Source organism: Lontra canadensis, unplaced genomic scaffold (genome assembly GCF_010015895.1).
Source record: "Lontra canadensis isolate GAN:19392208 unplaced genomic scaffold, GSC_riverotter_1.0 scaffold109, whole genome shotgun sequence".
Classification (NCBI taxonomy): Eukaryota; Metazoa; Chordata; class Mammalia; order Carnivora; family Mustelidae; genus Lontra; species Lontra canadensis.
In genome coordinates, this window is record NW_022631103.1 from 786,500 (window position 1) to 858,588 (window position 72,089).

The following is a 72,089-nucleotide window of genomic DNA, read 5'->3' on the forward strand; positions in this document are numbered from 1 at the left end:
AAGAAGACATCCAGATGGCCAACAGACACATGAAAAAGTGCTCCACATCACTCGGCATCAGGGAAATACAAATCAAAACCACAATGAGATACCACCTCACACCAGTCAGAATGGCTAAAATTAACAAGTCTGGAAATGACAGATGCTGGCGAGGATGCGGAGAAAGGGGAACCCTCCTACACTGTTGGTGGGAATGCAAGCTGGTGCAACCACTCTGGAAAACAGCATGGAGGTTCCTCAAAATGTTGAAAATAGAACTACCCTATGACCCAGCAATTGCACTGCTGGGTATTTACCCTAAAGATACAAACGTAGTGATCCGAAGGGGCACGTGCACCCGAATGTTTATAGCAGCAATGTTTACAATAGCCAAACTATGGAAAGAACCTAGATGTCCATCAACAGACAAATGGATAAAGAAGAGGTGGTATATATATACAATGGAATACTATGCAGCCATCAAAAGAAATGAAATCTTGCCATTTGCGACAACGTGGATGGAACTAGAGGGTATCATGCTTAGCGAAATAAGTCAATCAGAGAAAGACAACTATCATATGATCTCCCTGATATGAGGGAGAGGAGATGCAACATGGGGCGTTAATGGGGTAGGAGAAGAGTAAATGAAACAAGTTGGGATTGGGAGGGAGACAAACCATAAGTGACTCTTAATCTCACAATACAAACTGAGGGTTGTTGGGGGAGGGGGTTTGGGGGGGGTGGGTTATGGACATTGGGTAGGTTATGTGCTATGGTGAGAGCTGTGAAGTGTGTAAACCTGGAGATTCACAGACCTGTACCCCTGGGGAAAAAAAATATATGTTTATAAAAAATAAAATTAAAAAAAAAATAAAGCCTTTATTTCCTTGTTGATCTTTTGCTTGGATGACCTGTCCATTTCAGTGAGGGGGGTGTTAAAGTCCCCTACTATTATTTTGTTATTGTCAATGTGTGTGGGTTTTTTTTTTTTTAATTTTGTTATTATTTGGTTCATATAATTGACTGCTCCCATGTTAAAGGCATAGATATTTAAAATTATTAGATCTTTTTGTTGGACAGACCCTTTAAGGATGATGTAGTGTCCTTTCTCATCTCTTATTATAGTCTTTGGCTTAAAATCTAATTTATCTGATATAAGGATTGTCACCCCAGCTTTTTTTACGATGTCCATTAGCATAGTAAATTGTTTTCCACCCCCTAACTTTAAATCTGGAGTTGTCTTTGGATCTCAAATGAGTTTCTTATAGACAGCATACTGATGGGTCAGGATTTTCTCTTTGTCACTAAGACTTGTAAGTTTTACTATTAGATGGTGGGGTGTAGACCTATTTTTATTAATTTTGAGGGGGATTCTTGTGCCTCCTGAATTTTGATGCTTGTTCCCTTTGCCACATTAGGAAAATTCTCTACTATAATTTGCTCCAATATACCTTCTGCCCCTCTCTCTCTTTCTTCTTCTTCTGGGATCCCAATTATTCTAATATTGTTTTGTCTTATGGTATCACTTATCTCCTGAATTCTCCCCTAGTGGTCCATTAGTTGTTTGTCTCTCTTTTGCTCAGCTTTTTTATTCTCCATCATTTTGTCTTCTATATCACTCATTCTCTCTTCTGCCTCATTTATCCTAGCAGTAAGAGCCTCCATTTTTTATTACACCTTGTTAATAGCTTTTTTTAATTTCAACTTGTTTAGATTTTAGTTCTTATTTCTCCAGAAAGGGATTTTAGTTCTCCATAAAGGGATTCTCTAATATCTTCCATGACTTTTTCGAGCCCAGCTAACACCTTGATAATTGTCATTCTGAACTCTAGTTCTGACATCTTACTAATGTTCATATTGCTTAGGTTCCTAGCCATTGGTACTGCCTCTTGTTCTTTTTTTTTTTTTTTTGTGGTGAGTTTTTCCACCTTGTTTTTTTATCCAGATAAGAATAGATGAATGAGAAAATAAAATACTAATACAATAAAGGGATGGAATATGACTGTAAAGATGAAAATTTAAAAAGATTCTAAAAAAGGAATTGATAAGGTAAGTTGGTTGGAAAAAGAGAAAAAAAAGAGGAGAAAATGTGATCAGGCTGGAGACTAGAACAAAGCCATACACTAGACTTAGTGTATATTTTGATCTATTAGAAGAAGTTGCATCCCAAAATTTAAAAAAAAAAAAACCCTATATGTATACAAAAAATAAGGTTAAATACAAGGAAGGGAAAAAATATGACTATAACAATGAAAATTTTAAAAGATTTTTTAAAAAAGAGTATTGTTAAGATAAAATAGTTAAAAATGTTAAAAGTGGAAACAGGAAAAGATACAAAAATAGAAGAAAAAAAATAAAATTAAAAAAATTAACTTTGCAAGACTAAAGGATCATGGGGGAAAAAAGTCTTGAATTCTATGTGTTGTTTTCCCCTAGCTCTGGAGTTTGCAGTTCTTATTGATATGAACTTGTTCTTGGCTGGATGTTCTTACTAATCTTCTGGGGGAGGGGCCTGTTTCAATGAGTCTCAAATATCTTTGCCTGAGACAGAATTGCACCACCCTTGCCAGGGGCCGGGCTATATAATCTGCTTGGGTTTGCCCTTGGTAGCTTTTGTTCCCTGAACAATTTCCATAGAGCTCTGGAGGACGGGAATGAAAATGGTGGCCTCTCATCTCCAGCCTGGAGGAGCAAAGAGCATGGAGCCCCACTCCTCTGTGTGCCTTCAGAGATAAGCAGTCAATCCCTCCAGTCTCTCTGGTCTCTGGCTGCACTCTGAGCTCACCCAGCCTGTGATGGAGTGTTTCTATCTCTGGTGCATGGCCCCGCTTGGAGTCTCCAAACCCAGCAGATTCTCCCGCACTGCTCCTCTGGGAAGAGCCACTGGATCTGCCACTTGTGGGGTCCCTGCTCAAACACCAGTGGTCTGATTGTGTCTCAGATCACAATTTAAGGTAACCCCAAGCTGAGAGTTCACTCCTTGGCTCTGTCTCTGTAGTCTGCTTCCCCACTCCAGTACCTGGTAGCTCTGCCACACTCAGACAACCCCTAGTCTTTCTGTGACCCTGTGGGTCCTGAGACCACACTGTTCCCATGAGGGTTCCACCCCTGCTTAGCCTCTGGAGCAATGTCCTTCAGTGGAGAAGATTTCTAAAAGTTTTGATTTTGTGCTCCATTGCTCCAGTGCTTGCCCCTGGATCTGGCCTCTCCCCCCATGGGCTATCTTCCCGTCCTCTTGGATTCATTTCTCTGCACATCCTACCTTCCAGAAAGTAGTCAATTTTCTGTCCCTAGAATTGCTGCTCTCCTTCTCTTCTATCTCCTGTTGAGTTTGTAGGTGTTCAGAATAGTTTGTTAACTATCTAGCTGAACTCCTGGGACCTAATGCTATTTCAGTCTCCTACTACTCTGCCATCTTGCTTCCTCTGTGATGGCTGCAGCTTTACCTCCTCTTCTACATCTTGTGTGCATTTCCCTTTTGACCAATTCCACCCTGAAATTATATAGGAAAGGAATTCTGGGAAAGGTAGTTCTAGCTCAGCCATGGTGACAGAGTTACAAATTGTCACATTCATGTTTTTGAGAACAATGAAGACTGACATGATATTGAGATGGAGCAGATCTGGGGGTTGCAAGGCTGGACAAGAGACAAAGGCAACAGGTGCTGCATGGGTCCCCTGGGCAACCCTGCTGCTGAGGATGAGATATCTGTGCCTCCCGACCCTCTCCCCTGGTGTCTTGACATCATGGACCAGCCCTACCATTCCAACACTTCCACTCCCATCAGGACTAAGTACAAGCTTAAGGTTGGCCAGGGAGAGAAGAAACTCTCACTTGAGAAAACTCTTGTTTGTTTCAGAAAACCTTAAATGGATTACATTAGAATTTCTGGCTTTGAGCAGAATATGGGTTTAGAAGGGAAAATAGGTGCTTTGTAGAAACATAAATGTCATTTCTTGCACTTGATTGTCTATTGAGAAATTCACACATACTAAATAAAAAATCAACTGATCTTACTTGCCTTCTTCCTTTTTACTGTATCCAGCCAAATTGAAGGACACCATTGGCCCCTCAGTGGGGCATGCTCTGAGTTTGTCTGTGTGCATCCTTCTTTTGTGAATGCTATTTCACTTTTGTCACCTTGACTGTATTTTAAGCAACCCCACCTGCATTTCTCCTCCATGATTCAGCTCAAATGAACATCTCCTCTGTTAATCCTTCCTGCCCTGCCTTCTTTGTGTGGGGGGTTCTGTCAAATGCTGGTGTGTTGCTTGACTCAAAGTACTGTCTCTCCAACTGAATGGGGATCCCCTTGGGCAGGGACTTCACATATCATACACATCTGCATGCCATCTCCATAACCACTTGATGGCCGATTGACTGGGTGGAAGTTTCTCCAAACTGGGAACAAACAAATCAGGTGATTGTCCTGTTCTGAAAAGAACACTAGTCTCTAAACATGTTGGTTCTCTGCTGACATCATTTGATTGTGTTGATAAACATATAAACCTAAAACTATATGTCATGGGGATCTTTGGATTTTCCAGTGTTAACTGTTATGTCTTCATTTCCTTTTGTTTCTTCCACTGACCTCCTTCCCACATATTTTCATCTTGCCTGAATTGCAGAGAAAGATCTCTTACTTCAGACTTTTGGTACTGTATTAGTTTTCGGGGGCTGCTATAACAAAATACCACAGACAACAAAAATGTATTGTCTCACAGTTCCATAGGCTAGCAGTCTGACAGTGTCAACAAGGCTGTGCTTCCTCTGAAGGATCTAGGGAAGAATGCTTCCTTGCCTCTTCAAAGCTTCTGATGTCTTCCAGCAGTACCTGGAGTTCCTTAGCCTGTAGATGCCTTATACCCACCTCTGCCTCCATCATCACATGGCATTCTCTCTATCTTCACTTGGACTTTTAATAAAGATACTGGTCATTGGATTTAGGGCTCACCCTCATCCAGGATAACCTCATCTGAATTTGATCATATCTGCAAAGACCCTATTCCCCATAAGGTCACATTCACAGGTGCTAGAGATTAGGACCATGGTGCATCTTTTTGGGGACATCAAGTCTCTTTTATAGGTGCACTAATCCTACAACCCTCATGACCTGATCCCCTCCCAAAGGCCCCACCTCCAAATACCATCACATTAAAGATTAGGTCCTAACATATGAATCTGGGAGGGTGGGGACAGACACAAACAGTCAGTATAGAGTGAATCTCAATAGATTCCAGATACAAACTCAGTTTTCTGACTTTTGTTCGAGAATATTTTCACCTACTCAAATGTCAAACTGGTCAAACTGATAGGAAGCAAAGGTAAGATCTGCCTCTGCTCAGAGCAGGTTGGTTGCCCCATGTGAATGGAATTGTATGTGGGAAAGTGTGCTGAGTGCAAAGTTATCAGTAAGGTGGAGGACTTCTCATCTAGGGTCATCTGGATATGTGTGGATATCTCTGTGCCTGTGTGCGTACGTGTGTGTGTGTGTGTGTGTGTGTGTGTATGTGTGTGAGAGAGAGAGAGAGGGAATAGCAAACACACAAACTGTCATGTAGGTTTCTACTTCAAGACCTTGCCTTTCCTAAAAACGTCTAGGTTTGAGTTTTGGCTGAGGGTAGCATTGTAGGAACCTCATTGGGGTTCCTCTTCCACGAGATGTGCAGGATACTTGCCCTCTACCAGTGACAGAGACCTCACTATTATCTAGACTCATATTTTCTATTGTTAGAAAATGCTCTTCCCTCCGCTCCCCTCTCTACATTCATCTTCTGCATAACCAACATCTAACAATCCCTTATGCTAGATTAAAAAAGAAGAAGGCCGGTTCCATGTCCTTAAGGAACTCACTGATGTGTGAGGGCCTCAGATGGGTAAAGCGATAGGATAATGCCACGTGTAAGTATAATGCTTGGGCATGGCTGTGCCCTGTACTTACCTTGGAGGGAGCAGCAGACTCTGACAGGGCACCTGGGAAGCCTTCCTGAGGAGGCGATCCTGGGCTGAGCCTTGAAGGATGAATAAGTGTTAGAAAAACAGAGGGGGAGGAAATTTCAGGCAGAGGACACAGTGGGTGCAAAGAATGGCATGGAGCCAGCAAATAGTAAGACATATCCCATCCACTCGTAGCGTCAATGTAGAGGGCCTCAGTGGGGAGGTGTTCCTCCTCCTTCCCTCCTTCTTTTCCTCCCCCAGCTTTGTGGAGTTTACTGATTGATCAGATACCAAGACAGTGAGATAAACACTCCACATTACTGGGGGTATACTAAAAGATCATACACAGGAGTGTGGCTCTCAGCTTTGCCTTCCTAGGGCTGGGAGCAGAAAGGGAAGTCAAGGTCCAGCCTACAGGGAGGGGGTCAGCCTCTTCCCCTCTCCATCAGACATGTGCTCAAGTACTTTCAACTCTGGTCTCTTGTCCCTTGTGACTGGCAGGCTGGTAGTATGATGCCAAGATCTGAATTTGGGAGGAGAGCTTCAGAAAAAATTCCACCAAACTCCACTTGCAGGTTTTGGGCACAAGTCCAACTAGTAATATAATCTTTGATTTTTCATGTGTAAGGACCTGGGCCATGCTGGATCCCTTGGTCTAATGAGCCCCGAGTGTACCCATGACTGTTCTTCACACCATCTTTCGTGTACACACTGGCTTCCTCCAGAAAGCATTTTTTTCTCTGCTTCTCCTTCTTTCTGATTAAACAATCAGACTCTACCCGACTCAGGCCAACCTCCCAGAGCCTTTCCTTAGTTTACTTCCCTTGCTTGGTCTGACGTTTTACTTATGCTCAGATCATGTTAAACCTGGAGTGGGTGGCTTGCCTGGGTGGCTCAGTTGGCTGAGTGTCCAACTCTTGATCTCAGCTCAGTTTTTGTTCTTAGGGTCATGAGTTCAACTCCCACACTGGGATCCATGCAGGGTGTGGAGTCTACTTAAAAAAAGAAAAAGCCTGGAGAACTTCTTACACAGTATCTATTTTGTATTCCCTATGACCTTGAGCACATCCAAGGCAAAGCCTTAATAAACATTTGTTGGGCTAAGATTTCCCAACAGTGCATTAATGTTGGCGTAACTTAGGCGGACCTTCATTCATTCACACCTCTGACAACTGTCCGCTGAGGGAAGGCAGCAATCAGTCAGCTGGTCCCAGACTTCCCGTCCTCATGGAGTTGACAGTCTTTTAATCTTATCACAATGCTGAGGGTTTGTTGGGATTAACTGGAAGCCTACTAGATAGGAAACAGGGACACTCTGAATGTGGAAGGCCATCACATTTACAAGTGAGGAGACCCGAACCCAGGGTCACAAGGAGTACGAGGCAGGTGTCCTGGGACATGGCTTCTTTGCATGGGGCTTTGCTGCCCAGAACCATGCAGCTGCCTTGCGTTCAAAGCCAAGTCCTGCCATTTGCGACTACAGTTGCATTCCTCCCCATGTGGCAGCATTTCTAGATGCTGGAGAGAGACAGACTATGGACTCAAGCCAGACCAATTACAAGAGCACCATTTCTCTGTTCTAAAATGACCTGTCTTGCCATGTGTGATGCTTTTTCCACGTGGCCATAATTGGAGTGCCCCTCCCTTTGAATAATTCTTTTAAAGAAAAACCAGAGCAACACCCAAGATGATCTGTGATTACCAGGGTAAGATCCACTTTTTCTATCATCTTGACAGCCGGGAGATGAGCAAAGCAGAGGAACAGGGTGTTACATGTATGCATCTCTTCCACCTTCTCCCTGCCAGGCGTACGTATCCTGGGTGTTGGGAAGCAGTCACTCCAGCCCCGCCTCTGCCAGGAAAGAACTTGGGTTGATGGTTTCATTCCCCATGCTGTGCTCAGCAAACACACACATAGCATCTCCTCGGTGCTAGCTCTGTGCTGGGTGCTAAGGGGACAGGGAAGATGAGATGTTATACTTGTCCTCAAAGGTGTCCCCAGCTGGTGGTCAGATGGGAAAGGCAGACCTCTTGGCTGGAGCTCGAGGAGTGGGGAGATTTTTTCAGTAGGTGAAGTGAGGGAAGGCATTTCAGGCAGAGGCCACAATGTGGGCAAAGGCGTGGTGGTTTGGAAGCTGGGAGGGATGGGTGGGTGGCAAGGAAATTTCCCCAGAGGAATGGTGGCTGGAAAAGGAGGCAGGAACCATTTAGGGATGGCTTGAGTAAGGATATAGGGATGGCTTTTTTCTTAAGAAAATGGAAAGACACTGAACTATTACAGATTCATGATCTCTGCTTCCCCTAAGTTTCGTACAGAGAAACTTGTTGAATCTTCAAAAACATGAATACAGCCAGGCATCATCTTAGGGCAGACAGTAAAATGTTCCCATATTTTCATGTTTCCTTCCTTCCTTCCTCCCTCCCTTCCTTCCTTCTCTTTCTAATCAATAAATATTTAGTGTATTCATTCTCAAAGCTAAGAGATGTGTCTCACTGATCCCATCCCCAGGTACCTGGAATGCAGAAGAAAGATTAATTATTAAGGAATTAGAAACTCCCCACAATCCCAGCTTTACCTCTTCAAAATTAACCTCCTCTTTACCTCTTCTATGTTCTGGGTACCATGTTCGGCATGTTTATAAACACTGCTTCTAATCCTTACAGAGTTATAGTATAAAGTGGCAATGAGAATAAACGAGTGTCATTTGCTTACTGACCAAATTTAGGTTCTAAGCACTATGAGAATTTTAACTAGTTGAAGTCGGTGCTCTTCCTGTCCCCCTTACACAGATGAGGAGACTGAGGCTGAGCAAGACATAGGAAGCCCTCACCTGTCCTCACTACCCTCCTGCTTCGCTGCAGGCCTGTCCCTCCTCTGAAAAGGGGTGGGGTCCATGCCCTGCTATTGTGCAGAGATGGTATGAAGGTTAAATGAAGAATTGTTTTGCAAACTGCAACATACATACAATACACACTTTTCAGCTGTGATGTTCATAAAAAAATAATGATTCCACATAGGAAAACATTATCAATTAATGATCCTGCTTTATTTTCTATTACAAAATTCCTTAGGTTTATTTGTTCTGTGTACTAAAAGGTCTACACCACTGATTTCTTTGTACTTCTAGGATATGAAAAAACAAAAACAATTTGGAAATGAGGTAATAACTTAGTTGATTAAAAAAACTCATAATAATGTGTTAATGAAAAATTTCTTATATGGTTGGTTGCCTTCTGGGGAAGTCAACAGTGTTAATGTCTAGTTAATCTTGGGGACAAAAGGAAGATGGCTCAGACCACAGCTTCCATCTGCGGGTGTTTCCAAGAGAAGTTGAATGGCACTGAGATATCTTCATCTCCCTTCCTCCAAGCACTTTACACGGTACATAGATCATCTGTGGATGGAGGTGCATGGAGCCAAGCTGGGTTTGCTGGCAGGGAAGAGGCAATGGGTGGGGAGGCACACTCTGTTCCTTCTTAGAGTGTCTTTCCTGGATATCAGGAGATGGAAAAATGGCCCTTTCTTGTAAACACAGATGGCCTGGGAACATCCCTAACTTTTTACTTTAAAAGGACATAAAGTGAGATGGACCTTCAATTAGACACATCTGGGAACTCTCCTGTGCCCAGGGAGCTGGCTGCCCTGCTGAGGAGGCCTCCTGCCTTGGCTGACTGCTCTGCTCCCACCTTCCTCCCGCCCCGCGCCCAGCGCCGCCACACCTCTCCTGAAGTCCTGCCACCCCAAGCCCTGCCCTAAGCAAGGTCCTGCTTTTCCCTTCTCCCCTCTCAGATCTGCATCTACACCGAATTACTAAGTCAATGGAAAACCCGTATGATGCAGCCGTCCTGCCTTGGGTTCAGGTCCTCTCACTGGTGTCCGGCCTGGAGAGTGCTCACTACAGATCAGAACCTGGAGGATCTGCTCTTTGCCTCTGATGTCAGAAGGAGGCTGGCCCTTCATCCCACCTGATGTTGTGAGTCTGCCTCTTTTTCTCTCCTCTACAATTTCATGAGGCCCTATGTCAGGCCATTCTTTAGGTCATTTTACTGTCTCAGCAATCATTCCAGGAAGATCACTGTGTGAGTTATCTCTGGCTGTGTCACAAACCACTCAGAGACCTAGTGGCATAACAGAGTCAGCAAGTACTCTCTCACCCAGTACCTGAGGGTGAGCAAGCTGGGAGGGGCTTAGCTGGGCGGCCCTGGCTCAGGCTTCCTCATGATGCTGTAGTCATGAAGCGGGCTGGGGTCATCTGGGCTGGGCCATCCACTTCCAAGCTCAAGGTTACTCACAGGGCTGTTGGCAGAGGGTTCAAGTCGTCCCATGTGGGCATCCAAATAGGGCTGCTCATGACAGAACTTGGGCTTCCCTCAGAGCAAATGAAGAGAAAGAGAGAGCGAAAAGGAAACCACAGGATCTTTTGTTAGACTGACCGTGAAATTGACATACCATCATTTCTGCCATATTCTGGTGGTCACACAGATCAACCCTGGTACTCTTTGGGAGGGGACCACACGAAGTTGTGAATTCCAGGAGGTAGGGCCCATTCACCTTGGGGGCTGGCTACTGCAGTCACCCAGGTTTAATGGCAGTAGTGGGCTTACTTAATTCTTTCCACCAGACACTGATTCTTCCTTCAAGAAGTCCTTCCTTTTTCATCTTCAACCTCTTCTGCTTCTGGTCTCTTCCCCAGGCCACAGCTTGGTTGGCTTCCTTGGCTTGAAGATGCCTCATGGTCTTCCCATACCTTGCATCCCCTGATCACTCCATACCGCTTGTACCCATCAAAGCCACATGCTGCTCTTCATTTACTCATGACCAGATGTTTTACCATCTGGTTGGCCCCACTGGCCTCCATATTTCCACCAGTCCTTACTGCTATCACCCAGTCACCTGACTGCTCCCTCACTGAGGAAATCAAAAAGTCGGCAGCTACCTTCCTGCTAATGAGCAACAGCTGTGATCTTGGCACAGGCCTCCCTCTCCCTGATCTCTGCCAACCAGCAATGATGGCTGTCCTGTGCTCCTCCCTCAGCTTCTGTAGGAGGGCACCAGGATGTCCTCAAAGGTCATTGCTCTGTGGCTGGCTCTTCTTCTTCCAGGCCCTGAATGTGGTTGTGGCAGTGCCTCTGGCTTCTGCCCCTCAGCTCCTTTTCCTTACTTGTTGCGCTCTTAGCAGGCAAACTCTGCATATCCTTCTAAACGCAGGGAGGACAACCTATAGTGTCTTCTCTCTAACTCTCTCTCCTGTCCGCTCCTTCCAGTCTAATCCTGCAGCTTCTGCCTTAGCTCAAGCCTGTAATTCCCTTCCCCTTCAGGTGTCCTCCCATCCCACCCCCACATCTTCATGGTCTCTTCCTTCAGGTCTTGCCTCCCCATTCCTCTTTCCCAGAAGCAGGCTATTCTGACAACGTCACACCCTAGTTAAATTCTTTCCTGTTGAGCACAAAAGAAAATCTAAAGCCCTTGCAGGGAGCCCAATGTCCTTGTGATCTAGCCCTTACCTCCTTGCTCTGCAACATAACTCACTCTTCCTTCTCCCCTCTCTCATTTTACTTACCAGAGTGTATTATCTATGGTACTGCTCTTTGCGAAGCCTGTGCTGGTCCCCCCCCACCCCCCACGTTGGCTCCAGCACCAGCTGTGTAATGGTGTCCTCCCTGTCCCTCCAGGGAACCATAGAGGAAGCTTAATCTCCTCCCTGCTTGGATCCCCTCAGGACTTGCCCTTCCCATACACCTTTCTAGTCTCTGGGACCATCTGCCTCAGGGCTTTCTCCGGCTGCAGAGCATAGCCTGTGAGCAGCCTGGCCTTTCCTGCCTCCAGAGAGCAGCTCAGAGCCAATGAAGGATGGGATTTGGTAGGCAAATACCCCAGCTTCCTCCTACCTTACGTGGGACAGCTCTGAGATGTACTCTGCACCATCTCCCAGAGCATCCAGGGGGATTAAGACTCAGTCACTCTAGTAGTATTAGTTTCCTTTTCCTGTCTCATTCCCTCAATGCCCTATGAATGCTTCTCCTAAATGAGCCACTTGCCCTCAAGCCCTTGTCTTTGGGACTGCAACAGCTTGCACACATCTCCCCTGTAATACTTCCCACACTGAAAACGTCCAAAATGTCCGTGAACTAGACTGTGTGTGCAGTCCCAGTAAGGGAGAGGGACTACCCAGTAAGGGCTGTATGAAAAGATGCCATGCCTGGCAAAGCATCCAACAGATAGTTGGTGAATTAGTAGAATAAGTTGGTGAATAATAGTTGGTGAATAAATATGCTTTTCCTAAAACTGTTCTGATTACGTTTCTTGGCTACTAAAACCTGCAGCACCGTCTGGTAGGTTAAGTCCAGATTTCTGGTCTAGACATTAACGATCTTTCCCAGTGTGGCCCTAGCCTCCGACTTCTCAACTCAAGCTTTTGCTCATGTCAGTGTTTGTGCCCGGGTCACACGTGTGCTCCCTAGGCATTTTGTTGAACTTCCCTAAGTTCATGACTGGTTCTCAACAACCTTGGCTGGAAAGGAATCTTTCTACAGAGACTGGCCAAGCGTTTCTGACTATGTCTTCCGTGGTTTTGTCCAATATAGCTTTTCTTGTACCCCAAGAGGACAAAGACCATTTTAATTTTAAGTACTTGGCATAGAGCCCTGGCCAAAAGGACCTCCTTTGTCCATTCTCTTGGAGGAAGTTAATAAATTGTTTTCCCTCCCACCATCTCATAGGCGACATGCCAGGCAGGATTTATTCAGATGCAACCTTCCTGCACTAGTGGAATGAATAGTTTTGATTCCACAAGTCAAGGATTCATATAAGTGTCAGAGCCAAAGACATCCTACACAGACATGGGGAAGTATTTGTCCAAATATCTACCCTGGCTAGCAACTGATAAAACAGTCTCCTCCATCAAGATGCTTTTAGGAGACGCATGTTTTCGAATATCAAGGTAGAAGGAAATAGTTAAAAGTTTGAGATCCTTGTGACATAACCAAGTTCAATAAGTTTAAAAATTAGAAAAATCTAGATGCAGATTCCAAATGCAGCCCTTCCTAGCTGATTACTTCTGGTTCAGCTGCTCGTCCCCATCTTACAAAAGAAGCCACTGAGGTTTGGAGAAATACAAATGCAGCACAGAATCTGCACGTAGTAAGAGCACAATATTAATATGTGTAAATGCTTATGCAACTTGATTGGCTCTGAGCTTCAGCTCTCTCTTCTACAAAATAGGAATTATATGGAGCATATGTTACATATATGCATCACTTGAAACACTAAGCCTGTGGGTCCTCACCTATAAAATCAAAGTTCTCATCCCTACTCTCCACCAACTTTGATCCTCACACACTGGAAGATAAAGTACGTAAAGCCCTGGGGCAACAGGGTGGCTCAGTCAGTTAAGCATCTGCCTTTGGCTCAGGTCATGATCCCAGGGTCCTGGGATCGAGTCCCATATCGGGCTCCTGCTATTCCCTCTGCTTGTGTTCTCTCTTTCTGTCTGTCAAAAAAAAAAAAAAATCTTAAAAAAAGAAAAAGTAAGTGAAGCCCTTTGTGGAGCATCTTCCCTGCGATTATACCTATTATGAGTAGACTTTAATCAAGATATATGGGAAAGGACATAGGTTCTGAGTTCAGGAAGTCTTGGATTCAAATCCTAGCTCTGCCACTTACTAGTTGTGGGGAAATTAGTAATTCCAGCCCTTCTTTGACCCCTAATTTCTTCCCTTGTGAAATGGGGCTTGACCCTTTGTAGGTCGACGGCAAGGATTAAAGGGGACCGGTGTGGAAGAGTGCCTGCACATGGCTTCCCCTTTCCAGTCACTGCCGTCCACAAGCTCCCACCCCTCAGATGTCAGTGCTTTGTCCACTACTCGAAAGAACGTAGGAGAGGGATGTGTGAGTGAATTTTCCCTAGAGGTAAGCATAGCAGTTCTTCTATAATTTTTAATTAACATTAACATTAACATTAACATTAACAAAGTGACAGATAATAGGGAGAAAAAGGAGTGCTTGGCCTCTTAGAGGCCTGTGCTTGCTCTTGGATATCAGAATATAGTCAAGTACCAAGTTTATTCTCTGATCGCCCTAAAAAAAAAACCCAGAAAAGCCTAATTTATGGTTTTATTCTCATTCCAGAGAGGAACAGTGGGTTCTTTCTCCAGTTGTCCCTGTTCTTAAGAAGGGAGGGGCCAGGGATGTATTTCATAGCTAAGTCAAGGGCTTTGCTCCAAATCCAGATTTAGGTCCTGAGCAGTATGAACAGCTGACTCTCTTGCTTAATGAAGATGATCGATTGCTTTCCTAATAAAACTTCACTTCAAAGAAGGACTCATTCAACCATCAAGTATTTATTTAGGAACTACTCTATACCAGATGCTGCTTTGGCCATTTAGAGGGGTAGATCAGGCAGAGAGTGGTCACCAAAGCAGTGTGGTGTGGTGGGAAGAGGCCTAGTTCTGGTACTAAGAAACTTAGGTTCACCTCCTGGTGTTGAACTTACTGTCCGTGTAACCTTGGGCTAACCTTTTTGAATCCAAGCTGTAATAAGTCCCTACTTCATCGGGTTGTTTGGAAGCATGTGCTATGCTGGCTGGACACCCCACGTTCAAACAGACCTGGATAGGATCCCAGCTATACCACTTGCCACCATGTGGCCTTGGGTGTAAGTCACTTTCCTTCTTTGTGCCTCAGTTTTCTCTGTGCAAAAAATAGAAATAACAATTCATCACTTACAAGGCTGTTGGGATGGTTCAGAGATAACACTAGCAAATGAAAGCACTTCATGAAGTTCAAGGCTGGGGGAAGGTCAAACTGGAATCCATCCTGAACTTCCTTGCTCTTCTCAAGGTTAATTCTTTCATTACTTGCTTGATTCAACTGTCCTGAAGCAGGCTGCCTCTATGGTCAAATAATCTTCGACAAAACAGGAAAAAATATATAGTGGAAAAAAGACAGTCTCTTCAATAAATGGTGCTGGGAAAACTGGACAGCTATATGTAGAAGAATGAAACTCGACCATTCTCTTACACCTTACACAAAAATAAACTCAAAATGGATAAAAGACCTTAACGTGAGACAGGAATCCATCAGAATCCTAGAGGAGAATATAGGCAGTAACCTCTTCAATATCAGCCACAGCAACTTCTTTCAAGATATGTCTCCAAAGGCAAAGGAAACAAAAGCGAAAATGAACTTTTGAGACTTCATCAAAATCAAAAGCTTCTGCACAGCAAAGGGAACAGTCAACAAACAAAGAGACAACCCACGGAATGGGAGAAGATATTCACAAATGACAGTACAGACAAAAGGTTGATATCCAGGATCTATAAAGAACTCATCAAACTCAACACACACAAAACAGACAATCATATGAAAAAATGGGCAGAAGATATGAACAGACACTTCTCCAATGAAGACATACAAATGGCTATCAGACACATGAAAAAATGTTCATCATCACTAGCCATCAGGGAGATTCAAATTAAAACCACATTGGGATACCACCTTATACCACATAGAATGGCCAAAATTAGCAAGAGAGGAAACAGCATGTGTTGGAGGGGATGTGGAGAAAGGGGAACCCTCTTACACTGTTGGTGGGAATGCAAGTTGGTGCAGCCACTTTGGAGAACAGTGTGGAGATTCCTCAAGAAATTAAAAATAGAGCTTTCCTATGACCCTGCCATTGCACTACTGGGTATTTACCCCAAAGATACAGATGTAGTGAAAAGAAGGGCCATCTGTACCCCAATGTTTATAGCAGCAGTGGCCACGGTCACCAAACTGTGGAAAGAAACAAGATGTCCTTCAACGGATGAATGGATAAGGAAGACGTGGTCCATATACACTATGGAGTATTATGCCTCCATCAGAAAGGATGAATACCCAACTTTTGTAGCAACATGGACGGGACTGGAAGAGATTATGCTGAGTGAAATCAGTCAAGCAGAGAGAGTCAATTATCATATGGTTTCACTTACTTGTGGAGCATAACAAATAGTATGGAGGACAAGGGGAGTTAGAGAGGAGAAGGGACTTGAGGAAAATTGGAAGGGGAGATGAACCATGAGAGACTATGGACTCTGAAAAATAATCTGAGGGTTTTGAAGGGGTAGGGGGTGGGAGGTTGGGGGAACCAGGTGGTGGGTATTGGAGAGGGCATGGATTGCATGGAGCACTGGGTGTGGTGCAAAAAAAATGAATACTGTTACGCTGAAAATAAATTTAAAAAATTAAAAAAAAAGAAAAAAAAACCAAACTGACTTATTAAGCGAAATTTTGCCACCTGCTTTCCTTTGTCCTGGGTCTACCCTCCTCTAGGTGGTACCCCCAGAAGCCTTGCTCTGCAAGTGTACAACTGTGCTTTGTTGGACTTGATAGACCACTGTTTCTTTCCCTCACTGTTGCCTCTCCCCACTCAGGTTATTTCAGGGAATGAACATCTGTCATGGGCGTTCCCGCTAGATGTGACAGAGTTTCTATTCTTTGGCTCATCCTGCATATGTGAAAACATCTATTAAATCCTGGCATTTTGAACTTGTGCAGTGTGAGACCCAAAGGCCTTTCTGGGCAGGGCACTGTGAGTCAGGAATGGAAAATTAGAGAAGCTGATGTCCTGGATCTACATGTCTCTATCCTTCTACCCTTAGAGGGTGGAGGCCACTCTGAGTCCCTGAAAGGATTTTCCTTAGGACAGTATATTGCAGGGGTGACCCAGTGGAGCCCAGATGTGCACTGGAGTCGGGCTGGTGGCAGAACCAGTGGCATGGGATTGATTTGCTGGAGCTGATATGCATGGACTTTTTAAGGGGGAGTGGAAGGAGAAAGGAGTTGATATCCATCCAAAAACCTAAAGTCAAAGGTGTAGAGGATGGTGGAAGGGATGGTGTGGCATCTGTGTCCCAGCTGTCTGTTATACTGGGATACAATGAGAGACCATAGATATTTATAAGGTGTAAACCTGAGATTTGGTTCACTGATGCAACAGACAGGAGTATTTCTGGTCACTAACCCCCTGTTGTCATGAAATTTCATGGCATCAACCTGATAGGGTCTTGCTGCCAGCTATTCAGGAATGATACCCACATGGGAGGTTCTTGTAGCTCTTCTCTCTGAAAGCCTCACTGTCCTTGTTTGTTTGTTTGTTTGTTTATTTATTTATTTTACTGTCCTTGTTTAGAAAGTAGCAATGATAGTTTCTGCCTCAGATCCTGGGTGAAGAAGTCAAATTAGGTGTCAAAATGGAAATTTCTCAAAAACCCAAAACCCCTGGGAGATTGTTAGAAATGTGGAATGGGCAAGAGGCCTTGTGGAAAGCCTAAGAGAGACAGGTAATGGGACAGTTATATCTGTGTTGGCTGGGAATCAAGAATGGAAAGATTGGCTTCAAGTGGACCGCTTCATTCAAAATAGAACATTGTTGTTTATCTGCTGACTCCTGCGGTGGTTCCTCCCGTGAGTGTCCACCATGATTCTGGTCAGTGATGGTGCTAGCATGGGAATCCTCCCCAGAATGTCAGATTTCGAAGCTATTGGTGATATCTAGGTCATCACACCCCTAGAGAGGCTCTTCCCTCCCATGGCAGAAATTGATCCCACAACTAGAGCTCTGAAACTATCTCCCATGTGTCTTAGAAGCATTTGAGGAAGAAGAAAAATGGGTTTGTTTTCTTCCAACATTTGATAGCTTCCTTGAGACACTTCTCTCCTTTTGAAAACAGAGGTTTGTTTTGAGTTCTTAGAATCATAACATTTCAGACCTGGGGGGTGGTGGGGGGACACTTTGAGTTCCTCAAATCTAATCCTTTGATGCTACACGAAAGGAAATTTGAGTCCAGAGTGGGGGAGGGGTTTCCTTGAGGTTTTACAGCCATGTCATGTTGGGACAAAAGCCTGGACCTTTCTCCTTAGTAAAGATCCTCTAGCATATCAAGAAGTGGGTCCAAACCCTCTTCTTACCCTTTAGATGACCCCTCTAGGCATGCAGGGTTTCTTGGGAACTGTACGTCAGGTTTCTTAGTCAGAACAAGCAAATGAGCATTTATGGCCTGGGCTTCCTGGTAGAGATCTCCTGTAGTAGTGGCCACCCTGGGGTCCGCTGCCACTCCCCACATCCTACATTCAGCTCCTGCCACCAGGGTTTGGACTAAGATGACCCAAGAATGGAAGGAGAGTGGCTTGGGCCCAGGATGTCAGGAGATATTTATTCTCTGGGTTGGCAATTGCATGGCCCTGAGAGTGAGTATCTCCTTGAACTTGCATCTAAGCACTTGTCTCACTCTGCTGCTGGCCTTGACCTTATGGCCATTCATGTCATGCCCTCTCCCATCTCTGGAACTTTGCTTTTCCTTCTGCCTCTGAGACCCACCTGGGTCCCCTCACCTATTGGGCTCAAAGATTGCTTCAGAGGGAACTTCTCTGAGATAATGCAGCTGCCCCCTTCACTTTTACTCCTTCATTTGGCTTTAATTTCTACCACGAACTCCTCACCTCCCAATAGATTAGTCTCTTGTCCACCCTCCCTTCGGCACCCAGCATACACAGGCATGGAGTACACCCTCAATGTTTCTCTGTTGACTGAAGGACCAAAAGAATGAATGGAAGACACCTGTCTTCCCACCTCCTTTGTGATGTTATTTTTCAATCCCTAGAGTCACTCTGGTCAAATCTTTGCTCTCACTGTCTCCATAGAACCACCCCAAAAGATTCAACCTTAAAGTGCTTTGACTTACCTAGTTCATAACACACATGGACCTTTTAAAACATTTAACTTCATCCAGTTTTTAAATTTTTTTTTAAGATTTTATTTATTTGTCAGAGAGAGAGAGAGAGAGACAGAGCGAGCGAGCACAGGCAGACAGAGCGGCAGGCAGAGGCAGAGGGAGAAGCAGGCTTCCTGCCAAGCTAGGAGCCCGATGTGGGACTCAATCCCAGGACACTGGGTCATGACCTGAGCCGGAGGCAGCTGCTTAACCAACTGAGCCACCCAGGCGTCCCCCAGTTTTTATATTAAAAAAGTCTATCATCTCACAAACCACCACCTAGAGGCCAAATGTTTAGTGAAGTTGTTCCCTATACTTCGCACATGTCTGCTAAATCCCAGTGCAGTGGTTTACCTGGTGAGATGAAGTGCACTCCTCTGTGTCACCCAGGGCTCCTCTGGTAGGAAAGGCAGCTTCCTTGTCACCTTCCTCCCCATTCAAAACTGTCCATGCCCCCCGACTGCCTTTAGAGTAAAATTTGAACTCAGCAGGCCTCCTGCTACTCTATAAGATCTAACCCAGCTTTTCTATTATTTTCTCTCCCTTGTACCTTAAAAATCTTTGCTCCAGACAGGCTGGTCTCCTCAGCATCCTTCTAAGACTTGGGTCTGTGGCTCTCTCCCTTAGAAATCTTATCCGGTCCTATAGCTCCCCCGACTCCCCTCAACAATTCCTGGTTTCTAGGCCTAACTTCAGTTTGAATTTCAAATCGCCTGCTGGCATCTCTTTCCATGAATCCTTCCAGCAGCTAAAATTCAACACAGCTGAAGTCTGCCTTTATTTCCCCTCTCCATTGGCTCCTCCTTACTCTGCTCCCATCACTACTCAGAGTTGCCCCATGGTCCTAGACTCTTGAGTGAGAAATCCCAGAGTCTGAGAAACTTTACCTTTTCCTTGCTAGCCGTGCCTAGCAAGCCACCGTACCTTATTAACTCATCCTAATAATAGTTATTAGCATCAACTAATCACAGATCCACTACACATCAAGTAGCTTTGAAGATATTATCTATAGTCTCCAAAAGAAGGCTCTGGGTTACTTAGAGTACAGATGAAGTTTTTGCACAAAGAGACTGAAGTTTCTGTGGTATAAACAAAGCAGATGTCTAATCTTACGAAGAGTCGATGGGGACGTGGTGTGGGGTACATCCAGGATCCCTGGCTGGTAGGTCAGTCCATCACCTGCATGGTGTGGCTTTGGGACCTGCTCTGGTTGCTTCCATTTCCTAGCCCTCAGAAAGAATGGAAGAGGTTCCCTGGCAAGTAGCGAAGCTGTCTTTAAGGAGTGATTTGAGGGTTGCTTGTTTCACTTCTGCTCATGTCCACTGTTCTGAGCTGAGGTTTCTGACCACCACAGCTGCAAAGGAGGCCAGGAAACACAGCCTCCAGCTCATGGCTGTGTGTGCCCAGCTAAAATGTGATGGAAGCTCTATTACAATAAGGAAGAAAAGGATGATGGATACTGATGGGTCTTGTTACCTTCAGTTCAAAGATTAGGAAACAGAGGCTTTCAGAACTGGAGTGATTCACCCCAAGGTCCCAGAACTTTCCAGGACTGGCTCCCAGGTCTGCTGACTTGATGAGTCTCTGTTATCCTGCAGGACCCCTCAACAAATAGCATTGGTGTGACCACAATGAAGAGAAAGACCATCTCCAGGCCAAGCTCTGGTCAGATTTCACAAAGAAGGTGGTGTGAAGGAGGGAAGGATGGGGCCTCGTTGATTGGAGTAGAGGAGAAAAGGAAATGGGCTTGTTTCTTCTCAGTGGGTGGGTCTGTATGCCATGTTTAGGGGTAGTCATTTCAATTCAGCTCACTGAACACTCCTCAAGTGCCTCTTCTGTGGAAGGCTGGCCCTCACCCTCTCTGTGACCTGGCCTCAGCTTCAGCCTGGGGCATTCTCTCTTCCTTTCCCTCACATGCACTGATTTGCCATGGCTGGACCACTCATGCCCACTGCATGTGCACATGCCATGAATGGTCTGTCCCCACCCTCTCCTGGTCACAGTTGATTGTACTTCATGACAGTTGGGGAGTTTCTTGTCCAGAAGGAGTCCCCTGACCCTTTCCCTCCACCAGCTGGGTTAGGAGGTTCCTTTGCACCCTGAGCATTGCAGTCCCCTATCACAGCACTTAAATCACAATGCACGAGATGTCGGCTTGGCTCTCCACTAGAATACTCTATGAAGAAGACTCACAACATTTCCATCCCTAGCACTTAACACAGAACAAGGAAGAAAAAATGCCAGTCTCCCCTGAAGACTGCAAATCCTATTGAGGGTTGAACCAGGGTTATTTTTATCATTATTTTTTAATTCAATAAGCACCAAAACAATACACATAACCAGCAGATCAGAGTCAAGGTTTTAGCCAGTTGTATTGGTTTGCTGGAGTTGCCTTAACAAAAACCACAGAGTGTGTGTCTTAACAGAAATTCATTGTCTTACAGTTGTGGAGGCTCAAAGGAGGAGATCAAAGTGTGGCAGGATTGGTTTTCTGAGACCTTTCTCGGTGCCTTGTAGACCGCTTTCTTCTCTCTGTGTCTTTATGTGGCCTTCCTTCTGTGTGTGTCTGTGTCCTAACACCAGCCATATTGGATCAGCATCCACCTGAACAACTTCATTTCACATTAATTACATCTTTAAAGGCCCTGTCTCCAAATACAGTCCCATTCTGAGGTAAAGAAGTTAGGACTTCAGCCTATGAATTTGGTGGTGGGGTTGGGGGTCCACAACTCAGCCCCTAACACTGACATAAATTATGGCCTAGAGAAGAGGGAAGAGTAAGTTCTGAATAGGAAGGGCAGGGGAACATTCATGTGGGATGTTATCCAAGTCCTCAGCCCTGTGGGCTTCTTGAGGGAAAGACCGTAGCTATTCCTTTGTATTCCATATGCCTGAAGCAGGGTATGACTTGCAGAAGGTGCTCACAGGACAGCCTAGAATAAACAAGTGAGCAGGCCAGCTAATGAACCAGCATTTGATCTAACAATGCTGCTATTTGGATAGCATCGCTGCTAGTGGGGTGACTGCTCTTTGTGGTTTTCTCGGGCCCCCTACTCCTCTCAGGGTCAGAGAGCAAGGCTCCACGTTTCTCATTTGCCTCCTACAATGGCCATCAGGATCAAAACTTTCCAACCCAATTAAACGTTTGGGTGGTTGGGACCCGCCCAAGGAAAACAAGAGTGTGTTCAATCAAATCTTTTATTTGGAAAATGTTTTTCAACTGAGAGGCTTGGGCCCCTGGTCATTGGCTGGCTCTGGAACCCTGTTGTGAAAAGCCAGAGTGGAAATTTAGAAAAATACAACAGCTTAGAATTCAAACGATTATCCTTCAAATAGGTTACCTTCTTTACAGTTTTCCAGAAGGCTTTCCCTTCCATGATTTGATTTGACCCTCAAGACAGCCCTGCGAAGTAACAGGAAGAGGGTGGGCTTTGCCATCCAGATGTTGGTTCCAAACCCCGTGCTACCACTCACCGTTGGTAAGAAATTGGGAAAGCTGACACATTTCTTTAAGATCTGCTCTTGTCATTTGTGTGACAGAGATGATAATATTTACCTCGTAAAACTGCTTTGAAGGTTATCGGATACCTGGTGTGAGAAAGAGCCTTGCACATTTTGGACCCACAAGAAATAAAGCAAAAACTCAAACCAATATTTGAGTTCTGTTCTCCCTCTCCTCCCCTCTTTTAAAAATTCCTTTTTCTTTCTTTCTTTTTTTTTGTTTCGTAAAATAAAATACAGTAAATATCTCATAGAATGATTGTGGTGATTAAATGAATAATACGCATATATGATAAGTACTCAGTAAAGGGAATTATGGCCATTCTTTTTAGACTCTGATACCTTTAAAAAAATGAGATCAGTAGCTACCTTCCTTCTGAATGTTTCAAACTTTTAATCACCTCTGACTTTGAAAAAAGTCTTATAATTTCCAACTTAAGAGAAAATTGACAGAGGTATGGAAACACCACCAGACTGGGAGTGAGGTGCCCAGGCTGGGGTTCGGTTCTGATGTTTCCTTGCCACAAGACCTTAGGAAATCACTGCCTCTCTCTGGGCCTTGGGGTCCTCATCTCTGCAATGAGCTCACTGGACAAGATGAATATTCCTCGCAGCCCCCAAGAATCTGTGCTTTGTCCAAAAACCTTTTGCCCATGTCCAGTAAAAATCCTTAGCACTTAAAAGGGGAAATTTAATCAGAATTTTTTCTGATTCATGTGTACTTAACCAAACAGAACCCTACTTTCTAAGAGCTCTTTGATGTGTAAGCTGCCTTAAGGAGATTTCTTAAAGGGGTATTTTAAAAGATTTTTTTTTTCTTAGAAACAGGAAATCAGGTTTTGGCAAGAGGGAAATAAATTTGAACACACCGAGGACTGGGGGTGGAGCAGTGGGTTTGTTTTCGGTGGGCAGGATTTGAGAGGGTAACTGACGTTGGCAAGAGGTGTCCTTGGCCACCCTGGAGCAGCCTCCCCAGGATCTGCCAGCTCAAAAGGCTGTGTGAGCATCGGGGGCGTTGGCCAAGGAGCCGTGCTGAAAGCTTCTCCCAAGCCTCTCAGGACTGGTTGAATGTTTACTTTCACCCTCAGCCCCACATCATACTTATTTCTCTTTTGCGATATTTGGCAATCCAAATCACCAAATACCTTGAATGATCTCTAAAGAAAATATTTTTCCCTTGCTGATCCATTTTCCCTTCCAGAAAAAAAATAAAAAGAGGGGGGAAAAAAAACAGATGAGCACACCGATAAGTGTGTGTGGTAGAGAGTTCTAGTTATCCCTTTGAACGTTTCTGAAAAGCTCTGTAAGCCAAGTGGTTTTTGCAAAATAGTCATCAAACAGGCAACTGGGGTGGTGGGAGGAGGTCCCAGGTCAGCCTCCCACTGGATGGGGGACTTGGAACTTTCCCCTCTGCCCTTCAGCTTCCTCCTCTCCAGGATGGAGAAATGAGGACTGTCAACAGTATGGCTGAGAAGATCAGGTCAGATCGGGGATCCTTTGAGCCCCCCAGGAGTTGTGCAATGAATGCCCCCTTTTCCATTTTAAAGGATGGGTGGTGCTTTTGTCAAATGACTAGTCTGTCCCTTGTCCTTGCAAAGCATCCGCATGGAATGCCTTTGTTGATAGTCTTTGGCATTCCTTTGGCTTATAGATCCATCAGCCCCATCTCTGCCTTCATGTCCGCATGACATTTTCCCCCTGTGTAGGCAGCGAGAGGTGGCACGCCATGCAGAAGAGGACTGGGCCAGGAGCCAGGTGACCTGGCCTCCAGCATCTCTTTCTTTTTCTTTTTAATTGTGGTTAAAAAACCACATAACATAAAGTTTATTCTCTTAATTTTTAGGTGTACAGTTTAGTAGTGTTAACTATATTCACATTATTGTGTAACAGATCTCCAGAACTTTTCACCTCGCAAAACTGAAACTCTATACCCATTGAATAATTCCCCACTCTGCCGGCCCCCCAGCCCCTGGCAGCCACCCTTCTACTTTCTCTTTCCACGATTTTGGCTACTCGAGAGATCTCAGGTATGTAGAATCATACGGTATTTGTCTTTCAGTGACTGGTTTATTTCACTCAGCATAATGTCTTCCAGGTTCATCCTTGTAGTAGCACGTGCCAGGATTTCCTTAATTTTGTGGGTGAATACTCCATTGTCTCTACATATGACATTTTGTTTATCCGTTCACCTGTGGGTGGGTATCTGTGCTACGTGCCCTTCTTGGCTATTGTGAATAGCTGCAATGAATATGGGTGTGAAAGCATGTCTTCAAGATCCTGCTTTCAATTCCCTTTGGATCTCTAACCAGAAGTAGAATTGCTGGGTCCTTAGTAATTCCACTTCAGTCTCTTGAGAAACCTTCATACTGTCTTCCATGGCACGCCATTGCACATTCTCACCAGCCACTCACAGATATTTCAGTTTCCCCACATCCTTGGCAACACTTGCTATGATCTGGTTTTGGGTAGTGGCCATTCTGATGAGTGTTAGGGGACGGCCCATTGTGATTTTGATTGGCGGGTGACCTAACTTCTAAAGTGCTGGTGACATCTCTTTTCCTTGCTGGCCTTGTGACCCTGGTGTAATGTCTGGTTTCCCTGTCTCAGGGCACTTGTGGTAGGCCTGTCCAGAATGATGACCAGGATGCAGGCTAGGAGTGGGCAAGGATCCCAAGTGGGTTAGTCTGCTTGGGCTGTCCTAACAGAATACCACAAAGTGAGTGGCTTTGACAAGAGACATTATCTGCTTGTCTTCTGGTTTTGGAGGCCAGAAGTTTTTTTTTTTTTTTTTTTTTTAAGATTTTATTTATTTATTTGACAGACTGAGATCACAAGTAGGCAGAGAGGCAGGCAGAGAGAGAGGAGGAAGCAGACTCCCCGCTGAGCAGGGAGCCCGATGCGGGGCTCGATCCCAGGACCCTGAGATCATGACCTGAGCCGAAGGCAGAGGCTTGAACCCACTGAGCCACCCAGGTGCCCCTAGAGGCTAGAAGTCTTAAGATCAGGGTACCAGTAGGGTTGATATGAGGGAGAATCTCTTCCATGCCTTTTCCCTAGTTTTTGATGGTTTGTTGCCAATCTTTGTAATTCCTTGACTTATAGACACAGTATCCTGACCTTTGCTTTCATGTTCACATGACGTCTTCCCTGGGTGGATGACCAAATTTCCCCTTTTTATAAAGATACCAGTCATATTGGATTAGGCTTGCCCTAATGACCTCATTTTAACCTACCATTTAACCTACATTTGTAGTAAGGTTAAGAGATCCTATTTCCCAATAAGGTCACCTTTTTGGTACCAGAGGGTAGGTCTTCAACACGTTATTCTGGGGGTACATGATTCAAGCCACAATACCAGTATCTTGGAGCTTGCATGCAGAGATCCCCTAACATGTCTAGGGGACGAGGAATTAAGAGACTGATGGTGAGCCAGAAGCATGGAGGATGAGGACCCCAACTGGGAAGTTCACAATCCTTCAGCTCTTCCCAGAGGCCAGCAGGGTGAAGGAAATCTTCAAGCCAGGCAAATGCTCAGATCTGGGAGCGTGAGCAAGATCCTGAGCAAAGTGAAAGGAGCTGGAGTACTTGTGATTGTCCATGTTGGTGGCTGTGGGAGAGCTGGCCTGATTTAAAGGCACAGGGTGGTCTAGAGCAGTGGGCTCTGTTAGCTGACATCAGCTTTTCAGGAAAGGGAGCACAGATAAGTGTCAGGGTGAGACAAATCTATTGCAGCTTGCTCTAGCCTGTAAGTGGCTAGAGAGTGTGTTTTATGGAGGTTAGGGAAGGATCACGAACATCAGAGGCTTGACTGAAGTCCTAATCTTTATTGGGGTGCAGTACCCCAACAATTACCTGAGTGATTCAGTTCTGCTTGACCAAAGATCACTGATCTTTGTCTGGTGTTCTTTGGTCCAGTGCCACCCCATGATATCACCCTGCTTAACTTAAACTCTAGCTGTGGATACAAAATACATAGCGGGTGCTGTAATGTGTCATCTCCGTGTCCCTTCAGCAATGAATGACTTTGCTCTTCAGTGGCAGGAGATGTCTCTGACTGTCTCTGGAAATTGCCCTGCAGTGGGGAGAGTTGCCTCACCTAAAGCCATTCCTCCTTTCTGGTGTAGCCTGCCTCCAACGATGCTTGCTGCAGAAAGTCCTCTGCTTGTCTTGTGAAGTGGGTAATGCCAAAGGGTCTTTCCAGCTTCTGAGCCCTCTGTGGGGTCAGCAGAAGCCTTCTCTGCAGCCTGGTTTTTCCTTCCTCCCCATCTTACACCCCTTCTTTCCCTTCCCTTCCAAGTGTGCCCTACTTGGCATCCTGAGTGCTATTTCCATCTCAGCCTACCTCCCCAGGAACCCAACCTACAGCCTCACATCTTCCAAATAGGAGAGGCCTGAACTTGAAAATGAATATTGCAGCCCCCCAGAGCAAGGCCCTGGAAAAAGAAAGGACTGTAAAAGGCATTGATTGTAGTCAGAACATATTTCTCTCATAAATTAAATAGGGAATGGACAGATCCAGGCTCCAACTTTCTTTTAAAGACACATGACTAGAGAACATCTTTCTGGCTTTGGTTCAAGATCACGAGGACGAAGGGAATGGCATTGCTATACAGAAAAAGTCTAATGGTGTATTTGTTTGAAAATATTTTCTTAATCAGGGAAGTCTCTTTCCCCAAAGTGCATGCACACACAGAGTTGTTACATCTGACAGGTGTGAAAAGCAAGCTTTGGAGGATATTTTCTTCCCAGTCTGTGGCCGTGCATGAATAGATGGGTGTTCTCTGGCCCTGGTTCTGTGTAAATGCATCCCATCTGGTGTGAACTTCTCAGTACTTGGCCCGAGTCACTTTCTAAGAAAAGAGGAATTTAAGAGGGGCTTTTGCAAAGTCAGCAAGTAGAACCTCCAGCTGTTTGGAAGATGTTTTTGGCAGTGCTGGGGGTATGGGCAGTAATGAGTGGCTGGAGGTAGGGATGTGACTAGAAAGTTCTCATCTGCAGAGTCAGGCAGGTAGACATGTGCTAATCTTTATTTACATAAAGATGAGATGGGTCTTTACCTTAAATGCACATGCTTAGATACACAGGCTGTGTGCTCACAGGCATAAACACCATTAACATTTCTAGGTATTCATAGATTGAAATCAGGTTTCATGGGATTAGAGATCCCTGTTTCAGCTCTTAATAGAGCCTTATTCTTGATACCACCACTCAATGATCCAATCTTCTATGGCTGTACATTGGCTAACCATGTAAGGTCCCCTCTCTTCAGTTGAAGTTCAAGGTCTTCCATGATTGAAACCTGAGAAAACCTTCATGCTAATCACTAGTATTTCTGGTCTCCTTCTTTCAGGTACATGGAGTAATTGTCCTCCCAGTCCCTTGACATTAGCCAAGGCTGTGAAGTTTGATTTGTCCAATAAAATAGGAGTAGAATTGACACAAGTCATGTCTGGATGGAACTGTTTGAGAGCTGGAGATCTATTCTCCATGGTTCTATTTCCCGTGTTCCAATGATTATGAAAGTATGCATCTAAATGAAGATGCCATAAAAATGAAGAATCCTTGAATATTAACTGATGTGAAGGGAAACTGTTCTAGATCAGTACTGGACCGATAAGGGACTTTGTGTGAACTAGAAATAAATATGTTTGTGCTCGGTCATTGAAATTATAGTGTAACTTAGCTTATCATGGCTGAAAACAGAATTCCTCCTGTCCTAGCTTTACCTATAGCTACTTCCCTTACTGGAAAGAATATGGATTTTGACATCAGAAGACTTACTCAGTTTTTACCTTTAGTGAAAGGAGACAAATACCATTTGCCATACACAGTGGTTTTGCTTGGCTCATAGGTCAATATAAAATATTATATAACTTCTTTCCTCTAACCCAACACTTTAACCTCATCAGAATACTTGCTTTTGCCTCTAGGTACCCTCCGTTTTTAGACAAGGAATCTCTCCTGAATTCTTTGTTTCAAACTTGAGTTTTTGACAAATTACAGTATCATAAGGGGCATCATGGGGACCCAGTTGGAAAGCAGCCTGGAGTTTATATATGTCAAGGAAGCTGATCTTGGCTTGTAAACAGAGAAAAGTAAGCATTCCTAAAAGTCAGGAAGATGGATGGATTAACGGTGTGAATTAGGAAGATAAATGCTCTAAAACCAAGCTCTCCTCCATGTCTAGAGCATTAATATTTAATGAAAAGTGAACCTTTTCAAGACTTCAATGGCATACTGAACTTAGTCATTCATTCAAAAATATCTATGAAGCTTCTACCATGTGCCAGAGTATAATCCAGGCACTGGAGATAAAGCATTGAACAAGACAGAGAAGGTCTCTACCTTTCAAGTATGAAATTGCTTTTTTAGAAGGAGAGATAGATAGTAAACAAGTAGTAATAAGTAAATAAGCTGCTGTCAGATGGTGATAAATGTTATGAAGAAGTAAGCCCAGCATGGCAGAGAAGAATAGTACCATGGGACCTAGTCCATCTGAGTCATCTAGAAGACCTCACTCAGGGGTGATGGGTGTGCTGAGCTCTGAAGCTGAGAGCCAGTCAAGGGGATGTCTTGGAGAAGAGGGAGAAACAAGTGAATGTTTTTGGTGTATGAAAGGGCTTGAAGGGAGGAGGAGGGAAGTCATTAAGGCAGAAGAAGTAGAGGAGGCAGGGAAGAGAGAACAAATAGGATAAGGTGAGAGAGGTACTCCTGGGCCAGGATATGTCGCGTAGGGCTTGTGGGCCACAATTAGGGGTTAGAATGAAACTCAAATGGCACTGTGATGAGACGAAACCATTGAAGGATTTTTCTTTTTTTTTCTTTTTTAAAAATCTTATTTACTTGAAAGAGAGAGCACTGGCAAGAGAGAACATGAATGGGTTGGGGAAGGCAGAAGAAGAAGAAGCAGACTCCTGTCCAGCAGGAAGCCTACCCGATGCAGGCCTGGATACCAGGATCCTGAGATCATGATCTGGACCAAAGACAGATACTTAACTGACTGAGCCACCCAGACACCCAAGTGGATTTTTCCTTTCTTTCTTTAAAAGCTGAGGTATAACTGTTGTATACAAACTGCGTGCATTTAAACAGGACAATTTTATAAGTGTTGATATATGCACATATTTGTGGAACCATTTCACAGTCAAGATGGTGGATGTATCCATCACTACCAAAAGTTTCCTCATCCGCTTTTATATTCCCTTCTTCCTGGCCCTCCTCACCTTGACTCTCCACCACTCTAGACTAAAACTGATCTGCATTCTGTCACTATAAATTTGTTTACTTTTAAAGGAACTTGACGTAAAGGCAATTATATAGTATACTCTTTGAAAAAAAATCTAGCTCATTCTACCCAGCATAATTATTTGGGGATTCATCCCTGTTTGTGTTGTCTTTTATCACTGAGTTGTATTCCATTGTTTGGATATACTGCAATTTTTGTATCTGTTGACCTGTTTGTTGACAGACATTGGGGAAGATTTTGGCTGTTACAAAAAACAAACAAACAAACAAACAAACACCCAAAAAAACAAAACAAAACAAAAAACTGCTGGGAGTGTTCACATACAAGTCTTTGTATGGATTGATTTTTTTTTTTCCCTCTCTTTAGTAAATAAGTGGAATGACTGGGTCATATGGTAGCTAAATGCTCAACACTTTTTAAGAAGCTACCAGACTGTTCTCCAAAGTGGTTAGAGACTTTTACATTCTCACGATCAACGTGTGAAAGTTTTAGTTTTTCAAATCTTGGCCAACATTTGGTATAGTCAGTCCTTTTAATTTTAACCATTCTAATCCACGTGTAGTCATATCTTACAGGGTTTTTCTCATTTCATTTACATTTCCCTGTGACTATGACCTTGAGAATCTCTTCATGTGCTTATTTGTCATACATATATTTTCTTTGATGCAGCGTATGTTCAAATCTTCTCTGATTTTTTAATTATTTATTAGTTTTCTAAAAAGATTTTATTGGAGAGAGAAGGAGGGAAAGAGAGTGTGCACCTGAGTGGGGGGAGGGGCAAAGGAAGAGGGAGGAGCAGACTTCCTGCTGACTTGATCCCAGGACCCCAGGATCATGACCTGCAAAGGCAGACGCTTAACTGACTGAGCCACCCAGGCGTCCCCAAATCTTCTCTGATTTCTTAAATTGAGCTTTTGTTTTCTTATTATTGAGTTTTGGGAGTTCTTTTTGTATTTAGATACAAGTTCTTTATCAGATCTGTGTTTGTGAATATTTTCTCTCAGTCTGTGGCTTTTCTTTTCAATTTTTTAACAGGGCTGATCAATTTATCTATTTGTTCTTTTTATGGATCATGTTTGTACTGTTAGATCTCAGAAATCTTTGCCTGACCCAGTGCTACAAAGATTTCCCCCATATTATCTTCTAAAGGGTTTAAATTTCACAGCTATTTATTCACATTTTCTATATCCCCTTATCCATCAATAGACGCTTAGGTTGTTTCCATGTCTTGACCATTGTGAATAATGTTTCAGTGAACATGGGGGTGCAGATATCTCTTTGAGATACGTATTTCATTTTCTTTGGATAAATACCCTGAGATGGGATTGCTGGATCATACTCTATATGATAGTTAGTTCTATTTTTAATTTTTTTGAGGAACCTCTATATTATTTTGCTGAGTGATTATACCAATTTAATTCCTATCAACAATGTACAAGTGTTCCCTTTGCTCCACTTCCTTGCCAATACTTGTTATTTCTTGTCTTTTTGATAATAGCCATTCTAATAGGTATGAGATGATATCTCATTGTGGTTTTGATTTGCATTTCCCTGATGATTAATGATGTTGAGCACCTTTTCATGTACCTGGATTTTTTCTTTAGAAACATATCTGTCCAGGTTCTTTGCCCATTTTTTTAAATTATTTTTTAAAATTTATTTTCAGCATAACAGTATTCATTGTTTTTGTACCACACCCAGTGCTCCATGCAGTCCATGCCCTCTCTAATACCCACCACCTGGCTCCCCCAACCTCCCACTCCCCCCACCTCTTCAAACCCTTCAGATTGTTTTTCAGAGTCCATAGTCTCTCATTTGCCCATTTTTAAATTAGATTGTTTCTTTGCTATTGAGTTGCATAAATTCCTTATGTATTTTATATATTACCTCCTTATCAGTAAATGGTTTGCAAATATTTTCACCCATTCCAGAGGTAGACTTTTCATTTTGTTGATTCTTTTTTTGTGCAGAGATTTTTGTTTTGATGTAGTCTCACTTATTTATTTTTGCTTTTGTTTTTTTATGCTCTGGGGTCAAAACCCAGAAATGCTTGCCAAGACCAATGTCAAGGAACTTACTGCCAATATTTTCTTCTAGAAGTTAGGTCTTATATTTAAGTCATATTCATTTCAAGTCAATGTTTGTTAAGTAGACAGTTTAGGCTTTACATGAGGTTTTTATGATAATTGAGTTCACTTTTCTATATGGCATGAGGTGTAGATGAAAGTTCACTTTTTTGCATATGCTTCAGCACCATTTTTTGAAAAGACCATCCTTTTTCCATGAATTGTCATTGCTTTTTGCATGAAAACCAGTCATCTACATTTGTGCAAGTCTATTTCTGAACTCTATCCAATTCCATTGATCCAGTTGCTTATTTATGTCCATGTCACACTGCTTTGATTACTGTAGCTTCATAAGATCTCCTGGAGTCAGGCAGTGATAACCCTCCAATTTTGTTCTTCATCAAAGTTGTTTTGGCTATTCCAAATCCTTTACATTTCTGTATTAATTTTAGAATCAGCCTGTCAAGTTCTGCAAAAAACCACAAAATCCAAACACAAACAAATAAAAAATGGCCACAAAAATTCTGCTGGAATTTTGTTTAGGATGTGTTGAGTAAATAAGACAAAATGGGGAGAATCAACAGTTAAGTCATATTGCATCTTTAGGACTTGGAACAGGGTAGATCTCCCCATTGATTTAGGTCTTATTTAACCTCCACAATACTTTGTAATTTTAAGTGTATGGGTTCTTCACAGCTTTTGTCATACTAACTTGTAAGTATTTCATAAAAATACATTTTGAAGTTATTATAAATTACATTTAAATTTTTTTTCTTTTTTTAATTTTTAATTTTACCTTTTGAAAGATTTTATTTATTTATTTGATAGACAGAGATCACAAGTAGGTGGAGAGGCAGGTGCGGGGGGGGGTGGGAAGAAGGCTCCCTGCTGAGCAGAGAGCCAGATGTGGGGCTTGACCCCAGGACCCTGAGATCATGACCTGAGCTGAAGGCAGAGCTTAACCCACTGAGCCACCCAGGTGGCCCTCTTTTTTTTTTTTTTTTTTAAGGATTTTATTTATTTATTCATCAGAGAGAGAGAGCACAAGTACTGGGAACAACAGGCAGGAGAAGCAGTCTCCCCGCTGAGGAAAGTGACTGATGTGGGGCTCAGTCCCAGGACTCTGGGATCATGACCTGAGCCAAAGGCAGCCATTTAACTGACTGAACCACCCAGGTGCCACTTAAAATTTTTTCTAACTGTTCTTTGCTATCATATAGAAATACAGTTGAGTTTTGGATATTGATAGTTCTTCCATCTTGCTAAACTCAGTGGTTATAACTGTGTTTTTGTAGAGTATATAAAATTTCCTACATGGACAGTTGTATTATCTGTGAACAAAGATAGTTCTATTTCATCTCTTCTATACTGGATGCCCTCTATTTGATTTTCTTGCTTGATTATATTTGCAAGAAGCTCCAGTATAATGTCGGCTGGAAGTGGTAAGAGGAGACATTATTGTCTTGTTCCTGAACTTGGAGGAAAGTATTCAGTCTTTTCATTAAGTGTGACTTTGGCTGTAGGTTTTCATAGCTGCCCTATATAAGACTGAAGAAGTTCCATTCTTTCCACAGTTTGCCAAGAGTTTTTATCAAATGGATGTTGGATTTGGTCATATGATTCTTTTTGCATCTATTAAGATGAGTATATATATTTCAGTTTACTTGTTCGTATAGTGAATTACACTGATATTTTGAAGTCTAAAACAACCGTGCATCCTGGGATTAACCTATTTGGTCATGATACATTGACTTTTTAAATATATACCTATATTATTAATTTAAATTTAATTAATTAACTTATAACATATTATTGGTTTCAGGTGTACAGGTCTGTGATTCATCAGTCTTATATAATACCCAGCACTCATTACAACACATACCCTCCCAATATCCATCACTCAGTTACCCCATCCCTCCACTCCCTAAAGTTAATTTGCTAAAGTTTTGTTTATAAGTATGTATCTATATACATATATACATTTACATTTAAGGTGATTATTAATATGCTTAGGTTTAAGTTTATCATCTTATTATTTGTTATATATTTGTACCATCTGTTCTTTATTCCCTCTTCCTTTATTTTCTGCCTTTTTTTTTTTGGCTTGAATACTCTTTTTATGATTCCATTTTATCTCCTTTTTGGCTTATTAGTTGTATCTCTTTGTTTTGTTATTTTAATAGTTGCTTTAGAGATTATAGTATACAGGAGACCTTATTATCCCTCTTGAGGAACTTGGGAAAGGAGGGAAGAGCAGTCTTAGCCTCTTGCCTGGGCCCTCGTGCTCTTTTCTAGTGGGTCCAAAGTCCAGAGATACCTTGGGTCCCAATACTTTGGGTGGGTGTACTATACTCGTCTAAGTTTTGCACTTGGTAGAGCAGTTTGGTGTTGTTTGTTTTTTTTTTTAAGATTTTATGTATTTGTCAGAGAGTGTGAGCACAAGCTGGGGGAGCAGCAGGCAGAGGGAGAAGCAGGACCCCTGCAGAGCCTGATGCTGGACTCGATCCAGGACCCTGTGATCATGGCCTGAGCCAACAGTAGATGCTTAACCAATGAGCCACGCAGCTGATCCACAGTGGGGCAATTTATCCCCATTTCTCTCTGACTATATGCAAGGGGAGGTTATGGGGAAAACCACACCAAGAGGCTGCTCCTGGAAATATACCAGAAAGGTTGATGGAGCCACCTGAAAGGACAAGAATGATAGCAGACAAGGTGCCCGAACTCTGGCTCAGACCTGTTCCTGTGCTCCTCCCATGCAGATGTTCACAGCTACCTCATTGCTCAAAGAGAGACCTTCTTCACAGGTGAGGCCTCCTGCCACCCGCCCAACCAGGCATGTGGCCTGTTTGGCACAGTTTGACGAAACTCAATAGAATTTAAAGTGCTGGTGGTGTAAAATGTAACTTTCCAGAGAACTTTCCAGATTGAGACTTTTTCAGTTCCTCAGGAGTTCCATGCTTCTTACCTGTGGGCCTTACCCATGCGGGCTGGTAAGCTTCAAGCACTCGCCCTGTTGTTGCCCACTCCATTTGCCCAGATCTTAGAGATCTCAACTGAAGAAGAAACTCCCCCTGGACAGCTTTCCTCAAGCTCTTCCCACACACGCGCTCACACACACACCTTGATCTGCTGGGTTCCCTCCCTCGTGCTTCTCTTGAGCTCCCCCTTCCGTCTCAGACAATGCCCTTTTCCTTACTGAGCCTCAGGTCTGGCAAGGAGAGAGAAAAGAAAATGAGCTGTGGAAACACAGCATGACATCTTGTTTACATCTGCCATTTACTCCCCACACCAGATATAGTTCAAAGTACTGTGGATAGCCCATCGTATGATCACGTGGTGGGACCCATGAATGAGAGAGATTGCAAGTGTCAGCGGCAGCCTTTGTTCAGACAGAACTCTGGCCCTGGGCAGGACTAACCTATAGGTTCTGGAGTATTCAAAGGTTTATGGACAAAGAAGGTCAATCATCCTTATTAGTGTATGAGGAATTAAGGTCTTCTCCCTCCACGTCTTCCCCCACTTTCTCCTAGGGTTGTATCTTGAAGACATCTAGATGAAGGAACCCATCTGTGATGTGGACTGTCTCTAATGCCCCAACCAGGGTAATTATTATCTTCACCTCTATCACCATATATTAATTTTGCCTGTTTTGTTGGAATTACGTAGTGTGGATATATATATAAACATATGTGTGTGTGTGTGTGTGTGTGTATCTATATCTATATCTGTGTGTGTATACATCTTTTATATCTGATGAACTCCCCTTTTTTACAAAATTCAGGAGTTACACTTCTTGAATGTTGTGACAAGAACACATTAAAAGGAGAAAGAAGCATGTTAAGGGAGAGATAGAAAAAAATGAGGAAGGAAAGGAGATGATTTTAAATTTCAACAATCTTATTTTTAAGTACAGGCATATCCATGAGAAACAAGAATAGAGAATTAAAAATCAAGTAAAATTAAAGGCTAATAGTTGAAATATAATAATGAGATAGTCTGGACAAGATTTAAAATAAGATAAAAGGCAAAAAAAAAAACCCAAATAATGAATAAAAATATGAAAACAAAGAGGTAAAGAATGATGATTATAGGCTGTAACCTATGAGGTTAAAAAGTTAAAAAGAGGGCTTTTTAAAACTGAAAATAAGAATTAAAAAGTTAAAAAAAGAAGGTAAAAAATTACAAATATATATGTGTACATACACACACATGTGTATGTTATGAAATAATTCAGGAAAGATCTTTAAAAGAAAATAAAAACTTAAAAAATACGAGAGAGGGGAGAAGGAATAAAAACAAAGGACATGAAGCTTAAAACAAAATCATTGGAGAGACTAGGCATCTCCTGTTCCCTTGCTTGAGCCACAGAAACTGATGCATAGGCGTCCCAATGATGGTCTTGACCTTGCCGGCCTTCCAGCAGCCCCAGAGGCAACCCTCCTTTCAAACAGGAGCATCCTGGTCTCTACATTCTTCCCAGACACACAAGCTGACTCACTACTTCAGCTGACAAATCAATGCTCGTGAAGCCCTTAGCACCCCAATGCACTGTGCTCTGCCCATGTGTGTATTTGCTAAGCATTCTAGAGGATTTTGGGGTCAGTGTAGAGAAAGGAAAGGGGACACAGCCCAACGTTCTGGCCTCTGCGATCGGCGAACTGGAGAAGGACCCACAAAAGCCCCGTGTCCAGCTCATTGCCAGGCCAGGAAAAACAATATTATCTCCTTGTGAGAACAATTTATTCCTGCCATGCTTTGATTTAACCTTACAAGGAAAAATGGCCAGTTTGGAGTCATTTCCCCGAATATTCTGCTTGAGCTGCCTGGTAGTCCTCAGTACTACATGGTAATGGCCCACATCTGGAGAAGCCTGGAGGGGTCTCCCTGGACACCTTGGCTCTCTGGTTTCAATAAAAATGCCTTATCAGTCTCTCCCAAGTGCTTACAAATGTAGAAATGAAATTGCAAAGAGCAAATGGAGATGCAGAGCTGAAAGCGGTCCTTTGATCGGAGCCCCCTGTTATATAGATAAGGAAAGGGGGGCTCAGGGAAGGGGGGTGTGGCTTGCCAAAGCCACACAGCAGATTATGGCCAGGACTGCAATGCAGGTCACTGGTCCCAGGTCTTCCAGGGGTTTTTGTTCAGATGAATTATAGAAAATGGGCCACCGTGTTTGGTGGGATTCTCATGAAACCCCTTTAAACTTAAGCAGCTTCTCTGCTCCATGCATTAGCCTTCTAAGTAATCTCCTTGCCCCTGGCTCTCCCCTTGCTAGTTAACATGTGCGTGCTGCGAGCTTTATCTTCTTGGGGGAGATTCTAACCACATCTCTCCCTGCTCAAAATTGTTGGAAGGGCCTAAAAAAATATATGTCTTAGCATTGGAGCTACACAGTGTGGGTACATACTCCCTCCAGCTTTATTTTCCATCACTTTCTGATCTGAAGGCCAATTTCCTGCTCTCCATCTCTGTTTCCCTCAACTCAGGTTCTTTGAGGGCTGAAGGGACCCTTAACTCCCTATATCCCAGTCAAGGCCCACCACCCATAGGCTCTGAGTTGAGCTATCTTATGGTTGGCCTGAGTTGTAAGTCTGGGGCCCTGCCAAGGTCTCTTGTCCTGGGTCAAGGGTCCAGCCATCACCCCTCCTTCTGTCCAAGGTTGGGGCCCTGGGACCAGAGTCCTCCTGACTTTAGATTTTCTCCTCTCCAGGGCCACATCTTATCCCTGAACCCCCAGTCAGTGGTTCTATGCACCATGAACACCAGTTCTGTATGTGCCTGCCAGGTACTGATGCCCTATTTCTTCTTGGACTCAAAGTAGCCGAAAGTCACCCTCACCTCTGTAAAGTAAAACCTCTGCTCTAGCATGTAGCATTTTGTGTTCTCAGTTTTATCTGTATCTGTCTCTCTGACTTGAGTGTTCTCCTTGCCAGCCCAGTAGTCCCAGGGAGAACACACACATGACCCCCCAGCAGGCAGAGAAGAGGCTGTCAGGAAGTGTGCACTGAATGCATACAGAGAGATCTGGGAATGAGCGCTCCCAGAGAGAAATGGGGAGGACTGGCGGAACAGCCACGGAAAAAGTAACTTTATTGTGATGAAGAAAGAGGGGATGGGTGATGAAGGGAATATGATGTTATTCCTTTCTTCAACAGTAAATAAAGTTCAAAAACTTCAGGAATGAATCAAATTCCCTTGTGGAGGTGTTTTCCTACTTAAAATGTTTGGTTTCCTTCCTTCTTAAAACAAACAAAAAAGACAAACTAAAGAACATTCTGTCTTACTGGACTAGTGAAATAATCACCTACCTCACCTCCCTGCTTTGATTCTTGCTGTTCTATAATGAAGTGTCCATACAGTGAACCAAAGTGATCTCTGAGAACATAAAGCAGTCCATGTCACTCTCCTGTTCAAAGCGATCACTCCCAGTGGCTCCTCGGCACACCCAGAATAAACTCAATTCCAGCTCTCTAGGTTGTATCTTCCACTCTTCTCACCTTGCTCCAGCCGGATTGTCTCTCTCTGCCTGTAACCAAGCTTATTGCTGCCTCAGGACCTTTGCACTTGCTATCTCTATCATTAATATCCCATATCTGCTTATGTACAGCTGATTTCTTATCTTTAATCTCAAATGTTATCTTCTGAGAGAGACCTTTCCCTATTGTGCTCTAGAGTGTAGCAAACTCCCCTACTACAGATTTCCATGTTCTACTTTCCTCCCTGGTTCTTATAACCTAACGTTATGTTTTCTCATATCCTTCCTTATATGATATCTGTTTACCCCCTTGGTTATTGTCCTCTCCCAGTGTCCCCTTCTCTCTGTGCACTGACGCACATGCTTCGTGAGAGTGGAAACTCACTCTTGCTCACTCTTCTCTTTCCGGCATGTGAAACAGGAGCTGGCACATAGCAGACCATCAATAAATGCCTTGAATGAAATTTTTCAAAAGATTAGAAACAGCTTTGGTCTCTGTTCCCTGGGGTGTGGCCTTGATTCTGAAGGGTCCTTATTGCGACATCTTCTTGGAACAGATGATGGTCGAAGGGTGTGGAAATTGAGCAATATCAATTGAATGGAACCAGGTGTGATCATAGGGCTCAATTACTTACAAAGAGGCCAGAACATTTACGTACCAGCATGTGATGAGGAGCTTTCCTGTGTCCTAAGTCCCAATCATTTAACATATATAATATCTTTGTCAGTAAACATTCGACTGGGAAAGGAGTGAGCCTGAGCATTTAATGTTCTCCCAGAATCCAAGTGAAGAATATTTATGACCTCCAAGAAGACAGGAAATTTACCTTGAGGTTACCCTTAAGCTTTAGGGTTTGTTGTTAGTCCAAGTGCCATTCAAGGGTCTGAGAGGCCCTCCAGCAGCTGTGTCATGGTTGTATAAATCTGTACAATGTTCAAAAGTAAGCCATTTCACTTAAATCAGTCCGGGCCACTTCCTCTTTGCTGTACCTTCCAATATGTCATACTTCCTCTGGCATTAGAACTGCAGGCATTGCTAGAATTTGGGTTGGGAATGCCTTTTTTTCTTGGGGTTATGGTGACGAATTGCTATGACTTCCCATCCCCTCCCTGTATAGTGAAAAGTTGTGATAGCTATCTGGGTGGAGGAAAGCCTTCAAGGACTATTTCTTCTACTCACTGTACTCTGGCAAGACCAGAGGTGGGATCCCAGTATGGATGCATGTGCTCTTCTGGGGCAGCAGCAGGATATGGACCGTGGAGGAAAAACAACATTTGAAATCTGTGGGGCCAGAAGGTAGTCTGTGAAAATATTTAAAATGATCAGATGTTTAAAATTGTAAGTAGTAGATTTGATTCTCCTTGGCACCTGGTCAAAATGGAAGTTCTTTCCCTTTAGGAACATAGTCAATTAAGGCAGCATGTGCAATTATAAATGTCCCTTGTATTAACTATACCACCAGAAATTATGGGCATTCCTGCAGTCCCAGGGCACAGACCTAGATCAGTGCTAACAACAGTGGGTGAGTGCCAAGTCTCTCCTTTATACCCCAAAGTCTCAGATCCTACCTTAGCATATCTGATCTTACTATATTGGACACGTCTGGTTCTCACAAAATGTGTGTTGGTTCCTGAAGCAATTATACTTAAAATCATCAGCATTGCTACAAAATAGGCTGTATGGAGAGGTATTTCAGGGACAACATTCCTGTATGTACTCATTAATAAGCCACTGCATGCAGCTTAAGAATGATTTGATTATAGAATTATGTAGCTTGATAAAATATGGAGGCAATTTAAAAATGCACTTGCATTTCTCTTGGTATGCCTTGATTTTGGATTAGTTTTGTATGCTTTTTTTCCCCCCCGAATTATTGAGCATACCTGAATTCACATCCTATGAGAAGGAGCTATCTTGGTGGAAGCCAAAAAATGTAAACTGAAATAAAAAATACTGGTTGAAAATTTAAATGCCAAAAACAGTCACAGGCTAATTTAAAATCTTTGTTGGTCATACTAGATGATAGGTGAAGAATCATAATAACCAAGAAAATAGAGTGAAGTTGACAGTGTAGCTAAAGAGAAGAGGAGGAGGATCAGGACAGTCCTAAAAAGAAATTTGAAAAGAAAAATGAGATAAAAATAATAAAGAATAAGATAATCTGTACTTTCAAAAGAACACACAAAGGCCAAAGGTCAACAATGGCTATATTTTGATGAATTCCTTGTGCTTGTTCATTGTTTCCTGTTGAAATGAGCAGTAATTCCATTCACCTTGATTTGGTGAAAGGATTTTTTAAAAAAAACATAACATTAAACTCTTTATATGACGTACGAGGACATCAATGTCAAACTGGTTAATGAATGTCATCAATTCAAAAAATATTTAAGATGACTCATACACAATAAAACTTGAAACGTCCTGAAATCTTATAGCTCATATATGAAAGAAACTTTGTAGAGATTTTCTGCAATGGGATGATAATCCTGAAAATTTATAGGACATTCTTAATAACAAGGTGTGAAGCTGAGACTTTCTCTAAATTATCCATAATGAAAACAAATTCGAAGGGTCCATGCTGGGAGGAAGACTTACTCAATTATCTTTCTGTTTCCTCTGCAGAAAATATTATAAACTTATTATTCTATGAAGAGGTAAAAAAAGACCATGCAGCCAAACGTGTATGTAAAAAGCTAATTAACAGAAACAAAAACGGAGGATTTTATGGTCTTTGCCAGCTTTTAAAAATTTATAGCTTATGGTGATTTATTTTCTTACACTAAATAAATATTCACTCTTGAAACTACTTTTGTATTCATGATTTTGTATTCTTTTTTCCTAGCTGGGTCTTCCCAACAACAAATTATGTGAGCTTTAAGCTGTGCCAAATGTGAATTAGCTGCTGGCAGACAGGAAACTCTAATGCTGCCTTCTGTGGCCCTTGAGATGGAGAAACATGGAATATAAAACTATTTTAGCAGGGTCTAGAGGCTGAATGGGTAGGAATTTCTCAAGTAATGTACTATATGAAGTTGAAACACTTAGCAACTCCTTGCAATGAGGCAAGGTGCACTATACGGCAGAATAGATCATGAAAAGAAGCATCAGTTTCTCGATCTCAAAATATTGTGCTTTCATTTCCTGGAATGCTGGGTTGTCCCCCCCTAAATTCATGTCCTCATGGAATCTCTGAATGTGATCTCATGTAGAAATCGGGTCTTTGTAGAGATAATTAGTTAGGTTAAGATGAAGTTGTACCAGCCCTAGGTCTGGTGTCCTTATAAGGCTATGTGAACAGAATGGAGCCACAGAGGGAGGAGGCTCTGTGGGACTGGAGGCAGAAATTTTGGTGGTATGCTGGAATAGCTTTGAGCTATCAGAAGCTCAAAGATGGAAGAGGTATTTTCCCCTAGAGCCTCAGGAGGGAATATGGCTCTGTCAATACCCTGATTTTATACTTCTTGCCCCCAGCACTTTGAAAGAATGTATTTCTGTTGTTTTAAACCAAGATTGTGGTTATTTGTTACAGTAGACGTAGGAAATTAATGCACCAGTTTACTGGTGTACTGTGGATGAGTAGTGGCATGTGCTAATGGTCAGACTGTCAATACAGCTAGGCAGAAAGCCCCTGTCCTCTATCTCCCCATGACGTTGTTGCAGAAACAAACTTTCACAGTACCTTTACTATATGCTAATTGCTGTCAGGCCATGAGAGGGGGCAGAGAGAGCCTCCTGATTCAATGGAGCTTCCAAGCAGGCAGAGAGATATGGCAGGAATAAAAAGATGGCCACTTCAGAGGATACAGAGTAGAGCAGGGATCTAAGCCACACTTCCTGTGGCAATTTGACGGGTTAAGGGGGCATGGGTGGTATGGGACTGGGCCAGCAAAAACCAGAGAAGCACTTGGGTAAAGAGAGAGGGAGAGTGAGGGGGAGAGAATCCCCTCTCAGAAGGAAGTGGACTTTCAATATTTTCCATGACAATGAAACTTTGAGGAGAGAGGAAAACATCTACAGCTGATTTTTCAGAAGGATTTCTGAGTGGGAGTCTGCACAAATTGTCCAGTGTTGTGCCTTTGGCAAAATCAGCAATGCAACTGCCCACTATTATTCAAAGCTTCCAGAATGAGACCAAAGTTTCTTTGCTATGGCGTCTTATAGATGCAGGACATGAGAGCTTTTGGCTTTATGTGGCTTAGCTGATGACACTAATATTTTGTAATGGAAGGTGGGACATGAGCTGGGCAGGAGAGGAGCCACAAAGGTCCAGTTCAGACTAGCACAGATGAAGATAGTCTATTTGGGAGCTACTCTTTGTCACCCTAGGGACCCCATGATCTAACGCCAACTCCTCCAGGGAGCAACTTGTAGAGACAGCCATCATCTCTCTGGAGTGCTGTGATTACTGGTGCCGATATTGACCCCACCCCTCCCTTGGCCCAGCCAGAAGCAGGAAATAGCCAGAGGCCACTGGCTTCAAAAAATGTGCTGTGGGACTCTTCAGTTTTCTCAAAGCTTCACAGAGACCCTGGCTAACTTTCTTCATTCAGGTATAGCCTTTGGAGAACCCTCTGCACACTCTTCTCACTAACCTTCCTCTCTACTCTGAGAGTGCCTTTATCATAGGACCTGAGCACATACTTAGTTAATAATGTCGTATGTTACTTCTAAGATTTGTATTTTATAAAGTGCATGATGAAATTCAATCCCAGGGCCCAGGTGGTTTAGAGAATGTTTCAAATGTTCTATTTATTTTGAAGTTGGGGGGGTGGCTAGTCTTTAAAAAATCCCTTTACATCTTGGCCAAGTCCCTGATGTACAGTTGGACTACATCATAAAAGACTCTCAAATGGTTATGGCCAGTGTCATTGGATTGAATCATCTCCCTACCCAGATGATGAGTCTGTGGGATTGGGCCTGTTCCCAAACTTGGACAACTTTAGACTGCACACTCGGGCACCTGGGGAGTTGGCTGCCACCATCTGCTTTCTTGGAAACTAAAGAGGAAAACACATCTGTCAACTGTGTTCCCTTGGTACAAGCCCCACGGACACTAAACAGCATTCAGTTGAAAATAAGCTCCCAAATGATGTCAGATTTGGGAAGAAATTACATCTTGAGCATCACTCGTGGCTGGTTGTCAATTCTTGATTTTTATTTTTGTCTCTCTCTTATCTTTCCCAAAAACATATTTTCTTCTAGTGGCAGCTCAAAGTCTACACAACCTGTACCTTCCACCTCAGCATGAGCTTGGGGAACTCCAGGTGCTTTCATGCAGAATAGGAGACTGGGAGTGGGGATTGGACCGGGCACTGCTTCTGGATGGCTATGTGAATCTGGATGGATGAATCACTTTGCTCTCTGATTTCATTTTCTCCACCTATAAAGTGAAGGGGGAAATCTCAGATCATGAACTCTCTGTATTCTGATGAGAAGGAGACTGCTTGCTCCCAGAGATCAGTGATTCTGATAATCTCCAATGTATTACCTCTTCCTTCAGAAGACACTGGCAATTTTAGCAGTATAGTGTGGTTCAAAAAGTCCAGAATCTTCTCTATCAGCCAAACTGAATAATTAAATGGCCTCTACAGGGTCACCATATCAAATAGCTTTGGGAGAGTCAATCACATTGTATTTTTTATCTAAATGGTGCCCCAGAGTTGTGCAAACTGGCAGGTAGTGCTGAGTATCATTATCTTGGTATCTCCCAGTTCTTTGGTGAAGACACTGATCTCAGTGACTGCTGCCCTCAGGAGCATGACAGTGTTTTTAATCTATTATTTTGCTAGGGAGAGGGAACTTCAGGGGCTTCCCCTTGACCTTTCCTACTTGGCTCATTCTTCATGCATTAGGAGTCCCATATGTGGATTCTGTGAATTCCCAAGCCTATGTTTCCAACACCCTATTCATAAATTCCAGGATGCATTCAGAGTTTCCACTGAACTTACCATGAAACAAAATTGAGTGAAAATTCCACTTATCACTTGATCTCTAAATAGACTTCATAGTTCTCATTCTACCTGTTAGGCTACAGGAGGATCTGGGTCCTAGGATTTAGAGTTTAATTAAGGCCAACGCCTAGTAATTCCTCAGAGGTATATTTATCCTGTTGAAAAGACACAGGTCCCTTTGGGGAAGGCTAGGAGAAAGAGTTACAGCCCTATATTCCATATTTTTACATGATTCATGCTTCTCTTTTCAAGGTTACCAGGGCTTAAAGCCCAAGGAGCCCTGGGTTTGTTCAGATATGGGAATTGCATTAGGGATGGCAATAATATTAGTAGCATAATATGTTACTCGGTGTCATAAAACCTACAGCTATGCAAAGCAAGAAGGTTCTTGATGAGGGGCCAATCTACTTAGGGCCTAGAGTATCTTAAGGTCAGTGGCACTTTCCACTCTTGTCCCTGCAAGTCAGGGATGTAATATTGCTGCCTATTATGGTAACCACACCTACTTTACAAATTCAGGTGAAATGTTTCTAATTGTCTTGACTGGTGTTTCCTTTTCCCAGTGAAATCAGTGACTCCATTTTACTTGGAATTTGACCCATTAACATCCCCTACCCATATAAAAAGACCACCAAACCACTTTTCAGTGATGCTGGCACTCTCTTCATCAATGTAGATCTCAAGTACTTGGTAAGACAGTGTGCTCAGATCAACACAGCAATCACTGGGAGCAAGGGAGTGGTCATACATGGATAAATCCACTCTAGCATTCCTATCCCTCAAAGACTCTGAGTCCAGAATCCCTGAAAGGATACCTTACTGATGTCAGCAAGATGTGTTATGTTCTCCTCCCTTTGGGTGAAGCACTCTCAAATTCCATTTTTACACTTGTTTTCCAGCTTTTTCTGCTTCTAACCTCAGGTTTGACTTTGAAATTGCCTGCTTTCTAGCCTCTAAAACACTCATGAATTTGATCCTAATAATAAATCTTAAGACAATGAAAGGAGGAGGGTAGTTACATTGATTTCCTTCTATAGGGCATCTCCTCAGGTAAGGGAGTAATAGATTCTTCTAGCAATCAAGGAACAACCTCATTGAACAAGAGATGAACTACTGCTTCTGCTGTCAAAAGCTCAGTGTAGGCTGGATTTTTTTCCCCCTTAGGGGAGAAAGAAAAGTAAGCAGACTCTACACCCAGCATGGAGCCAGACATGGGGCTCGATCTCATGACGCTGAGATTATGACTTGAGCCAAATTTGAGTCAGATGCTTAATGAAATGAGCCACACAAACATCCCTGGACCTTCAAGGTATTCTTGAAAGCATTCTTTGCATTCCTTTGCAATTTCTAGGGAAGCATTCTTTCTTAATCTGTACCCTCATTTTATGCTAAAGACAACTGGTGTGGTGAGGCTGGCATTTTATCTTTCACTTTGGTAGCCCAAGGATTGGCTTGAACTTGCTTTCTCTATGGCTCAGCTTGGTAGATGTCATTTATAAGAGATTCTTTTTGCCCTGGGCATGAAATCTTCCCAGGTTTTAGTTCATACCTTGAGCAGAGAATTAATGGATTTGAGTTTGTCAGTATCTTTCTTTGAGCTGTTTGGATTGCTCTCTGCCATTTGATTCTCGAATCTCCCATGCATGCTTAACAGTCTCAGTGTTATAGGCTATGGGCTAGTGTGACGGTCCACCAAACTTTGCCCTTAGTGTGCCCTCAGCCAATAGTTTAGTCATTGTTATTATTATTGTTGTTGGTTGCTGCTTACCATGAATTTCTCAATTTCCATTCCTGGAGACAAAGGGAAATTACTCTGTCTTTAGCTCCCTTAAATTAGATAGACAATCCAAAAATTCCTGTCCCTCTTAAATGCCCACCCGCCCCCACCCCATTCTCTTAGGCTTTCTGGATTACAACTCATTCCTGGACCCTCATTTGCAAATAACAAAACTCACTCTGGTCAACTTCTGTGGAAAATAATATGTTGGTAACACACAGAATATGTTAGGTAACACACATAATAATAATATATTAGGTATTATTAGGTAACACACAGAATCAATGGGAAATTTGGTAAGAACAAACGAGTGCAGTAGGGAACAAGCCAAGATCATGTCCTGGGCACAGAATGATTAAGATAGTGGCACCACCACCATTCTCGCCATTCGCCACGATGGCCACTTGACATGCGAGGGTGCTAGACTCTTGTTGCTGTCATATCCACTGAGGATCGCTAACAAACCATCTCCATGTCTTTGAGCTATTTCTTTAAGATTCAAAGTTAGGTGGACTCATCTGACTGGCCAAGTCCATTTCATTTACCCTTATGTGGGCTTTGGTGGAATGGGAAAAGGCAGGATTTCTGCTCTTCAGTTTCTGTGGAGGTAAAGATGCTGTTTCTTACTCATACTTTCCATTACGGAGAATTGCCCACAAATAAGAAGAAGGTTTAATGTTGAGCAGGGAAAACCAAACCAAGCCAAGCCAAAAATAGGACCACAGTAATGTTTTTTATTTATTCAACATTTATCGGGTGCTCTCTATGTAATATGCTAGGCTATGGTTTTCAGCTTACCAATACAGGTAACACAGTATTACTTAGACATGCTTTTAAAGAGTTCTATAAACAATGAACACTTAAATTGTCTGAGCGGTTCATCACTACTTTTATCACACCAAATATAGTGCCACCTCTGGGACTTTGCACCTGCTGCTCCTTCTATTTGAAAGTCTCTTCTAGAGAGCACACTTTCTACTAGATTGAGCTATGTCAACTTGGTTAAGATGGAACCGGCATTTTCCAGAATCCCTCTTCCTATAACTCTCTGGGTTAGAGTTGGCAAAAAGAGAACATGAATGAGATCTGGACAAATGAAGTAGAGCAGTGGTCCTTCCTCTAGGAAAGTTGTGATGGGCAGAGGCAGTGATGGACAGATGCAAAAGTGCTTGTCAAGTCTCACCTTGCACTTGCTCTTTTCTCCTATATCCCCAGATCCTTGGCTATGGCCCTAGAGAGTTGGTAGCTACTCAGAAGCAACAGATGTCCATGGACATTTCCAAGACCTTTCTTCTTGGTCCCTCTCAGTGGCTGCACATCCTTGGCTTCTCAGAATCCCTGAAAGCTGCAATTTGTCTCCATAAGCCAGTGCTTCAGGACCTGTAAATGACTTTTGCCCAACTATAAGCCAGGATGTCCCCTTCCCCAGCTCCTCCCATATTTGAGTAAAGTCCAATTCCTGTAATTATTTTCTTATTTCAATATTAGTCTTAGTGGCTCTGATGAACCAGATGGCTGGTATGGGTCTTCTGACCAAAGGTCACTGGGCTGGTATGGGTCTTCTGACCACACTGCATAAAATTAGTAACCCTTCAGGCTCCAGCACTCTTTACCCTCTTTACTTTGCCTTTCTCTGTGGCTATCTACTACGTGACATATTATTGGTATGTTTCTTTGTGGTCTCTTTCTCCCACACGAGAGCACAAGCTCCATTAGGGTAGAGACTTTGCCTGTTATGCTGTAGCCTCAATGCTTAGCATAGTTCCTGGCACTTGTAGGTATTCATTCATTCATTCATGAATGAGTCTCTTACTTTCACCTTATGTTAAAGAAGGTTTTATTAGAAAAAAATATTCTGTTGCTCAAAAAATTTAAAGTAGCCCTGGGCATATAGAGATAAACAGTGCCTACAGGCAAATAGCAGGTGTTTACTAAATAAATATTTTTTGTATTAATATAAATGAATGAATGGGTGAATGAATAAATACACAGCCTTTATCTAAAGGAGCTCATAGTATCTCAAGCTGTTGGAAGTTAGGACACTGAGGAAAAGAAAAAGATGTAACAGGTTCACTAAATATATTTTGACAAAGCATGAAATGTCTAAACATCAAAATGGGTATCTATATAAGCGTAATATTATCATCACAGAAGAGGAACTTCTGAGAGAAAATTTTGAATATTATTATAAATTAATTATCCACTTATTCAAATTTCTAGTATCATACCTCAAAAGTTTGATAACAAAGGGTAGAAACGATAATTTCTTACCACTTCTTACTGTCCTATTTTTATTTATCTTTCTAAAAAATAATTTCAGTTTCAAAAATTATAAAATGTTTTCCTAAAGCTACTTAGCTAAAGAACTCTCTCAGTACCCTTATAGAAACATCAGTCTTTTTCCCCTTATAACTACTTGAAAATTTGAAAGAGATATTAACAGCTTTACAAAAAACATTGACTATGGCGGTATTTTACTCTTTTGATAACAGACATTACTGAAATATAGACTGACTATCATATGAAGCACAGTAGATTTTTTTTTTACTAAGTTACCTCTAGAATGATTATATACGTTTAAAAATAGTTAACTAGATGTTAAAAATCAATCCAGAAGTCTTGTCCTGTTGGAATCACTGATGTTCTCAGACATGGTGTGGACCGATGCAGCCATGATGTCATGGGTCACACAACAGTGAGTGCCAGCAGTGATCTCAAACAGGTCAAAACCCAAGGTCCAGCTGAAGCTGAAAGAAATATTTGGGCCAAATTCTGAGACCAACGCTAAGCTTTGGTGCATTCTTAAATGACACCTTGCATTTTTACATTTTCTACATTTGAGAGTTTTTACAAACTCTCGTCTTCTCAGCAACACTGTTGGGGAGGGTGTGGACAGGGTAGCTCTCACTGAACCCATTTCAGGAATGAGGAACCTGAGGCTCAGAGACCTGAAGTGAATTCACAGCATGGCAGGAACTACCAAAGCTGGGTGTTTTTTGTTTTTTGTTTTTGTTTGTTTGTTTGTTTGTTTTTTAAGATTTTATTTTATTTATTGGACAGACAGAGATCACTAGCAGGCAGAGAGGCAGACAGGGGAGGGGGGAAGCAGGCTCCCTGCTGAGCAGAGAACCCAATGCTGGGCTCGATCCCAGGACCCTGGGACCATGACCTGAGCCGAAGGCAGAGGTCTCAACCCACTGAGCCACCCAGGTGCCCCCAAAGCTGGTTTTTTGACAGTATTTTCTGGGTCCTTTGCTCGGTGTCCTATGTTAGGGGCCCTTCACTATCATAACCAGTGTTCTCTGAAAAACAGAACTTAAAGCAGACTTGAGAGTGGGTAGTTCTTTGGGAGGTGATCTTAGGGACCATGTGGAGTGAGAGACTGAGGAGGGATGTGAAGGCAGGGGTGCACCATGGAGTTCCCTACTGCTTTGGACCTCTGGCACTGACCCCATGAGACTTCTGAGGGCTTTATGGATTGCACATCTGACACATTTAAACACTGGTGGCCCCATGGGCTTCAGCCTCCGACCCCGGCTTTCTTTGTTGCATATATGACAGTGCCCATGGCTTTCCATGGGCTCCCCAGGACAAGGCAGCAGAGAATCTGGTGGGAGAGGAAGTGAGAACTATGGTGTCAAGGGCTGATTTTATAGCTAGAGTACCTGAGTCAGAATTCTGGCACTGTTATCTGTATGACCCCAAGTAAATTATTTAACATCTCTGTGCCCATTTCTTTAACTGGAAAATAGGATGAGAGGAACAGTCACCTTATCACAGGGTTTCCCTGGTTCAACTTGTGGAAAGCACTTAGATGCATGGGAGATGCTTGGTGAGTGGTCGCTGTCATGGCGGAGGCCAGAGTGTGTGGCTTCTGAAAGGCTAGTTTTAGGATGAGCACTGAGTGATGGAGGCAGGCTGCTGAGCTGCAGAGTGATGTCGTCAGAGCGTGCTGCAGGAGGATCAGCTGCCAGTGTGTTTTTGATGTTCTCAGAGGCCCCAGAACTGAATGTGGGGGGCTATAGTGGATGGTCCAACTGTGAAGCTCTGACTGACGGACCCCACTGTCACAGGTACAACAAACTCCTGACCACGTTCTCTTCAAGATCAACAGAGATGTGAAAAGAAGTGCCTGGCCTAGCTTGCCTGGCCTCAGTCCCTGAGGATATGGATATCAGATGACAATGGCCTGGCACTTTAGAGGCTGGAAAACAGAAGGAAACCCGCTGTTTACATTCTTTGGTAGCTTGGCATGGTGGAAGGAACACAGGATTAGACTTTCAGATTCCTATTTGTGCTCTGGCTTCAGGGACCTTTGGCAAGTTCTCGACTTCTCTGAGCTCTAAGACAGTCTATGAAATAAGGAGTCTATGTCTACTCCATAGGGTTCCTGAAAATTAATTAATTTTTGAGATAACATTATACACACCTTGATATAATGTAAGGCTCTTAATAGGCCTTCAATAAATAGAGCGTTCTGGAGTGGATATTATTATGAGGATGTTGATAACGATGATGATGATATCAGGTTTTATAAGGAATAAAACAGATCACCTGGCATGGTACTTAGCATACAATAAGTTCTTAATATTGGATTGCATCTCCTCCCCTCCCATGGGGCTGCTTGCCTGTGGATTCTGAGCCAGAGCTATGATCAGTCACCCACATCTCAGCCTGTCACTGGACTTTGAGAATAAAGTCCATTCTCTTTTCTTTCTTTTTTTAAATTTTATTTATCTAAGAGAGAGGGGGGTTGGGAGGGAGAAAGAGCATGCACTGAGGGGAGGGACAGAGGGAGAAGCAGACCCACTGCGAGTGGGGCTCAATCCCAGAACCCCAGAATCATGACAAGAGCTGAAGGCAGATGCTTAACTGACTGAGCCACCCAGGCACCCCAAATAAAGCCCATTTTCTATACAAAAGCAAGGACTAATTGGAAGTACCACTCCTAAATTTTTTGCATGACTTCACATTTCTTAAAGTCCCTTCCCCTCCTTTGGTGCCGTTGAAAGCAGATTTATTTATCTGCAGTTGCTAAATGCATGCTTGATATTGGAATACACAATTCTGTGCCGGAATATCTGGTCTTCTGGAGTCCTGGGTGTGTGAAGGGCTTTTACTGTCCTGTTTTCCCAGGCAGCCTGTGCGGTTAGTATGGGAAGCGCTCAGAGCACCAGACCTGTAGCCCTCAAAGGAAAAGGTTCACTGCATTTCGTCTTTCATTTGACAAATATTTCTTGAGCCACTCTTACATGCCAGGCATTGTTCTAGATGCCAAAGATAAAAGTGGGGAACAAAGAGACAGAAAATTCTTGCTTTCGTGGAGGGCATCCTAGAAGATGAAACCAAGTAAATAAGTAAAACATAGGTGTTGAATGGTAGCAAGTATTCAGAAAAAAATTAAGCCGGCATGGGTTGTAAACTGTTGGAGTTGGCACTGTGGGCACTTGAGGATGGCCTCGGTGTTGGTGAGAGGGTTGGAGCATGCCAAGAGCTCTACTGGACATTGTAGGTATGTAGATGAATACGATGCCATCACTGCTCTCTTGGGAATGTGGCAGGAGCTGTGGGTTCCCACCCAAAGGTACCCAGTGCAACGTGAATAAAAGTGGCACGAGTCACACCTGGGAATGCCTTCTGTGTGTGCTCTTCCTCCGTGCCTTCCCCCTGCTAGAAGGACAAATATTGAGTTGCCTTGGAAGGCAGGTAGGTTTGGCAGTTGCTAGAGCCAAGGTCAGCCTGAGTCCTTGAATGACCACATGGAGGCGAGCTGCCCCCCGACCTGAAATACTTACTCTGGACTGTTAAATGAGAAGGTGAGAAGCTTCTATCTTGCTAGTGCCATTCTATTTTGGGGTCTAGATGCTACAGCAGTTTAACAGTAATTTATGGAGCACTTATGTAATGTATCTCTAAAATGAAATAACATTCTTCCATTCGTTAATGTGGCTGACTGCTAGGTTTTAATCAAGTGGAAAAAAAGCTCCAGTAGCAGAGAAAAGGAATGCTTCATTCTTTCAGCAGTGGATGGGTCAAGTTGGGAAAGATATGACAAGGGAACAGATATTTGAGCTGGAAGGGAGTGAACAAGAATCAAGAATTCAGTTTGGGGTGGAAAAGGGGAAAGTGCACGAAGAATTGAAGCCACAACTTGAGTAAAAGCCCAGAGGCATGAAAGTGTCCATTTTGTGTGTTCCCTGTATGTGTTTGTGTGTGTGTGTGTGTGTGTGTGTGCGTGCGCACACACGTTTTAACTCCCTGTAATCATGAAGAAAGGAAAGAAAATGGCATAGTCCTAAACTCATTATCTCACTTTGATTTTTATATTTTTGTATGTGGGAAACATGATGTAGTAAAAAAGCAATGTATATGCTTAAAAGCTAAACATAGCTTTTATTAACGTTTCCAAAGATTTCAAAGATAACCCTCCCAAGGTTGTAAAAAATGCTTGATTCTTTTCAAAATGTCTGAGTGTTCTCTGTTATGGGGTTTTAGACAGTAGGTTCAACTATAAATCTACTTCTCTGAAACCTGAATTTAATGAGACCTGAGATAGTTTCTAAAAATAGACACCTCTAGTTGCAAAATACAATTAAAATGGCTACAAGGATTACTTTTTTTTTTTTTTTTGGCATAGACTCAAAGGGATAGGACCCTTCCCTAGCTGTCACATAGTATAAATTATATTAGTACATATTAGAGGCTGCATATACCGTATATAACACAGCCCGCCTGTTTCCTGTTTGTTCAAAGCCAACAGTCCTGTGCATTCTACCACTCAACTGTGTGTCCAGCACGATGATGAGCATTTCAGGTACCCACGAGCCAGGTGCTATGTCTCCTTGTTTTACGGGTGTGGAAACTGAGGCACAGAGGTTGAATACTTGTTCAAGGCTGTTGATCACTGAGTTCCATAGAAATTGGACGACGTCTATGTGACCCTGAAGCTCACTTTACTAACAACAACGTTCCTTCTTTGTTTCTCATTCACATTTATTTTTCATTTCCAGGGCATATATTTTTAAACCTTGCTCAGGTTCTGGAGGTATCAGACTGTTATTTTGGGGGATTATGTGTTGAATTGTCATGTTTTCAAAACATCCATCAACAACGAGTATTCTTTTCCAGTTCTGCCCTCTGGGGCCACGCTGACCTTTCTTTGAGCCGGGACTTCAATATAGCAGCATGTCTACAGGGCAATTTCCTTTGGCCCAGAATTACCTTACTGGGTCACAGGACAGCCAGATTATGCAGGATTTCAAGGCATCCATTTATCTGCATAAATCTCCCTAAAATCTCTGGGTAAAACAAGGTCAACTCAGTCTTAATTTTTTCTCTAATTTTTGGGTTCCTTAGTTAAGCTCTAATAGCCATTGTCAGGAAATTGGTGGGATTCTTAGAGGGAAAAAATGTCTCAACAGTTTGTGTTCTCTATCAGAGTTGGAAAGTGATAAGGAAGGGCTCAACCCTGCATCTGATGCCGTGTTTATTCTCCTTTATTTTCTCATCACCGTAAGCCTAGGAGGCAAATAATATTATTTGTGTTTACAGATGAGGAGTCTGAGACTCTGACTTCTCCATGGTGACCTGGTTAGTGGGTGCTAATTCTGGAATTCAAATAGAAGCCTGTCTGATCCCGTAGTCCAAGGTCTTCTCACAACTTGATGCTTGAATGATTAGAATGCATTGTTCTATTTAAACCAATTCCTGTAGCCTATTGTTTTCCAGACTCTGGATCATGAAATTGATTTTATGAACTGCTATTAGCATTAAAAATATTAGAATAAAAAGATGACCATGCATTCCATACAGTCAGGACAAGCATTGTTTTGTAAAACTTCCATTTCAGTTCCATGGACATGCATGTATCCACCTGTGCCTATTAACGTGTGGCCTGGCTGGCCCAGTAGAAGCATTTTATCATGGAGAGCAGTCCAGAATTCTCTACTCCCCTCCCACCCCCCACCCCTGTATGCTCTGGTCCAGACACTAACTGTCCTGTAGAATTCGCAAGTTCTCAGGTTTAAAAATGGATCTTCCTTGTTCCTTGGTAGCCCTGTTCTGCTCCCAGGACTTCTTTGTCCCAGGTAGGGCATCATGATCCATCCCATCATGGTCATTCTCAAGGATTGCTGCTTTCTGAATCATCGCATCTAATCTGATTTTTAGTTTAATCAAATTTAGTTATGAACTAAATCTCCACACTCTTCCTTTCACTCCATCCTCTTCTGGTGTTGACTTTGGAAGCAGTGTGCCATTTAATCCAAACCCATATCCTGGGCCACTAGACACCCGGCCTGCTATGCCTCCTTTGTTTTTCCCTTTCCAATATGTCCTTTGCAGGGCTTCCAGAGTTTATCCCTTGGATTGTTCACTTATTATTGAAGAATTAAGGAATTCATTCATCTGTGTTCTTATTTAAGATGGACTGAGTAGAGAGCACATCTGAGCAGATTATCCCCTTGTTTAAAATCCTTCCCTAGACCTCCTATAGAGCAGAGGCTCCACAAAGGGGTGTGTGGGTGTGAGTTTCTCAGAAAGTGCTCAAGGCAATGCTTTGGAGTGTAGGAAGAAAATATTACTTCTCATATTTAGTCTATCAGTAGAGAAATAAACACGACTTATAAAGATATAAATACACACCTGTTCCAGGCATAGACTCATTTCTCTTTTCCTTACAAAGAGGGGGGTACAATCAAAACGTCTGGTTACGTAGCATGGACCCATGTCTGCAGGCTCCTTAGCTTTCCATGCAAAGCCCATTGCAACCTGGCACCAGCTTTACTTTGCAGATTAGTGTCTGGTCATTCTCCATTCCTTCCTGCTTCCATTTGCACTCTCTGCTCCAACTACAATAAACTAACATATTTTCTAGATTTGAAGTTTTTTTTCACATTTTAACATTTCTGAAATGCATGTTGTAATTATTGTTAAAATAAATCTGCAGTCACCAGTTAGAGAAAAAGAGAGAGAGAGACAGAGAGAGAGAGACAGAGAGAGCGAGAGAAAACAGCCTCTAAATCAGTTTTATCAACCTCTTCTGTTTTTGAAAAAGTTATCATTCAAGGGTCAATTCCTATCTGTCAAAGACTTCCAGCCACTTTTTGTATGTTTCAAAAAAAAAATTTTAATATGGCAGGGTATAAAATAATGAGTAAAAGAATATAAAAAACATGGGCAATAGTCATCTATGGATAGTAGAATTGGAGGGGACTATGTTTTCTTTATACATTTCTGTATTCAAATTTTGTGTAGTGCTCAGATAGTACTTTTAATTAGGACCCATTTCATTCACACAGAAGAACCTATCATGTACATACCCATAGGAAGGATAATAAAATAAATACCCAAGCTTGAGTTGAAGAAATAAAATGTTCTCAATGCTTTTGAAGCCCCCCACCCACCCTGTGTGCTCCCATTCGGGCGTGGCCCTCCTTTGTGCCAAGGAGAACCATACTCGATTACCCAGGATTTGTCTCCATCATTATATTGCTTTGCATTATAGGTTATTACATTTGTATGCACTCCCAAACAATATATCGTGAACATTTCTATATCGGGAGCTTTATAATACAGGTGTCAGAACACACATAAAGGTGTGTGTGGGCTTCTGCAACTTGCTCTTTTCACTCCCTGTTATGTTTTTGAAATGTATCCACAATGGACGCCTGAAGTTGTAGTTCATTTCTCTTCACTGCTGCCTGGTGTTCTATAGCCTGAATTCCTACTCAAATGGATCTGTTTTCTGCTGAGAAACACAGGGGCTCTTTTGAGTTGTTTTTCTATTACCAACAATGTTGTCAGGAACTTTGAGAGCATCTCCTGCTGCACAGGTTCAAGAATTGCTTCAGGCTGTGTCTTGGGAGAGAAATGGCCAGGTCCCTGGGTATGTGTATCTCCACCACGCTGAGATGATGCTCAACTGCTTCCCCATGACATCATACCAACATCCAATGTACCACCAGTATAGGAAAATTCCCATTGTTCCACACTAGGCAACTACCAATATTGTGCTACTTGTAGTTTTCGCCCATCTGTGAGTACAACAGTTATTGTGGCTTTAGTTAACATTTTTTCCTGTTCACTAATGAGGATGGATATTTTTATATGTTTATAGACCATTCGTGTTCCTCTGTTTATTTTTCCGTGAAAGGTCTGTTCATGTCTTTTGCTCACTGTTTGTTTATTAGGTTACTTATTTCTTTATTGGTTAAGAGAGAATTCTTTAATGTATTTGGAGAATAATGCTCTGTAAGTTATTTGCATGGCAAATTTCTGTAGTAGTTCATGGCTTGTTTTACTAGTTTTTGACAAGGTCTTTTGACAGAGGCTTTTAATTTTAATGTAGTCACATTATCAATTGTGTGTGTGTGTGTGTGTGTGTGTGTGTGTGTGTGTGTGTGTTTGTGTATAGACAGAGAGAGAGATTAATGCCTCCTGGCTTGTTATGGACTCTTTCCCTATATCAAGAATATAAAGACCTTCTTCTACAGTCTCCTTTAAATTTTGAAAGTTTTACTTTTTATATGGAAGTTCTGACTCTACCTGAACAGATTGTTATGTATGGTGCAAGGTAGTCCCCATTTCATATTGTGATATGAATCCCAATAATGAGTCCCCAATATTCCTGGTACCATTGTCTAAGTAGCTCATCCTTCCCCCAACATCTGCAGTGCTGCCTCTGCTAAGAACCAAGTTTCCATATACTCAGGAAAGTAGCTTGGCCATCTGTTCTGTCATGTAGGTCTGTTTGTCTGTCCTTGGGCCGTGACATGACTATCCAGTGGTTTCATAAGCATTCTGGTAGAGCCAAAGTTCATTCAAGATGGGGGCAAATCTTTTCAAATTTTACAAGAAAGTTCTTGTTGGGATTTGGGTTGAAATAATGTGACCCTATAGATTATTTTTGGGAAAATGACATCAGTATGATAGAGTCTTCCCATCCATGTGCACAGTAAAATTTTTATTGTTTCTCTTTTTTGACATTGAGTAGTTTTAGAATTTTCTCCATGGAATTTTGGCTCAGCTTTTGTTATATTTCTCAAGTATATAGAGAGTCATATATAGAATAAGTATGACATATAAAATATTTGCATATGCATTTTCTGACTGGATAAATACTATCTTTTAGGAAGTTATTTATTTCAAGTGTATCTTCAATCTAAATTGGCTTCTGCATCTTCATATTTTATCCAACTATATTATTAATGATAATTTACATTTTTTCAGTTCTGGATACAGACATATACCACATCTATGAGCATTTCCTATTACTATCCTTTTTATTTTTTTATCCTGACTTATTATGTTAGCGAGGACAAATATTGAAGAGGAAATCATCCTTTTCCTGCCTCAAAAGAAACGCTTCCAACATTTTACTTTTAAGTATGTTTTACTATAGATATTTGATAGATGTCCTTTAGCAGTGAAGTGTTCCTTCCTACTCCTAGTTTTGTAAGAATTTTTAATTGTAAAAGTCTATTTCAAACTTTATTGAACATTTAAAAAATCTAACAAGAAGGATGTGAAATTTTTCTCTATTATTAAATAAAGTAAAATATGCCATAAATTTTTTAAAATGCTAAATTAAACTTGTACTTCTGGGATTAATAAAACATTATCAAATTGCATTATATTTTTGGATCCTCAATGAAACCAATTTGAAAATACAGAGTTTAGAATATTTATAAATCTCTGTTCATGAGTGACAATAGTCTGTAATTTTTTTAATTTTTTAAAATTTTAATTATACAATTTTTTTAATATCTTATAATAATTTTTTAATTTTCAGATTAACAGTATTCCTTGTTTTTGTACCACACCCAGTGCTCCATGCAATCCGTGCTCTCTCTAATACCCACCACCTGGTTCCCCCAACCTCCCACCCCCCGCCGCTTCAAACCCCCCAGATTGTTTTTCAGAGTCCATAGTCTCTCATGGTTCACCTCCTCTTCCAATTTCCCCCAACTCCCTTCTCCGCTCTAACTCCCCTTGTCCTCCATGCTATTTGTTATGCTCCACAAATAAGTGAAACCATATGATAATTGACTCTCTCTGCTTGACTTATTTCACTCAGCATAATCTCTTCCAGTCCCGTCCATGTTGCTACAAAAGTTGGGTATTCATCCTTTCTGATGGAGGCATAATACTCCATAGTGTATATGGACCACATCTTCCTTATCCATTCATCCGTTGAAGGACATCTTGTTTCTTTCCACAGTTTGGTGACCGTGGCCACTGCTGCTATAAACATTGGGGTACAGATGGCCCTTCTTTTCACTACATCTGTATCTTTGGGGTAAATAACCAGTAGTGCAATGGCAGAGTCATAGGGAAGCTCTATTTTTAATTTCTTAAGGAATCTCCACACTGTTCTCCAAAGTGGCTGCGCAGCTATATGTAGAAGAATGAAACTCGACCATTCTCTTACACCGTACACAAAGATAAACTCAAAATGGATAAAAGACCTCAACGTGAGACAGGAATCCATCAGAATCCTAGAGGAGAACATAGGCAGTAACCTCTTCGATATCAGCCACAGCAACTTCTTTCAAGATATGTCTCCAAAGGCAAAGGAAACAAAAGCGAAAATAAACTTTTGGGACTTCATCAAAATCAAAAGCTTCTGCACAGCAAAGGAAACAGTCAACAAAACAAAGAGGCAACCCACAGAATGGGAGAAGATATTTGCAAATGACAGTACAGACAAAAGGTTGATATCCAGGATCTATAAAGAACTCCTCAAACTCAACACACACAAAACAGATAATCATATCAAAAAATGGGCAGAAGATATGAACAGACACTTCTCCAGTGAAGACATACAAATGGCTATCAGACACATGAAAAAATGTTCATCATCACTAGCCATCAGGGAGATTCAAATAGTCTGTAATTTTAATTTTTTTTATACCATCTTTGTCTGGATTTGGCATCAAGATCATACTGACCTCATAAAACTGGTTGGGGAATATTCCTTTTTTTTGTTCTCTAAAAGCTTTTTTATAATATTGGAATTATCTGTTCCTTGTGAGTTTGGTAGAATTCACTTATAAAACCATCCATCTGAACTTGAAATTTTCTTTGTGAAAAGATTTAAAACGAGTCTTCAATTTCTTTAATGGTTATGGTAGTATTTAGGCTTTATATTTTGTTTTGTGTCAGACAAAATGAATGACTCCCTGAGAAATATAATAATACAATAAAACTAAAAGAAGGTTAATTTTTAGTATTTCATAATTCAAGGAAGGGGAGGAAATCTAGGAATATTATCCAATAGGAAATGCAAATAAAATTCTACTATTCTCAGGCACTTCTAAAAATTATACTGTCAATCATAAAGGTGCAAATGAGGTCAAGATGTAGAGTGCATGTTGTTGCCAAAAGTTATGAGGCTCTATGCTATGTGTAACTCCTAGTGTCTAAAAATGACTCAGAAGAATGGATGCTGAATGTATAGAAGACAGAGCAACTCACTGTGATATAAGAAAATGGTTTATAAGGGTGGGGACACATATATACCATTATGGGTAGATAATTTTTGTAGGTGTTTATTTAATGCAATAGGTCTTTCATTTTCATCCCCCCTTCAGAAGGTATAAGTAGTGGTATGTCTGAGAAGCCAGGAGTTCTTGGAATCAAGAAAATACAGTCTTTGTTATTCATGACAATGCCTTACTTCTTGTACCTCTACTTCTAAGAGGTAGTTTCCTCTCTCCTTTTCATTTTATTAAGACACTGTTCAAACCCAACGTCCCTCTGATAACTTTCTGAATGTTCTCTATGGATTCATGAAACCCACCCTACTGATAAGAATAAAAATAAACCCTAATAGAAATTTCTTTTGTGAGGTTTGAGTCACTCTTCTCTACTAGGCTGTGAGCTTCTTGCAAAGGGGCCATGTCCCAATCACTTCCATGTACCCCCTCCATAGGGCCATGTCTGACCCATAGCAGGCAATTATTTTTCAGTCCTGTCTATTAGAAGAATGAAGTGTGCTTGTGGTGATCTCCCACTTCCCAGATTATTTCTTAGCTTATCTGGATGTAATCAGAGATCCACAGCAGAAATGAAACTGAGTGTCAAATCTTAGCTGACCATGCATATTTCTTCTTTTAAATCCTTCATTATCTGGCTGTTCAGTTTGGTAGCTGAAGATGGAGGAGGGGGGAGTGACAGGCTGTTCTGTCTCTCCCCTTTTCACTCTGGGCAAGGTCTCACTTATTCTTGTCTGGTCTGATGCTGTTGGATTGGATCCCTGTGGGTCCAGTAACCAGACCTGTGGTGTAATCTTACACCTAATTAGACAATCACGCGGCCAGCCCTGGCTCCTGCCATTTGAGGAGTGATTTATTTTTCTTTGCTGTGCTCAGGATAAGTTGTGACGGCAAAGTCATGGCAGAAGGCAAGCTACTCCTTCCCTGGCCCCCAGTCATGTCCTCGCACTGCTTGGGGCCTCTGGCCCTTCTCCCTGGAGGTCTTAAAATAGATGAGGGTGGGTGGAAGGGTGGTCTCCCAGTGTGGCGTTCTGAGGGAGCCAGGACCATACCTTTGTCCTCTGTTGAGCTTCCTCAACATGGGTCTGATCTCATCATTCTTCCCCTGAAAAATCAAAAGATAACTCCACAGAACTTTCTAGCTTGTGTAGTCACCCTCAGGGTCTAACTTTGCCTCTTAGACTATGCCTTCATGGGGAGAATGTCATGCATCTGGAAAATCCTGTAGTTCTTCAAACAGAGCCCTCCATCTCCAGTTCCCTACTCTGAGCATAGCTTTCCTCTGTCTGGAATGCTCGCTCCCTCTACCCCTCCCTCCTCATTGTTTAGATAGTCAGCTCAGTGGGACTCTTCAGAATTCTGTGTCTCCTCCTCCTGGAAGCCTTCCAAGACTCCTAGTCTGGGATAAGTTCCACCTTTCTTTACTTTTACTGCGTCCTCTTGTCTTATGACCTAAGCACTTGGATCACACTTTATTGTAATTATTGATTTACAGGTCTTCTCTTCCCAGCAGAGTATAAAATCTTGGACACAGAAGTGAAAATGCTGTCAACGTGTCTAACAGAGTACATGGCACAGAGTAGGTCCTAGGTAAATATTCACATTAAATGAATTAATTTGTCAAAGAGAAGTTGAAGGGAGCCCAGATATTATGTTAATTATACTTGAATTAAAAAGAAATGAATAAAATTATTATTTATTAAGAGCAAAAAAGCCTCCAAAAAAACATGTAGAAATGGGGCTGGGGAGAGGCCAAAAGTGCTGGACACATGAGGCGGTACACTGACCAAGGTCAACCAGGGGTCTGCAGGCTGATCCCAGGACTAGGATCCCTTTTAGGGAGAAATAATGGAATGAATCTCATATTCTGCAGGGAAGTGTCACTACTGGATAGAGAAGGAACTCACTTTAAGGGGGAGCAAGTTGGTACATTAAGTTGGCCTGTTGTCCTCGCCACCAAGGAGCACTGACTGGGAGGTCTCTGAGTATGTGGGATGGGGTGAAGGGATATCCATCAGGGGGTCTAGAACATCAGAATGGAACTTTGATGGACGTTTGAGAGGCATAGGGTGAGTACTGGGAGGGGAAGTCTTGCAGAGAGCACTTGCCCAGAGTAGGTAGAGAGGAAGACTGGTTTAGGACCAAGAGGGCCACCACCAGGAGGACCCTGTTTGGAGAGCAAGGACTGGAATGGGACCTCCACACAGGCCCGGGGTCATTTCTCAGACCCCTTTTCTTGACTTTCCCCCCAGGGCTAGTATGGCCTGGGTAAGTTCTCAAAAAATGTTGGTACTCAGTGTACCAGCTGCTGAGATAAGAGTTTTATGTGCTTTCATCTGTTCATTCTTATGATATTTTGAAGTCTACCATACTATAGTGTCCATTTCATAGAGGATGAATCAGAAATGCAGGAAGGATAAGCTATCTGCTCCAAATCACACAGTGACAGCGCTGGAGAAAGGATCTGGAAGCAGGTCTCCCGGCGCCAAGGCCCCTGCCTCTTAGCCTTGCTTTACGCCTCCTTCACACATGGGTCACTGCAGACTTCAGTTTGAGCCTGTCTGATGAGGACTCCCCAGCTTCCAAATGACCACTTTAGAAAGACACATATTTTCCCATGCCCTGGTCCTCTGTCTGCAGCCAGGTCAAGCTGGAGCCTGGAGGTGCCTGCCAACCAGTGCTGCCAAGAGGCATTACCCAAATATGAAACGATTTTCTTTTGGAGGAAAAAAACATGAGTAATAATAACTGGATTCCAAAAGCAACAATTTAGACTATTTTTTGTTCTTGAAGAAATGTTAAACTTGAAAGGGCAAAGCTCTTAAATTGCTCTTTGAAGTTCAGACTCCTTTGCAGCCTTTCAAACTTGAAAGGGTGAGACCAGTATCGGAACACGTAGGACACGCATTGAGTCTGTGTCACCCTGGGAGGATGGAATGCCACGAAGAGCCGCGTAAGGGGGAAGCTGAGCTCTGTTTTGCTGGTTACACCGATGCATTCATTTCCCCCGCTGTCAGGGTCTCCAAGTTTCTCAAGGGAAGCAGGAAATTTTACTACAAATTTAATTTATTTTACTGTAATTTCAAAAGCCGTGGTTATTTGTTGAGGTGGGCTGGATCCATCGGAACTATTTGCTTACAGAAGGAACTTGGTCAAGATCCTTATTTTTACTGGGCCTCAGTGGCTCCTTCTGCCAAACGAAGACAGGGGTACCCCACCATGGGGCCACTTAGGAGGGGCCATAAGATAAGGAATAGATAGGCTCTTTAAATTGTCGAGGGCTCTTTAAATGTAAGGGATTGTTATCACACATTTTTCTAGGCTATGTTTTCTATTAAGGATGTGGTTTTGGCATGCAGAGATGGCAGCCAAGAACATTCATTCACTCGAGAAATATCCATTGTCAACTACTATCTATTGCTCATTATCATATCGGAAGAGCCTAACACAGTGACTAAGACCAATGCCGTGCCTTTCCTTATGGGGCTGGAATCTGGCTGGAGATGTGATTCATATTGCTGGAGAGGTGTATAATAATGAAAATCCTGCATCACTGGAGATGTAGAGGAGTATGTAGAAGTGTCTTCCTATTCAGAAATGATTTTCTTTCGGAGGAAAAAATGGGGAGTAAAAAATGCTTTGCATTGTCATGCTGTTATGGGCTGTTATGGTTGTATCTCCTGCAAACTAATATATTGACCTATACATATGGACTAACCCCTAGTATCCCAGAATGTGTAGGTATTTGGAGATAAGGTCTTTTAAAGGTAACAAAGTCACAATTAAGTCACATGGGCAGGTCTTAATCTAGCATGACTGATATTCTTAGAAGAAGAAAAGATTAGGACAGACATGCGCAAGCACAGAGGAAAGACCATGAGAGGTCAGAGGCGAAGATGACCATCTGTGAACCAGCCTGAGAGGCCTAAGGAAGAACAGCCCCAATGATTCCTTGATCTTGGACTTCTAGCTTCCAGAATCATGGAAAGATAGATTGTTGTTGTTTAAGTGCCCTAGTTAGTGATACATTGTTATGCCAGACTTAGAAAATGAATGTAGGCACTAAGTAGACCCTCAACAAATATTTTTGGAGTGAATGAACAAGTAAATGAAAATGATCCTGAGATCTGGTCTGCGGGTAGCAGCAAGGCAGGGTAGGGATGGGCGTGAGGAGGGAAGAGGGGATGGCCAGGATATTCCAGGTAAAGGCAATGGTATCTGGAAGGCATGGAGGCTCATGAGAACAAAACGTGTTCAGCACAACTACAGCATAGAAGACATGGTGGGCGGGCTGGAGGTGAGGTGGGGGGGTCATCAGGGACTGGGTCAAGCTAGGCCATGTAGTCCAGGCCAAGGGGTGACTCAAATACCACCAAGAGCCTTTGCTGCACCCCTACCCCTGCAGATAAGAGGCAGTCACACATCCTATGCATATGTTGTATTTATGTAACATACAATCCACTGAGGACTATTACTATACCATGGGCTGGGCACACGAATTATGTCATTCAAGCCTCACAACATTCCTATGGGTTCCATCATGATCTTCATTTTATAGATGAGGAAACATTCACCCATACTATGGGAAGAAAGGCACATTTTGCCAATCCCTTCAAGTCCTGATGAACTGGATTGAAAATAAGGAGGTACTTCATGTGAATGCAGGGTCCTGGCAGTGAAGGGCAGAGATGCTCCAGTTAATCCCCCCCCCTCATATTCCTTGCCCCTTCCTTACATTTTCCAGAGATTTCCTCTCCACCCAATGCGGGTGGAGATCTTGAGAGCGTTCAGCCTGTAATCCACCCACAGATTTAGTTTCAGGTGTTTTCCCTGTTAAATATTTTTGATACCTTTGCATTAAGAATGCTGATGAGAGTGTAGATGACACACTGACCATCCTGTAAAACAGATATGTGTACAAGGGTTGGGACAAGAAGGGCTGGAAAGGAAAGGTGTCCCAGTGATCACTGCCCCATAAAAATGGTCTGTAACAAACAGCCACAAGCATTTATCAATCCGGAGCTAGCTGGGGGTTGGCGAGTCCACTCTGCTCACCTTGCCTGGGCTTGTCTGCATGTCGGGGCATTGACTGGCTGTTGGCTGGCCCAACATTGCCCCAGCTGGGGCCACTGGGGTGACTCTACCTTGTTCCTTAAGTCCCTTATTCTTCAGCAGACCGGTCTGCACATGGCCTTATGGCCATGGCAGATGTGCCACAAGCAAGAGGAAACATGGAGGGCCTCTGTGATCTAGGCTCAGAACGGACACACCATCCCTTCAACCTGATTCTGTTAGCCAGAGTGAGTCGCACGAGCTGCCGAAATGTATTTGGCCCTAAGGAATGGAAAAATTCCAAAGTCCAAAAGGGTAGGGAGGAGCAAAAAAAGAGGGGGGCATTAATTCCATCAGCCTAGCACAGCAGGGGAGAGAAGCAATCCTGGTCAAGGACAAGCCTCCCCCACCCCATCCCAGCACCCTCAGCAGCAGGGTGACGTACCTGGAACAGCAGAGACCCCTGCCTGGGGTTGCTTTCAGAGGGATGCATGGTTTGGTTCTGCCCACCTTGTCTGGCTGGTGTCCATTCCGATGGGTCAGCGCCTGTGCGGTCCTGGTTGGTGGACCTTTTGAATATCACCCTTGCCTGTATCCATCCGCCAACCAAATCCTAGGACTTTAATTCTTCAAGGCTTCTGTTACCCCTGGCCTCCAGTCCTTGGGTTGAGGAAGGTTTCTTTCTTAGCCTGGTTTCCTGCAACAGCCTTCTGACAGATCTCCCTCTCCCCAATCTGGTCTCTACTGGTCTCGTGCTACGACCAAAGTTTTCTTTCTAAAACACTCCCTCCTCTGCTTCAGGTTTTCCATGGAGTTCTGTACGTCTGTTACCTGTGTCCATCTGCAGCCTCATCTCCAGGGACTGAGATCACTACAGCTGTTTCAAACTGCTGGACTTTTCGTTGTACCGGACCCTCGGCTCTGAAGCCTGGCCCAGGCTCCCTCCTTTCCCATCTCACCCCTATGTGTCCTTCTGGATATGGCATAGGCACCCCTTCCTCCAGGAAGGCATAGGCACCCCTTCCTCCAGGAAGTCTCCTTCCTTTCTCCCAGGCCAGATGGAATGAGGCCTGTTTCCTGTGTAGCTATAGCCAGCCAGGCTTCCTTTAGGATCGGATTCATTGTACCCTGGTCTCTTCACAGGTCTGCCTCTGGCTCCACACTTAGGCTTCTTATGGGACTCAGTCTTCCCTGGGTGCAATCCACAGTACCCCCGGCAGAGCCTGACATTATAGGTACTCACCAGATTCATTTGTTTCAATGAAAAGAGGTATTCACACAATTCACAGTGTATATACAGCACACATGCATGCACACGCACACACATACACACACTTGCACCCCCTCCTCGCTCCCCGACCCCAACTCACTCTCTCTGATGTGTCAGAAACACACACATACCCAAAGGGTTCATGCAGGGTACTAAGTAAAGTAATTGAAAACTGCTGCTTTGATGTTTTTTATTTCAGGAAGCTACTTGAACAGAGGGTAATTATTGTTGTTAATAGCAATAATTTCCCCATAATCTGGTTACATGTCCTATTTCATTTTAACGATCAGAGCAGCTGTCTTTAAACAAGTCTGGACGGGCCTCTGGGGACAGAACTTCCTGAGGCGTATTCTCCTTGGTCTAATTACTCCACTGCTGAAACGTGTTTGAGGAGAAGCTGAAGGTGGGGGGCACAATCCTCTCCCCACCCTCCGAGTCTTCTAGAACATTTTGGTGCTTTTCCACAGCAACTCCACTGTGCCACAGAAGGAGAGGCATATAGGATTTCTGACCTCATCATCTCCCTTGCCCCGAGGAGCAACGAGATGTTTTCCGAAGGGAGGGCCGCAAGTCCAAGAGAGGACATCTCCTTTTCTCCTCATCGGTAGCTGATAACATGGAAACCACCAACTATAGCAATGCCTTGTGCCCCTCTGATCTTTTTTTCTCCCTAAAACATGCTTTAAAGGAGTGTGGGCTGCTTTGGATGGTTCCATTTTAAAACAAAACCCAGGGTTCCGTGCCCCTGTGCATTAGCCAGACATTTACTAAACTGAGAGCTGTGGGCTTCTCAGATGGTTCCGCATCTGTGCATACTCGCGTTGACTTCCTGCTTTGGCGGGGCGCCGGGAGGGGGGGGGGGGTTCCCTCCCCACGCATGCTCTTTTGGTGCAGAGCCCTGGCTCTGGGGCCAGCACTTCTAGAATTCTGGCTCTTTCTCAGCTACACCACCAGGTTCTGGGATCTCAAAAAGACCCTGGATCTTTGGCGTCTCTTATTTGTAAATGCAGGTAAAAATACCCATCTGTGTGTGTTGACCTGAAGATTAGGCAGAGGCAGCCTGGGCCATCCAGGCAGTAAATGAAGGCCTCTGATCCTTTTTTTTTTTTTTTAAATGGTGGCCTTGAGGAGAGAGACTCAGTAATCTGATTAAACACACCTGGGCAGAAAAGGCAAATTTCTGAACTCCAATGAGGCAAAAATAATGTCTTTGTGCAAAACAGTAGATTTCAGCTAAAGGTCATCTTTCCCAAACTGCAGGGAAATAGGGATGACCTGCTGCTGGTCAATGGATAGACTCATGTGGGAGAGAAAAAGATATCCTGGCTCTTTGCACCTAACTGTTGAAAACAGCTGTTTTCAATATGATAACAATTTAGGAAAACAGTCAAAAGGATACCTTTTGGAAATTTTAGTTACGAAAAGACCCACAGGAGGAGACATGTTGTCTTGAACTAGGTCATTTCGTTTGATCCATGGTGGGTTTTATTTTATTTTATTTTATTTTTGAGTGAAATAAACCTTAAGAAAAATTATCATTCTACACACACATTTTTATGCATACTTCCTGGCTTTAAAAGGACTGGCTCCATAATTGAAGCAGATATAAAATATATAAAACAACAAATGGAAACATGTGCTGGCCTACCCATGGTGAGTTCTTTTTGGACATAAAGTATTTCCAGGGAATATTACAAAATTTTCAAGCCACAAGAGGTAGTTTGGGTAGGATATGGAGACCATCTTCTTTCTCTCACACTATATTATTGATATTCTGCTCTATAAATATAAAAATGTTTATTTATACATTCATTCTTGTCTCCCCAAGTCTTTTGCCTCAATGTTATGAGTTTGTGGAATAAGAGAAAGAGGCTTTGGAATCATAGTTGAAAGCAGTGCCTCATGGACAGGGGTTTAAAAGTGATAATACTTCTCCCTGTCCCTACAAGTTCTGAACCAACTGAGAAACAAACACAAAATACAGGGGGATGAAGGTAAAACTTCAGGTTTCATCAGGGTAGTGTTGCCTTGGATGGCCAAGCTTTTGGATCTGAGGCCAAATTGACTTTCTATTATTTTTTCCATGAACGGGACCTTGGATGACATATTTGAGAGAGTGTGAGTCTATGGAATGGGCAAATTCTTACATGGCCTTCACTGCCCCTCAAGCATTTGCCCCTCAAGCATCTAGTTCCAGTAGCAAAGAGTTTAGGGCAAAGTTCTTAACCCCACCTGGTCTAGAAACCTGGACTGGTGAGAGTCAGACTAACTACTCAGCTGCTCGATGAATCATTCCTTCTCCATCAGGAAGAATGGAGTATGGTGTGGGGAATATGGGCTACCTGTTGACTCTAGGGCAGGCAGTCTCCTTAGGAAATACATGGAGAGAAGGAAGGATATGTGACAGTGAGTTTTTTTTCCCCTTGAGCCTCACTCTTCCCATTTAATAGATGAGATGGGTCTTTTCAACACTGACTGGGTGTCCTTCAGCTCAATCCTATTCTCACACCTAACCACCCTGAATTAGTGTCAGGATCCACAGGCTTAAGAGCTCAGCTACATAAGACTGCCCTCCCTTCAGACACGTAGTAAGTCCCAGGTCCTCAGGCTATCTACACTTCTTTCCAGCTTGGCTAGAAATTCAGGGTGTTCCCCACCACTCCCCCTCCCCCATCAGGTCCAATAATTTACTAAACAGAACTCAGAAAAGTGCTATCCTTACAATCACCATTTTAGTACAAGGGATACAACCCAGAAATAGTCAAAATGGAAGAGATACAGAGAGTAAGGTCAGGGGTGGGAGTAGTGTAGGGTTTCCATACCTTCTCTGGCCGCACCCCTTCCCAGCACATCCAAGTATTCATCAACTCAGATGATCCCCAACTGCTGTTGGTTTAGACTTTCTATCAAGGCTTCAGTATGTAGCCACGGTTGACTTCAATTGTCGGTCATTGGTGATTAAACTCAATCTCCAGCCCCATTCTTCTCTCTAGAGTAGGGAAGTGAGGCTAAAGTTTCAACCCTTTAATCAAGTGTGCAGCCAGTCTCTCCCTTGAAATTGTCACAGAGCCCAATTTAAGTCCCCTTGTCTGCACAAGCTCAGATGTGATATAAAGGGGATCATTCTGAATATCAAAAGACACTGCTATTACTCAGGAAATCCTACAGGATTTTGAAGCTCTGTGCAGGAACCGGGGACAAAGACCAAAATATGTGTGTGTGTGTGTGTGTGTGTGTGTGTGTGTATTTAATTACTTTAATTTAATTTATAATAATTTAATTTAATTAATATTATTTAATTTAAAAATATATGTATTTTTAAAATTTATTTTACCATTTCATAGCATCCAATTGAGGTACCTAAATAGCTCTGTACACTCTTGAAGATTAACTGGATTAAGGTACATAATAAGCATTTTTGAACATTAATTACCTTTGCCAACCGACTGGCTAAATAAGTACACTAGACTTGTTTAGATGTTTCCCAACTTTTTATTTTTTATTTATTTATTTTTTTAAGATTTTATTTATTTGACACAGAGAGACAGATCACAAGTAGGCAGAGAGGCAGACAGAGAGGGAGGGAGGGGGAAGCAGGCTCCCCACCAAGCAGAGAGCCTGATGTGGGGTTCGATCCCAGGACCCTGAGATCATGACCTGAGACGAAGGCAGAGGCTTTAACCCACTGAGCCACCCAGGTGCCCCAAGTTTCCCCAACTTTTTAAAAAAATATTTATTTATTTTAGAGAGAGTGTGTGTGTGTGAGTGGAGGAAGAGGGAGAGAGAAATCCTCAGACTCCCCTCTGAGTGCAGAGCCTGATATGGGGCTTGACCCCAGGACCCTGAGATCATGACCTCAACTAAAATCAAGTCAGATGCTTAAATGATTGAGCTACCTAGGCCCCCATGAGGTTCCCCAACTTTTTTTTTTTTTTTTATCAATAAAGACCTTATCTATTATAACCCCAGAATGGATCTTATGGTTTAGAAAATTTTTGCTTCTCAGGCTGATACATTAAAAATAGGGCAAAACTCAACATAACTTATAGGTTAAAAAATATACAGAAAGGTACACAGAACGGGAGATCTCATGTCCAGCAGTATGAGTGATAAAACTTCCAAGTAAAATGGAAAAAAAGACTTATCTTTTTGGCTTAACCTCTGGGAAATGAGTGTCTTTGTATTATGCATTAAAAATGAGTGGAAAGAAGGAACATAGGAAATATGAGAAGTCTATAGGTGATGAAATTAGGAGTAATTTTTAAACAAGGCGAATATAAATAAAAATAGAAAGGAATGAATGCATGTCCATTTGGAAAACTTGTAAATCAGAAAAGTACCTGTTAAATCTGTAAAAATGAACTAAAATGATTAATATTTTGGTATAGCTCTAAGAACTCAGTTCAGAGCAGATCATCTTTCAAGGTTCTTTTCAACATTTTTCATTTACTCACTAACAAATTATTTGTTGAGTGCCTTCTTGAGCTGGACATTGTTTCAGGCAAAGGAGATAGGAAGTGAAAAGATACTTGAGGTTCTCACCCTTCTGGAGTTTACACTCTGTGGCTTAAAGTGATTATCATAGCCATATCATATATCCCATATGCCATATCATATACCATAATCATTAATTATCATATTAGTAATTACAATAAATATGTGATAGGTGCTGTTGTTATCAAAATCTGAGACCCAGAACCATTCAGTTAACTGGCCAAGATCACATAGCTTACTAAGTGGCAGAAATGGGATTGGTTCCCAAGTCTGGCTGATCCATACTTTTTCTAAGACAGGAATTTCTTTCTTTCTTTCTTTTTTAAAGATTTTATTTATTTATTTGACAGAGAGAAAGATCACAAGTAGGCAGAGAGGCAGCCGGGGGTGGGGGAGGGGAAACAGGCTTCCTGATGAGCAGAGAGCCCGATGTGGGGCTCCAGCCCAGGACTCTGAGATCATAACCTGAATGGAAGGCAGAGGCCCGACCCACTGAGCCACCTAGGCGCCCCAAGACAGGAATTTCTGTTTGTACTTCTATGCCCTCCTTTTAAGGAGGAGGGCTTTGAAGCACAGAAATGTGTGTGTGTGTGTGTGTGTGTGTGTGTGTGTATAAAATCAATTTTAAAATTAGCAAATAAAATAATGATTGTTGAATTTGGCCAGATGTTTGGAAAATCTGGGTGCCTCTGGCACTCTCTATTGGCAAGGCATCAGAGCTTCTGCCCTAATGAGAGGTTATCCCTGAGACACTGCGGTGAGCCATTTAAAGGAGGGAGAAGCGGAAATTTCAGGTGCAAAAGTGTGGCCAGGGATGATGCAGGAGGAACTTGGAGGCCCAGATTTGGGCAGAGGAAACTCTGAAATTCTTGTTTAAAAGTAGAAAACCCCTTGTATGGGGCTGAGTCAGGGATTTCACTGGGGCAGGGACAAAATACAGCCCACCGGCCTACTTTTATCTAACAATCCTACAAGCAAAACCCAGCAGTGGCCACTGTGAGTGCCCCAGAACCATGGCCTGGGAGTCTGGGGCAGCTGTCGCCCTAGGCTGCCCTTAACTCAAAAACCACCACCCAAGGTTCCTTCTCTCATAGAGACTCCACTTTGGTTTGAGCTGTAAGACAAGATGAGAACTGGCTGGGCAGGGCGATGGAGGGAGAAAGGGAGGTGGGTGGGTGCATTTTCATCCTGCCGCTCTCTTTGAAGTGCATGCCACAGGCTCCACGAATTCCTTCCCTCAGGGCAAATTGGAAATAAAATTACCTGCCCTAGGAATTTCAGAGTGAAGAATGGATTCACAACCAGGATGCTAGGATCATTAGTGACACAGACATTAAATGGGGAAAGGAGAGGTGAGTCAGGGCAGGGAGCTATAATGGAGCAAGTAGAAGTGAACCAGGACTTCCAGACCTAGAGACCTGGGTCCTACAACCTGATCAGGACACACTGCCTCGTGGGGCCTCAATTTCTCCATATTTAAAATGACAGTAGTAGTAGTAGTAGTAGTAATAAAGTCAGGACTCTCCCTTAGGAGACTGGAAGATTCCAAACCCTAGCAGGGGTGGGAAGAGCTTTCTAGCTGGTGGAGGCAGCACAAGCAGGAGGGACGGCATTCGGTAGAGAAACAATCAGGGCACAATTCCACATCAGCCGGGCCTGATGGCTCGGCTGGGGCATCGCAGAGCACCGGCCACGGGGTTCTGGTCACTGCGGTGCCCCCTGAGTGCTAGAAGGCAGACCGAGTCCGTATCCTTAATGCTCTCAAAAAGGGATCTGAGTCTTTGTTTTTTTTAAAGTTAGAAAAAACAGTTGCCTTCATGGGTCTTTTCTAATCTCCTTCATACAATAATGAAAACAATAAAAAGGTAGCCAAGTATAATGGCTAATATAATGGCTAAAAGTATAATCTTGACTTTCTTTCCCCTCCCTTGTCTCCTTCCACCACCACCTGCTCCCCATAACCACCAAGTGGGGATTTGATTTTTTTTTTTTACTTTGTTTATTTGAGAGAGAGAATGAGAGAGAGAGAAAGCACAAGTGGGGAGGAGAGGGAGAAGCAGGCTCCTTGTAAGCAAGGAACACAATGCA